The sequence below is a fragment of the Triticum dicoccoides genome, chromosome 4A (genome assembly GCF_002162155.2).
Source record: "Triticum dicoccoides isolate Atlit2015 ecotype Zavitan chromosome 4A, WEW_v2.0, whole genome shotgun sequence".
NCBI classification, from domain to species: domain Eukaryota; kingdom Viridiplantae; phylum Streptophyta; class Magnoliopsida; order Poales; family Poaceae; genus Triticum; species Triticum dicoccoides.
The window spans coordinates 662,570,161-662,642,095 of record NC_041386.1 but is presented as its reverse complement, the minus strand read 5'-3'; the positions used below and the strand labels follow the sequence as shown (position 1 = coordinate 662,642,095).

Genomic DNA, 71,935 nt, shown 5'->3' with positions numbered 1-71,935 from the left:
CCTCTAGACATACTTCAAGGTCCTACAAGTGGTATCAGAGCTTTGGTCTCCATTTGCTTTGATTTCCATAGCTTTTGGTGGTCATAGCCTTGGTTTCACAACCTAGGAGAGTATGGCGTCTAGTGAGGGAAATTATCACCGTAGAGGTCCTTACTTTGATGGTACTAATTTTGCTAGTTGGAAGCATAAGATGAAAATGCATATTCTCGGACATAACCGCGCCGTTTGGGCAATTATTTGTATTGGCTTGCAAGGTGAATTCTTTGATGGGAGAGAACCGAACCGTGAAGCGAATGCGGAAGAATTGAAGATGCTGCAATACAACGCTCAAGCTTGTGATATCATCTTCAACGGATTGTGCCCCGAAGAATTCAATAAAATCAACCGTCTTGAGAATGCAAAGGAAATTTGGGATACTTTGATTGATATGCACGAAGGTACCGAATCCGTCAAGGAATCCAAGTTGGATGTGCTCCAAAGTCAGCTTGACAAGTTCAAAATGAAGGATGGTGAAGGTGTCGCTGAAATGTACTCTAGGCTTGCACTTATCACAAATGAGATTGCCGGCTTAGGGAGTGAAGAGATGACCATCATCAAGAAGATCCTAAGAGCATTGGATGGAAAGTATGATACCGTGTGCACATTGATCCAAATGATGCCAAACTACAAAAATCTCAAGCCAACGGAAGTCATTGGAAGAATTGTTGCTCATGAGATGTCACTCGAGGATAAGGAGGAACTTCACAACAAGTCAAGTGGTGCTTACAAAGCCTCAAGTGAAGCCCCCACATCATCAAGTGAGAAACAAACCTTCAATGAAGAATTGAGCTTAATGGTGAAGAACTTCAACAAATTCTACAAGAGTAGAAGCAAAGAAAGAAGCTCCAAGTCAAGGTCTTATCATGACAAAAGATCTTCTAGTCGAGAGCGCAATTGCTACAATTGTGGGAGGCCTGGACACTACTCCAATGAGTGTACAGCACCCTACAAAAGAAGAGAAGATTCTCCAAAAAGAAGAAGCAAAAGATAAGAATCACCACCAAGAGAGAGGAGGAGTAGAGATCATCGTTATGAACGAAGACCCTCACGGAGAAGCAAGGATTCGGAAAGGAAGGACAAGTCATCAAGGAGCTACACAAAACGAAGACATCAAGCTCATGTTGGTGAATGGGTATCCGGCTCCGACTCCGACAATCACTCCGAGAGAAGCTATCACTCCGACTCCGAACATACTCAAGATGAAGGTGTTGCCGGTCTAGCACTTGTGTCAACCAACTCCTACGACATATTTGATTCACCAAATGATTGAATTGGAAGATGCTTCATGGACAAAGGTCCAAAGGTAACACATCCTGAGTATGTTGATTTCAAAGTGATGAAGATGACTTGCTTGTGGATGATGATTTACTTGTTGACAACTCTAGTGATGAATACTATGATGAAACGTCAATTAATCATGCTAATCAAACGAATGACAATGATAAGGAGAAAATTGAGCTTCTAACTAAGGAACTAAACTCTCTAAAGTTGGCTCATGAAACTATCTTCGAAGATCATCGAGAACTTTTAAGGGCTCATGAGAAGTTATGCTTTGAAAAGATCAATCTTGAGCAAGAGCATGAGTTCTTAAAAGCAATCAATGATGATCTCCGTAAGAAAAGTTCTTCTTACATTGCCAAGCGTTTACTCTTATCTACTTACATGCCTCAAGTCAAGTCTGGTAACAAGCACAAGAAAGATACTTCCTCTAGTAGTAACAATAATAATGTTAAATCCAATATTGTTGCTTCTAGTAGTTCTCTTGATTCCACTAATGATTCTCTTAGCCAAGTTACACTTGATCAAGAAAATAGCTTATTGAAGGCAATTATAGAGAAAGGTGTTTACAAGAGCCTTGCCGGGAGTAAGCAATTCGAGGAAATTGTACACAAGCAAGGAAGACACCGGAAGAATCAAGGTGTTGGTTTTGAACAAAAGTTCAATGCCAATGGAGTTGAGTGGGAAGAAGATCAATACCCCAAGACTAAGTTTGTTCCTCAACAAGAGAAGTATGATCATACTTCCTTCAAGGGAACACAAGCTCAAGATGATCTTCCTCCACAAGACCACAAGAACAAAGGCAAGGATAAGCTTCAAGAAGAGATATATGCATTTGAAGAAACACCTAAGGTCTCGGTCAAGTGGATTCCCAAGACTACGTCAAGTTCTACTTCATCAAGTACAACTACAACTCCAAGGATTCCCATCAAGATGATGTGGATCCCGAAGAAGAAGAACTAGAGAGTTCTTGAGGGTGACTCCGCCAACATTCTTTCACTCATATCTTTATGGCAAGGACAAGTGCAATCAACTTCCACATCTTGCACTAGTTCAAGGAGTCACAAACCCTCATGTTGGTAAGGCAAGGGACAAGGTAACCTAATGATTTCATGGACATCATCTTGTGTGTGCATCACTCTATGTCTATGGACATTCTTATTTGTTCCTTGTGGAACTAACCCATGTAGGAAAGTTGAAAGTGCAACTCACTCCAAAGGATTGCTCCAAATGATCTACTTCAACATTGAGCATCCACATCTTCAACACCTACATGAAGTCATCATCGACAAAACCCAAGGTTAGTTCATCCCTCTAAAGGGGGGATCTCACATCTAGGGGGAGCTTAACTCAAAAAATTGAGTCAAAGCAACTCTAATGGTGTGAACACATAAATGCATTATGTAAAAGTGGTAACCCCACTTGAGCTTAAACGATGAGTATGACCTATGATCAAATGTTCTCATTTGACTCCTAAGTCAATATACTCATATATAGATGACCTAGTCATCGCCAATTGTTTGATAGATGCTAAAATTGGTTGTGCATGCTTTGCCACATATTTCATTTGCCATTTTATTGTGTGAGCATGTTGGTGCATATTTTACTCATTCAAGGACATCCACTTGTTGTTTTGATTGTTTGGTTCATTCTTCATTTGGCCAAGTGGATGGACAAGAATGCCTAAGAACCCTCTCTAGCTATCTATGCTTTTCTCGTCTCAAACTCTATTCATGCTACATCACAAAATTTGATCAAGTCAGATTCGAAGCACTCTGTGTGAGGAGCACTCGGAGTCCCCGATTCGTCATAGACTTAAACTTCCAAAACCTCTTTGTGATTCTCGGTCTGACCGATTCCTCCATTTCGGTCCTACCGAGATCATTAAGTTGATCTGAGTTTTCAATCTCGGTGCAACCGATTTGAACTTTTTGGTCACATCGAGTTGGTGTAACTGAACACAGTTATGCATCTCGGTGCCACCGAGTTGTTCCACTCGGTCACACCGACAGGGTCGGGCTATATATAGACACGGGTAAAACTTTGGAAATTTCTCCGAACCCCTTCGCCCGCGCAATAGCTCGCTCTGCCATCGAAGGTCTCCGGATCGTCTCCTCGTCGCAGCCGCCTCCTGTCGCTGGTCTCCGCCGCCGTCAATGGAATTCAACCCCACCGTTGCCGCCGTAGCGAGTTCATCGCCGCACTAGGGTATGGACTCGATCTTTGTGCTATCCACATCTGATTCCTAGCACATTGTACTCTTATTGATTCTTGCCACGATTGAAACAATCCTATCCAGCCAAAGTAGTCCGTAGAGTAGATTAGATTCAAATTTTTAGGGTTAGGTTTCTGTCGAAACCATCTCGGACCTACCGAGTTGAAAAACTCGGTCTCACCGATTTGGCGTATGCCATTGCACAAGTGACTCTTGGTCTGGCCGAGAATTACTAATCGGTGCGGCTGATTTTAGGATTTTGTGAAACCCTAGCAGTCTCGGTGCCACCGAACTGTGACTCGGTCCAACCGAGTTCATTAGTTTAGGTTCCAAAAACTGCTTCGGTATCACCGAGTTTGAAAATCGGTTGATCCGAAATTCTTTCTGTGGAAAACTAAAACTGAATTTTTGAATCATTCCTTTGAAAAATCTCTGCATTTTGTGATGCTCATCCACTCTGTCTCATCTATAACTCTTCACAGGGTCAGCAGTCAGCTTTTGTAGCATGTCAGACCAAAGTGACAGTCGGAACAGGTCAGCAGAGCAGATTCACTTGAGTGAGGGCACTAGTCCCTCCAGCACTTCAGATGAAGGGAGCAGAAGCACTCCAAGCAACCTGCCTAAGGCTGCTACCAGGCAAAGGAGAAAGAGAACCTCAGACTCAGAAGATGAGGACTACAAAGCTGAAGAAGATGAGGCTACTTCCAAGAAAGTGGTGCTCAAGAAGGAATATGGCTCAGCAAAGGATATAAAGCCAGGCATGAAGATTAAAAGGCCTGCAAGAAGACAACCAATGCCCAAGGTCGGAGCATCAACTCAACTGCTTGTAAATCCTGATCCCAAAGAGCCAGATGCTAAAAGCAAGAAGAGGAAGGAAAGGGTCAAGAAGACCATGGCCAGAGTTGTTGGGCAACCTTCCATGATGGAAGAGGAAGAGCTTTCTGCACCAGCACCAAAGGCACCAAAGCTTATGGGTGATGCTATTAAATCTAGGGCTGCAACATCTAAGCCCGAGGAAGCACCCAAAGCTGCCTCCAAGGCCAAGTCTGCACCAAAGAGGAATACCAGGAGTATTCCACCTGCTGAGAAGAACAAGGCCCCAGTGCCTGAGGTTGCTGAGGAGGAAGATGAAGAAGGACAGGTTCTAAGGAAGCTCAAGCCAAAGATACCAGATCACAATGATACCCATCCTGTGGCTGAGGACATGAACATCAGAAAAGACTCAGGATTGAGGCTATGGAGGATGGCAGATCCATATGCCACAAGGAGAAGAACTACTGTTGATTACAGGTTCCATATAAAGGAACAGCAGGACTTCTATGAGACAATATTATTGGACAAGAAGCCCATAGTTTGTGATATGAGGTGGGTCGACTAGACCTACATGAAGGAAAATGAAGAGCACTATCCTGGAGTGCAAGACAGCTTTGTTGCTTGTGGAGTTGCAGATTTTGTTGGGCAAAAGCTCACAAACTGGAATGATGAACTTATCATGCAATTCTACTCCACAACACATTTTTACCCAGATGGAAGAATTGTTTGGATGTCTGAAGGTACAAGGTACCAATCCACTGTAGAAGAATGGGCAAAACTGATAAATGCCCCAAAGGAAAATGATGATGATATGGATGTATATGCCAAGAAGAAAATGGGACACAATACCATGGCACACATGTACAAGGAGATCCCAGACAAAGCCCTAGAGACTTTCTCTTTTGGATCAGTCCGTTTTCTGTTGTCAGGGCTACCTACTATCAATTGGATTCTGAGGCACACTCTGTTGCCCAAGTCAGGTGACCACAACATGATCAAAGGGCATGCCATCAATATGTTGCATTTATTTGATGTGCCACAGAAATTCAAAGTCATGAGCCTTATAGTTGAAACCATTAAGAGGACTGCAGTAGATCATAAGAGGAGCTATGGATATGCCCCTCAGATTCAGGAATTGATCAACTCAAAGATGGGAACTGACAAATATCTATTGGATAGGGAACATTTTCCACTCTATCCAGACTTTGAAGACAATGAGGTTGTCATGAATGAGGATGATCCATCATCAGTTCAAGCTCAAGAGAAGAAGGAGAAGGCAAGGAAGGAGAAGGCTGCCAAGATGCCAACTCAAGAGGAGGCATCTGAGTATTTCTTGAAAAACAAGCAGGAGCAGCTTGGTTACTTGATAGCATCATCTCTGAGAATTGAGAAGGGGTTGGCCACCTTAACTCAAAACCAGGAGAGCTTGGAAAGAATCATGGAACAAAAATTCTATGATCTAGATGTCAAAGTAACTGAGATTCAGTCAGTTGTGGAGCAACTGCAGGATGACATGCAGGAGAGGAAGGGCAAGACAACCACAAATGTCTTTGCCAGAGTGCCTAGAGATCAGAGGTCAGCTGTTGTGCCAGTGCCAGACACTAGAGCAACATCTTCAGCACCAGCTACTGCCCCTTCAGCTCCAGTGCAACCAGCTTCAGCATCAACTCCAGCACCCTCTGCATCAACTGAAGCCTTCGTCCAAGGAGCCATCTCTACACCACCAACTAAAGATCAAGCCTGAGAGTCGATCTAGCAATATGCATTTTCTATGAACTTTTTGGTAACTTGTTGCCAAAGGGGGAGAAAAATGTATAGATCATAGGCTTCGAGAGAGAGAGTGTTGCTTTTGTTCTCTCTTGCTTTGTTGGTTTAAACTTGTTTGCTTTTTGATTGGTTGAGATACTATGCTTGTGAGACATTGATGATCATGTGTTTGATCATAAGCTACACTTGTGCATGTTTGATGATATTATCCTATCTATCTTATTTGATCATTCACTTTTCTTGGTGATGAGTGCATGTATTCAATACTTATCATTTTGAGCGCTCCACCAAGATGTATGTGACAAGGAAGAGTAACCCATGAGCCTAATTCCTTGTGTATTTGCAGTCCAAAGCAAATTTTAAACTATGAACAAATTTACGGGGAGCTCTTGCTTATCACATACTTCTCAGACGATGTTTTTATTCTTATTATCTTTTGTTGAAGCTTTGATCTATATGTTGTCATCAATTACCAAAAAGGGGGAGATTGAAAGTGCAACTATCCCTAGGTGGTTTTGGTAATTCATAACAACATATAGCTCATTGAGCTAATGCTATTCCAAGACTATTACTTCAGGAAAGCTCAATGAATGCTATGGCATGGATGATGAAAGTGGATCCCTCAAAATACTAAGGACAAAGGATTGGCTCAAGCTCAAAGGCTCAAGACTCTTCATTTTATATTTTAGTGATCCAAGATCACATTGAGTCTATAGGAAAAGCCAATACTATCAAGGAGGGATGAGGTGTTGCTTAATGAGCCTCTTGCTTCATGTGCTTTGTGATATGCTCCAAAACCCTCAGCTACTTTCCCACATCCACAAATGACCTAAACCCAAAGCCAAAATCGGTCACACCGATTCTTCCAATCCGGCGCCACCGATTCCAAAAGTCATAGCCACTGCCACAAACCCTAAGCAAATCGGTCCTACCGACAGGGATCTCGGTCTCATCGAGATGGGAGTGCAATCTCTCTGTTTCCCTTCGTAACGTTTCGATCTAACCGAAGTGAGCGATCGGTCTCACTGAGATTGCAATGTAAACTCTCTGTTTCCCTTTTGTAACATTTCGGTCTCACCAAACAGAGCAAATCGGTCCCACCGTGTTTACATGACCAACTCTCTGGAAAGCTTATTACCAAAATTGGTCTTACCGAGTTTGTGTAATCGGTCTTACCGAGATTACGTTATGCCCTAACCCTAACCGAATCGGTCTCACCGAGTTGCAAGTCAGTCCCACCGAAAATCACTAACGGTCACTAGGTTTACTAAATCGGTCCGACGGAGTCTGTTGAATCGGTCCCACCGAGTTTGGTAAATTGTGTGTAACGGTTAGATTTTGTGTGGAGGCTATATATACCCCTCCACCTCCTCTTCATTCGTGGAGAGAGCCATCAAACTAAACCTACACTTCCAACTTACCATTTCTGAGAGAGAACCACCTACTCATGTGTTGAGGCCAAGATATTCCATTCCTACCATATGAATCTTGATCTCTAGCCTTCCCAAGTTGCTTTCCACTCAAATCCTCTTTCCACCAGATCCAAATCATATGAGAGAGAGTTGAGTGTTGGGGAGACTATCATTTGAAGCACAAGAGCAAGGAGTTCATCATCAACGCACCATTTGTTACTTCTTGGAGAGTGGTGTCTCCTAGATTGGCTAGGTGTCACTTGGGAGCCTCCGACAAGATTGTGGAGTTGAACCAAGGAGTTTGTAAGGGCAAGGAGATCGCCTACTTCGTGAAGATCTACCGCTAGTGAGGCAAGTCCTTCGTGGGCGACGGCCATCGTGGGATATACAAGGTTGCTTCTTCGTGGACCCTTCGTGGGTGGAGCCCTCCGTGGACTCGCGCAGCCGTTACCCTTCGTGGGTTGAAGTCTCCATCAACATGGATGTACGATAGCACCACCTATCGGAACCACGCCAAAAACATTCGTGTCTCCAATTGCGTTTGAATCCTCCAAACCCTTCCCTTTACTTTCTTGCAAGTTGCATGCTTTAATTTCCGCTGCCTATATACTCTTTGCATGCTTGCTTGAATTGTGTGATGATTGCTTGACTTGTCCTAAGATAGCTAAAATCTGCCAAACTCTAAAATTGGGAAAGGGTTAAGTTTTTAATTGGTCAAGTGGTCTAATCACCCCCCCCCCCTCTCTAGACTTACTTCAAGGTCCTACATTAATGCACCTCCATTGCCGACGGTGGACAAGGAGGAAAAGATGAAAGTGAGGATTCTTGTAGCTTCTGTAGTCGGTCTGATTCAGGGCGGAGTGACAGGCCTGGATCTGCTGGAGGTTTTCCTCAGTCGGCGGATCCAACCACTGCAGGAGCGAGCTTATGGCACCCCGGCTCAGAGAAACCGGAACGCCCCGTATTCCAGCCCAGAGATCGAGATGAAGTTTTCTGGAATACGGCACTTCTTAGCATAGAACAAACCAGCTCTTTATTACAATTTATTTGGGTACAAGGGTTACATCGGCACGGCGACACTATGTCTGCCATTGTTGCTCTATGCAAGTAGCAGACAACTCGAAGCAGCGGAATAACTCTAGCAGCAGAACAACGACGACGGTAATGAACTCCACTCCGCAGGGACTCTGGCTGGGACACTTATGCTAGCTCGCAAACAAAGAAACCACGGTAAACAAGCAATCAAATTCGGCTTGACCTGCAAGCTGGCATGACACGCCAGGTCAGTACATTGAATGTACTTGCAAGCTCATAATAACCAGAAGCATTCAAGGAAAACAATAGCATGGCAATTACAGGTTAAGCAGGGATTATCATGATATCATCAAAATAACATAGCATGAACAACATGAACATGGCATGAACATATGAATCTAATGATACTAGCATGCAACATGATGACACTAGCATGCACCATTTATTCTGTTTGGGCTACCTCGTAACCATCACATGCGTCACTTACCATCCTCGGACATCACACGATCATCTTAGGATCAAATCAAGCTTGGTATAAACAATACTGTAGTAATCATTAAATGACCACAATGAGCTTGATCTTTACCCACGATTCTCGCACAACATCATGAATATTCAACAACTCAGTATCCTCGATACCACGGTGATCCTCTCATGATCACAAACGGAACCACACTTGGTTCAACGGGTTACCTCGTAACCAAACGGTGATCATTCGCGGATCACAAACGGAACCACTCTTGGTTCAACGGGTTACCTCGTAACCAAACGGTGATCATTCACGGATCACATAACCAACTTATCTCATCATCGAACTAGTGTTGTTATTAAGAACATTATTATTATTATTATTATTATTATTATTATTATTATTATTATTATTATTATTATTATTATTATTATTATTATTATTATTACTGTTGATCCATAGTATGACCTACACGAACTAGGCCCTTATCCACGGGCATGGCTATTGATAGATTTGAGGGACTCTGCAGAGGTTAGCACACTGTACCCACACCACGGAACCCATGGCCTCGCACTCCCATTCGGGTGGACCAACGGCATTCCGACAAACCCGTCCTACTGCCATGACACTCTCCCGGCCACTCTGACTCACTCCCCACTAGGCTAGTCATGGGTGGCCCCGTGTCTACCCCAGACACCAACGGCCACCGTCGTGGCAAAATGGCCACCTCGTGGAAAAACGGTCCTAAATGGGGACAAGGATCCATACAACAACAATGGGCACACAAGGTTATGTCTGCTTACCGGGCCAGGGTACCGCACGCCCATAACCTTTCCCTCGTTGGAGGCACCGGCGAGAGGCACGACAATAGACCCAGTTAGGACCCTCCCATAAAGGTAAGTGTGGTTGCACTGTTCAGCTCGATATGGTGGCACCATGACTCAGCCAACAGTTGTTCAAGTTCAATTTAATCCGTTTAAACTTGAATGCAAATATGTTGAGCCATGATAAAATAACATGATGCATGAGACTGATATCCCCATAAGCATGAGGGTACAACATAACTATCGACCATATCAACAATGAATCATATCCAACTGAGCATGGCATAATGACGTGCATGAATATCACAAGTACAACACTACTCATAGAAACCTAGCATGACCACTAGCATCAACAATAAATAGCATGCAAGACATATCAACAATGCTACCATGCAAGCATTTAACCAACTGGATGCAATGGAACATGCATAACACGGTACTCGGGACAGACGACAGTCATGCACCGAGGACCATCACCGACATCAACATGTACTAGTAGCAAGCATAAGCATATGAAAGGAATACTAGCAACTAGTACAAGATAACTAGGTGCAAGACAAGATAACACGAGAGTGAACATGAAACTCTAAGCAGCACCAGAACAACGATAACCATATTTTTCAACAAGCAAACCTTTATTAAAGATTCGAGTTGAAAACTATGGCTGATGCATGACTATCATGCAAGTGGGTATTGTGGCTTGCATGGGGATGAAGAAGGCACCGGGGAGAAGTGCGATGAAGCCGCGGAAGGATTTGCCAGAAACAGTTCTCTCTCGGAGGGGCTGTTTACGTGCAAGGGCAAAATGGTCATTTTCAGAACGTTAACACATGGTGAAAGTGTGACCAACAGAACGGGCTCGACAAAACGAAGAAGTGAGCATTGGATTTACCTCAAACGGAGTTATGGTTGCAGAGTTATGAGGTGTAGAAGACCAGGGACTTTTCTATAAAAATAATATTCACAGCCGGGTCCCTGAGTGGATAAGGCAAAGGCGCAAAATTAGGAATACACTTTCTGACTAAGAAAACATACTCTGCGGGTTGACGTTTCCACTTATCCACATCATCAAAGGAGGGACCGGGTGCGTGCGGGTCCCACGGGGTGGGGCCCGTCACTTATCCACATGGACCTGGCGGGGTCAACGCGCTGACTGGCTGACGGGTGGGTCCGCGGGGCCCATCAGCCAGCTAGACGGGGGCGGTCGTCGTCGTCTTCTTCCTCGCCCTGTCCCCACACGGGACAGAGGAGGAGCAGGGGAGGGGCGCCACCGGCCGCTGGCCTGGCCGGCTCATGCGGCCTCTGGTTGAGCCGAGCGCACCAGCAGGACAGGTGGAGCCTGGCGCCTCCGTTCCCAGCAAGAGAAGGCACGGGGGAGGCCGGGAACAGCGACGGGAGGCGGCGACATGAGGTGGACAGAGGTGGTTCGATGGTGGTGGTGCTCGTCGGAGAAGGACGCTCCGGTGAGGGCTGAGGGGTCGGGATGGCTCGCGGGGACGAGGGGAGGCTCCGGTGGCGACGGGAGGGAGAGAGGGGCTCCGGTTGGCCGAGATGGAGAGGCGGCCGAGAGGTAACGGCGGCGGCCGAACATGGAGGTCGCGGCCATGGTGCACTCACATGGAGTGCCAAATTGAGCTCCAATTGGGCAAGGCATAGTCCTTTGGTCATATGAAGATGCTCAAAAAGTCTCATGCCATTTGGCAAAACCAAAATGGTACTTACTTCACAAACATCTCCTCTGGACAGAAACTTGCAAAATTCTATAGGAATAATGGCTTAATGAAATGCGCCCAAAATGGGTGGAGATAGGTTATATGGCTAATAGGAGGCCTAGAAAAATTTACAACCATAATGGAGCAAGATAAAATATACTTGCTTCACAAACTGAAATTTTGACCAGAAACTAAGAATTGAAGTTGTGCTCACATTGAGGCATGACATGAGCTCAACTTTGGTGGAGGGCTATGATATGATGATATGAAGGATCATGCAAAATGGCAACTCATTTGGATATGCCTAGGTTGTGCCTCCTTCACAAAGCTTCTTTCTAGATAGAAACTTTGGAAAATCATACTTAAATAATTAGTAGGCAAATGAGGTTGCATTTTGGCATGTGGCAATGATATGGGCATGAAAAGATGTCCAAGGAGTTTGAGGTCAAATGCGCAAAAGAAAATAGCACTTGCTTCACAATGTGCCATTTAGGGCAGAATAGGAAATGAATTATTGGAGAATTATTTTTGAACATGGCAATGAAAAGTTTTACCATATTTGAGCAAGATATGACCCAAACAATTTATGAAAATTATTTGGGAATTTTAGGAGTGATGGAAATATAGGTTACTTCACAACCTAGGGCAATTTGAGGTATTCCTTTAATAGAAAAGGAATATTCGCAATAAAAAGAATATTGGGATTTGGGCTAGGATAGAAATGACAGGGTCTAGGGAAGGATTTGAGAATGAAAAGCCACTCTTGAAACAAAGAAGAGGGCATCTTCTTTAATTTCCAGACCACAAAGCCACGGAAAAAGAAAACTCAAGCAAAAACCTCAGAAAAACAAAAGAAAAAGAAAGGGCCAAAAATCAGGCTGTCACATAGCTCATCCCATGTGGCGGTATGCCAGGGCTAACGGCCCGACTCGAGTGCACCCAGAGGACGTCAACGAAGAGACTGTGGAGCAGTGGCTCAGGGGCATCTCCGGCGCTCGCGACAACCCCCTGGGATCGAGATGGATCCTGCCCTTCGACGACGAGCACCCACCATCGAGGTGTGACATGCATTTCTGAGTGAATCATTTATGCGCAAGTTATCCGAATGAACTGACTGATTCGACGGTTTTCGTTCTCTGTGTTTTGCAGGAGTTCCAGAGGATGGTCTCCCCCGTGCCAAACGGAGGCCACCTCATCGGGAACGTGGAGAGCGGCCACAATAGTGTTGAGGACAGCTATGTGGAATATAGCGAGGAGGAAAGCGATGACTCAGAGGAGAGTGACAAGGTTGAGTCTTCTCCATCTGCAGAGGCGCGCACGGAACGCCATTCCAAGCAGACTCAATATCCGAGTGATTGCCAGAGCAAGGCCGTGGTCTCGAGTGCTAGGAACCCAAAGCGCACTTGGACATCGACGCCAGAGTCCACGGAGAAGACCACCAAGCAGCTCAAGATCGTCTCACCCAAACCTCGAAAAGCTCTGCCCAAGATCAAGGTCACCGTGCCTGTCACCTCAACGTGAGCATTGCAACTTCTCTTTTCATCTCTGTGAACCTTGTGGCTCTTCTGACCGAGTGAATTTATGAAACAGGGCTGCTACTTCGACGACGTCACCCATGCAGGTCGACGGAGATCGTGTTGAGGCCGTGTCAGCGGACGCGGCCACCTCCCAGAAAGGTATTGATGGCTTCTTTTTGGCTTTGTTCTACTGTCCGACTAGATTGCAAACTGTGTTGACAATGTCGAGTGGACGCAGCGCTTGCAGAGATCATCCACGTTGCAGACGACGATGAAGAAACGCCGCGAAAGGATGCCAAGAAGGGGAGCCAAGCTATGACTGCTCACGGGCCACTACTCAGAAGACGCCACCAAGAAAGACGCCTCGAGCTCCACCTGCGTCCGACGCGACCATGCCTCCGGGGCGAGGCTCTTCCCGGGTTGGTGCTGACCATGTCGCGGCCGTGTCGACTCTTCCGGCTCTGGCGCCGACTCCTCTTAGTTCTGGTTACTGCTATCCATTAAGAAACCATCAATATTATGTCGTCTTCTTTGGCCTCTATGGTTTCACTCTCAGACTCTGAGCTCGAATTTGACAATGAATACCAACAGATCCATCTACACAAAATGCAAATCTTATGCCACCGACATGAATCTATGAACTGGTAAACTAATTCTACTAGAAAAGGTTGGGGAAATTTACCTCTGGGCAAGTCGTCGAACACCTTAAGGATGCGTGGTACAAGTGGTAGCACGATTGGACCGCGGGAAGCAACGATCTTTTGAGGCGTGGGAGCGTATCAACAAAGGCAACCAGGGCCAAATCGCGACGGTTCGTGCAGAAGAGGTGGCACGAAAAGGCAGCGGCATGGACATGTAGGCAGCAATAGAAAGAAACGTGTATCCTAAAATATTTGTGGCGTCAATATTTGGCTAAATATCTGACATTTTTATGATAATTTATATTGGCGCGATGATGATAAATTTAGTTTGAAAACACAGTAAATTGCTGGGGAAAAAGGGTCGGATTTGTCTTGCTTGCCAACTAAAACTGCCATCCTCGGCGAACATAATTTACCATAAAAAATGTTCGATTTGCCGTGTCTAATTTTAACTTTTGCTGGATATTCGGGTCTGTAAAAATTTACATCGACCATACGACGACGATTCTGTTGAAAAAATATTTTCTATCAAAATCAAATAAAAACCGTTGTGATTGAACAACATTTTCAATCAAAATCGCCGTGATAAAAGCTATTATAACAATCGAAACGATATATACACGACGTGCCCAGCTAGCTATAGCCATAGCACTGCTAACTTGAACAGATAGCTTCTCGCATAAGCTTTTCACTCCCTCGCACAACTATCTTCTGCCACGCGTGCGTCGATAAAGGCCGCTCTAGCAGGGCAATTCTATTTACTCCTCCCTTCTCTGCCTCCTTTCACTCACCAACGAATAAAGATAGCTAGCTAAATTAACCGCTACGTCCAACGTGCTAACGGACGATGGCGGGGGAGCCGCGTGCAACGCAAGATGAACAAGCCGAGTTAGACATGGCCTGGCGTGCAAGGCAAGAATCGATGGCGGCGCTGCGGAAGACGATGATGGAGATGTTCGCCAGGCCGGCGGCCGAGCTGCTGCAGCCGGACCAACATCTCCTGCCCGAGCTGGCGGCGTTGAAAAAGACCCTGCAGGGTAAGCAAAGCTAAGAACGGTCGTTACTTGCTTATTTCGTTTCCTTTAATTACTACTCCTGTTTCCAAATACTTGTCGTGGTTTTAGTTCGAGTAAATTCTTGTATCCATCCAGATACGCGCGGGGACCTGCCGGCACCCGAGCCATGGTGGCTGCCGGAGCATCTCGCGGCGCGTGAGACCGCGCTGGCGGGGCAGGAAACCACGGCAGCGCTGTGCCAAGCCGTGGAGGCGCTGCCCGGGGACCTCGGGCCAGACGGATCAGTCGACGCCTGCCTCGTCGAACGCCTGGCCAAGGCGATTCTGGCGGAGTATGAAGCCAGAGAGGCGGACTACGAAGCCCAGCAGGCGCTGCACCAAGCCCTCCGGGTGTTCAAGTAAACTTACTAGTAGTAGTACTACCCCACTTCTGTTCAATCTGCTGATGAGTGCCGGACTCGATGGCAAGCCTGTTTGCATCGAGCTACGGCAAGCCTGTTTGCATCGAGCTACGTATAGCGAGTAGGTTTGTTTGGAGTCCCTGCTGCTTGCTCTCAACGCGTCGTGAACCAGAGTCGTGGGATGGCACGACAACGTCTGGGTCACAAGTGGTATACGGGCAAACGTAGGTCTCGCAAACATGTTCTAAGAGCAACTTCAAAGGACCGACCCACGTTCGGACACAAGTGGTATACGGGCAAACGTAGGTCTCGCAAACATGTTCTAAGAGCAACTCCAACGGGCCGACCCACGTCCCGGTCACAAGTGGTAATACGGGCAAACGTAGGTCTCGCAAACATGTTCTAAGAGCAACTCAACCGAGCCGACCCAAACGGACGGCGATCTTGTCTGTTTGGGTCGACCAGGCGGACCCAAATGAATTTAGTTTTTTTATTGAATGCATGCTAATTTGAATACTAATTCGTTTTACGATTTAGTTTTGCTTATTGAATGCACGTATGTTTCAACTATGAACATAGCAAATGTCTGACGACGATAGCGAAAGGGAATTCGGTATGTGCGAATACAGCGAAGACGAGCGCGGCCTGTGCAACAGGCCTCACCTACTTGGTAGTAGGCGCTTCAGCATCAAGCTGGATGAGAACTTCAAAGTGCATACAGTAAGTCACAATGACAAATCTTTTTTCGTAATTAAGCATGACTTCTGCTTCTTTTGCTTCAACTTATATTTTTTTACTATTCTACTAGCGTATCCCCTGCCATGCAAGAATATATGTTTTGGATAAGGTTGGTTCAGTACTATGGAAACTATGAAGGTAAAAAGAGTTAACTTGAGGACCGAGCATGGTTATAGTTTTCTCGCAAAATTATACAATACAGACACATGCACCCATTTTGAATGCAAACAATGGAGAGCATTATGCAAGGCTCATGCATTTGAGCCTGATATGCTTATCACCTTTGATATTCGTCCGAAAAATGATATTGAAGATAATATCGACATCTGGGTTGATGTGCAGACGCCTCCAGTTCTACCATTGTGTAAATTTTTCAACCATATTTATGTCTTGAATATTGCTTATTCAAAAATACTTAACAACTAATTTCTATTGACAATTTATTTCCATTCAAGCAAACATGTCCGACGCTTGGTAGACATGACCTACTACTGTCCTGGGGCTGAACTAAACTGTGAGGAGACAAGTCCTTATGTTTCATGGCTTGAGGATCTTCATACTGTCAAGACAAATATTTTCCTAAACTTGAAAATTTTAATACTCAAAACGCGTGACCAATAGTGTTCGTAGTGAACTACGGTCACATCTATTTAGGAAAGATGGTAAGATTTTTACTATTTGTCCTCAGTGCATCTTTTGCATACATTATTTTTTAAGGTAAACTTCATTGCTAAGTATGTTACTACGATGTTCTTTAACACGGACTCCTGATGATAGTTGTGCCTCAGTGGATCGAGGCTAAAGGTCGCATGTCCATGGTTAGCATACGGCCAAGACATCCTACATTGCGCATGAGTGCATTCAGGATTTTTAGAAGTGAGCAAGTCTTAGTAGTCAAAGACTGGAACAAAATTGTGAAGGATCGCAGAGAAGTACTAGGGGCAGCAATCAGAAGTGCGGCTCACAAATAGGAGACATGTTCATCTGCATGCTTCAATATGATGAATCAGAAGCGCTCCACATGTTTTATCCTATTTTACCTGAGAGAGAGAGCAGTAGGAGTAATTAGCTAGATAGAATGAGTTTCAAGATGATGATGTGCTACACTATGTAGCTATGATGATTAGACAATGTTGGTGGTAATGACTAGCTATGATGATTATTAGCTAGTGTTGGTGGTAATTTTCCCTCACTTGCAACTCCTATGCTGAATTAGAGGATATGTTGATGCTACTACTAATCATTGTTGGTGAAGCAAATGCATCTGAATTTTCATCCATGAATACTGCATTTGAATTTTATTTTTAAAATTTCTAATTAGTTAGTTGTAGCGTAGGGTGGAAATGTAGCACTACTAGTACATACGATAATAGTAGCGTGGAAGGAGAAAGCAACACTACTAGTACTTAGAATATCTGCAGCGTTGGGTAAAAAACGCGCTACTGCTAAAATTTAGCTGTAGCGCCGTAGCAGTAGCGCGGGCACCCACGCTACTGGTATGCACAAAAACCGCACTAGTGGTAAGCATTTTCCTAGTAGTGTACGATGGACATTCACGAAACTTAGCTCAAAGATTTGGATGCACAAGAAGTATTCCCCCTTAGTATAGAAATTTTTAGCCAACAAAGAGTATAAACAAGCACCATATGTTGAAGGATGCATAACAATATAACTTCTATGCAAATATACCCAAACATAACTCATTAGGTTGTCTTCCTTATCCAACTTCAACTTATTTAGTCAAGTTGAAAAATAATTAATGGGTATTCACAATCATAAAAGATGTTCAAAATAATATATTTATATGTGAAATTTCTCTTTCATATACTAATCTTCCATGAACTATTTGTATGATCAATATTGTGGTTAACAAATTTTAATATACTTAACTTTATAAACCCAGTGTGAAACTACTACTAAGCATATGGAACATATATGATTTGAGGTTTATGATATCCAATTTATTAAACAATGTGCTTTTAGGATATAAGTGAATCACAAGACTAAATGACAATCTACTCCCAGAAGGATATAAGTGAAATCAAAGAGTAGTTAAGCAATTAAGTAACTATGTAAAGACTCTCTCAAAATCAAAATTCCCAGATCCAAGTATTGTATTCAAACAGGAAACAAAACTGAAAGACGCTCCAAGAAAAATACATATTATGCGATGAATAAAAAAATAGTTTCGAGTGAGGTTACGGATAATGTTGAAAAAGAAAGAGAGATGCCATCCGAGGCATCCCCAGCTTAGACGCTTGAGTTTTCTTTGAATGTTACCTTGGGGTGCCTTGGACATCTTCAAGCTTAGGGTCCTGCCACTCTTTATTCTCCTGATATCTTACCCAAAACTTGAAAACTTCAAGCATATAAAACTTAACGGAACTTCATGAGATAGGTTAGTATGATAAAGAGCAAATCATTCATTTATGTATTGTTAATTCAAGATTCATAATTGTTCTCACACAATGCCTACTGTACTCTATCATTAGGACGGGAACCATCGCCATCCTCATCCACCTTCCAATGACGAACCCTACTTTTGCACATGTGTTGTCATCGCCTCGACGACGGCTCTGTATTTTTCCTACTTCCTGGACTAACATCATAGGCCAAGATTTTGTTTTTTTAGTCTAAGACCAAGGTTCAGGTTTTCACATAACTTCTATACAATGGCACAGTGTGCTTCCATCATGGAGCCACGCGACATTCGTTCAAGATGACAGCCCGGCATATGGAAAAGGCCCATTGTAGCACACTATACCTCCTTGTATTGCCGGGGTATCTTATTTTTTGCGGACGACTGCTGTGTAAGGGCCACTTTCTCGCATCCCTATGCTCGAGCGGGCGACCAGGATTATGGGTGCAACTGAGCCTAGGCACCGAAACGCCTCGTCTAGTCTTATTCTTCCTCCAGTAACACTACCTATTGGAGATTAAAAATTGCACTGAACCAACAGTAAAGGAAGACGACCTGCAAACACCCTCGCCATACCAAGCTTCGAAGAACACAGTATTCACTAGCACCTTGAGATGGGGTTTATAAATCGCCAAATCAACATCAACTAGAGCATCACTCCACACAGAACAGACTTGCACTCCATAATCATCAGTTCAGAGGGTTAAAAAAATCAGGCCGAACCATAGAACAACACAAAAGATGTCAAAGTCACTAGACCAATAGGCAACTAATAGCTCTTCCTAAAAGACACACGAATTACCAAGATCAGAAGGGAACCTATAGATTTGGGGACACAAACTGTCGCAACCCTTCGTCGGCACATCGCCGAGATGGGAAGAGACCTTAGAAACTTTATTCCAACACGCTATCGCCGCCACCACCTCGTCAATGTCACCGGGAAAAACAAAACCTAACAAGAAAATGGGATGAACGGGTCCCCACTCCTCTTGCTTCCGCCGAGGTCGTCGGACGGGAAAGTGAAGGGGGATGGAAGTAGTGGCATGTAGCAAAGCTGTGACGACAGCGGTTCGGGATGGGGGAGAAATTTACATTAGCTGTATGTCGGGAGCTCCTAATGATGTGTTTGGTAGCTATTCCCACCCTAGTATAGTTGTTTCCCTTTGAGACATGCTGAGTACATGCATCTGCAGCTGTTTGGTAGCAATGTATGTACTGACGCATGCCGAGTCGAGACTGTGTTTGGTAGCCTGCATCAGACAAGACATGGTGTACTGAGACGGTGTTTGGTAGCCTGTATGAGGTAGGCTGCATGAACGGATATTTTGTCATATGTTCGATGAGATAATCTAAACAATTCCATCAATAAAACATTACCATGCCAACATAATCTGGATGATGATAATGTGAAAAAAAATTCAACAATTAACATAAGACATAATAATCATGAATTGTAGCAGTGCATCACTAGATTCATATTACATTAGACATAATTCCTTCATGCATAAGTTTTTCTCTTAACCATAGTAGGCTCTCTGAACAGAAGATATACAGTAAATAAAATCAAATTATCATATTCCAATTAAGCATATTCGACTTTGTCTTCTCTGTACAACAACAAGGGCTCTTCCCTGTTCAAGGTCTCGAGCATAGGCAGGAAGGACAGGGGTAGGGGGAGGAAGAGAGGAGGAGGGCGGAGGAAGGGAAGGAGGGGGCAGATCTGCTACTCCGGCGGCGGCGGCGAGTTGAGGCCGGCCAGGAGCAGGTGCGGGCTAGCGGCGAGTGGAGGACCAGCCAGGCGCAGGGGCGGGTCCGCGGCGAGGTAGACACCTTCAACAGGGCGGCGGAGAGATTGAAGAAGGAAGGGGACCGGCGGCGAGGTAGCTAGCGGGCGGTCCTGGCGGCTAGGTCAGGAGGGCTCATGCGAGGGGAGGGGGGAGGGGGTCGCGGGAGGGCAAGGGAGGGATGGTCATTCGAGGAAAGTGGGTCGGGGGGAGAATTCTCTCCTATGCAGTCTCAGCCTCGCTTGACCCGACAGGTCTGTGTGGGATGCTTCGACTCAGTTATGCCGAGGCTCTTTTTTGCATCGGTTGGACTATGCTCAAGTGAGCCCATACACTCTACCAAACACGCGAAAGTGGGTCGGTCAGGGAACTTTTTGGCCTATACACTCTCCATGCATGCTATCAAACACACCCTAAGTGGCGCCTTAAGCGCCACTTGGAGGAACGACGCACACTGAAACCCAGCGCTGGGTTGGCCCATATAAGGTGAGTGCTAGGTTCCCCCATGGTCGCTCGTGCATAGTTGAACTTTTTTAAAAAGAAAAAAAGAGAAAAAACCGCAAAAAAATCCATGAATTCAAAAATATTAATGGATTTTGAAAAAATGTTCATAAACTTCAAAAAAATTCACGAATTTGAAAAAAATCATCAATTAGAAAAAAATTCATTGAATTTTCAATAAGATCGTCGAATTTGAAAAAAGTTCATCAACTTTGGAAAAAGGGCATAGAATTTGAAAAAAGGTTCATATAACTGAAAAATAGTTCACGATTTTTTTAAAAATTCATCAAATTTTTAAAAAGTTCATTGATGTGAATAAAAGTTCATGAAATTTTTAAAAAGCACCAATTTGGAAAAAGTTCATCGATTTTCAAAAACATTCGCAAAATTTAAAAATTGAGAAAAAAATAAATAAAAAAGATAAAATAAAAGGAAAAGAAAGAAGAACAAAGGAATAGAAAGGTTGTAACTAATCACATCGGTGTGATTGTTTAGTTGGCTACCGCCTCTTTTTTTGCAGCAGTTTATAACAGAAATAGGAAGAGGATATGGGCCGGCCCAGCGCGACGCGGGAAAGAAACAGGGATCTTAAGCGCCATTTAGGGAGAGCAACTAGTTAGCGAGCGCTCTTTCAGAAGTCTCGCAACGATCACTTGCAGGTGGGCTGAGAGCACGTCACTTGACGCGCTCTCAGCCGTCGTCACGTGTCATGCTCTGAGCGCTCTCTTCGAATTTTTTTTTTTGCACGCGTTTTTGGCTTTTTAATTTGTTTTATTTTTGGTTTTCCACCGGTCTTCCTTAGCTTTTGGACAAAAAAAGATTCAGAGAATTTTTTTTGCGCGAAAACAAGTTTTTGTTCTTTTGTGAGAGGTACGGTTTTGCTTTTGCGAGAGGCATGGTCTTGCCTCTTTCGGAAAGATAAAAACCCGTGCTCCCGGTTCTATTTTTTTCATGAAAAAAGTTTGTCAAAACCTATCAACATGGAATCTAGTTCTGAAGATCCCGACGCGGGGAATCCAACGGTGAAAATGATTCGAGATTTGAATACACGGTTTAAAAGATAATATATTTTGAATATATGGATCTACGAAAAAAGAAAAAACTCACAGACTGCACCATTTGTCACAATCTAAGAAGATGAGAATGATCTTGAGGACCTTCTAGATTAGTGATTTCGTCGTTTAGGAATTGCCTTGTACGTATGGGCCTCCAACGAAGCCGCCGATTCCAACGCTCGCCTGGGCCTCAACATATGGCCCAACGGCACCGCACATCCAGAAGCGAGCGAGCGAGCAGGAACCTGCCCGGAGTCCTTCCCCACGGAGTTCCCCCGCCGCCTCTTCGTCTTCGTCTTCGATTCCCACTTTCCCGTCCCCGTCTCCCCCACCCCCCACCCCCCACCACCACACACGCACACACTGGAATCCTCCTAAATCGCCAGTCTTCGCACCTGCCGGCGGAACCCTAGGTCCGGAGCTACTGCCAGATCAGGACGGCTGAATCGGCGGCTCCTTCCCTGGCGCCGCGCTTCGGAGGCTTGCGCCGCTCGGCGCGTCCCCCGCCAGCATCTTTCCTCCGTCTACACCTTCAGGATTTGCGCCGCGCCGGCCCGAGGGCTTTGGAGGCTTTGGAGGATTTTGACCTTGGTAGCACTAGTCTCTCTCTCTGATCTTGGCCCTTCTGCCGTTGATGCCCCGATGCTGTTGGTGCCGTCTTTGTGCAATGCAATTCATTCACCAGCACAATTGATTCTGATTCATGCGCCAACTACTATTCTACTATGCAATTAGTATTTGCTGTTAGATGTCAATGGACCATCAAAACTTCAGAATTTTCTTCTTATAAGCTGCTAACTCTTCAATCCTTGCTAGATAGTCTGTCATGCTTTCAATTTTCAATGTAAATAGGCACTATTTCATAGTTCACGGACCCCATGTTTAATACTAGTCCATTGCAAGAATTTACAATATTCAAGGAGGTGTCCAGGCTCAATAGTGGTCTGTATTTCATAACCATAGGTTTATGCTACCTCTGATGAATTCCTAATAAAATGTTATTTCTGTTGCAACTTCACACTTTTCAGGAGTCCGATATGCTTGGTCAATTTTAGTGCAGCTGCCCCCTGTTAATTCCATTTTCAGGAGTCCGATATCCAGGTCAGCATTGTGGCTTCCTCCACACTAAACTTATGGAACCGTCCACCACAATTTTTCCTTTGTGACCTATATATATACTCGGCTTCAGTGACAGTCTTGCTGATCTTAGGCAATCAACATTCTCTCCGCTTACTTATCAGATGGGCGTTGCTTTGATGATTTAATCTGATATAAAGATGACACACTAGTACGTAGATGTACACAGAAAAATTCCAGCTAGTTTGTACATGACTGGATCCTCTGTGCAAAAATTGATGATACATAGTTGGTAGGAAAATCTGTGAGGGGCTAAAACTGCAGTCTTCCCTTACCGCCCAATGCAAGTTCTCGAATTAATTCTGGATTATTATTGTAGCCTTTAGGTTAAGTTTTTATTTGGTAAGCATAGCACCTAATTTACGATGAAGTGCATCCATCATGCAAATTGTTTGACTGTTAATACAGAGCAAACATATCAGAATAGGTGATATTCGAGTCTATTGGAAGTTGCTCCAATTAAGTTAAGATCAACTAAGTTACTAGGGATCTGGATGCCCTGCAAGATATACAAATCTATCTTTGAAGCAAGTGAGATCTAGATGTGCATCCTTCTATTCAAGGATTCCTGTCTGGTCATAATATATTGTGGTTTAAATGTGGGGTTTAAGTGCACAACTGAACTTTAGCTTCAAACAAAACAATGGTGTGTTGGTCTGTACAGCCGGACATTTTTGTTGCATTCCATGCTTTTCGATCAATGATTTTGACGTGTTCTTCCAGCATGTTTACTGTTTTTGTTGTTGTACCGTTTATACATATATTGATGGTCAGTTATGATATGGTTGTCTGTTTGCATAATGGTCAGTTATTTAATGGAGGTCTCTTAATGATGTACTAGGGCGTAATGTCATTGTAGTCAAAGAGCTGCTATTCTTTGTGCACGTGTTGGATGGAATCGGTAGAAGCCATTCTTTAATGTGTGGTTATTCTTAATTACATCTTCCTTATTTCACATCACGAAAAGTGTTAAGTCCCTCTTTTGTCCACATGAACTGCCCTGCTTTGCCACATAGAAGGCATCGAGCACTCTATGCAAGCATTCAATCTCGCCGCTCTACCAACTTCGCCTGAACACCGACTGCCAATGCTCCATATACCGTCATACAATCTTGCCATTCTACCTCCTTCGCCGGAACACCGACCGCCGCTCCATCTGAGGTATGCTGGATCACATGCCAAGCTAAATGCGTCTCCATTGTTTTTGAAAAAGACATGATGTTTAGCTTCCATTGTTATTACCTTGCCATGTACGTACAGTCTGCAAAGTTTGCAAACAAAAAGTGAAACCTATAATGATGAGTGATGACTACGGTATTATATCTATTTAATTGCCAGGATTAAATCTTCATGATTGCAAACCTTAGACGTGTAGTATGCAAGTTTAGAGACTAGAGAGGGACATATCAAGTTTACTATGAACTCAAACAGGACAGGTTTGACAAACAACACACTTCAGGCTCTTTATTTGATTATTATTATTTTAGGGAGCAAAGATGCACACCTGCCTTTCTTGCACTGTGCTGAGAGTATATAATTTCATTCTGATTAGCTTGTTGGTTGGTAAGCTATACTGCTACTAAGTTGCCATTGCCTTGTCTGATCTGATACTTGTTAGTTGTCAAGCTGTAGTTCTAGATTGCAGCCCTAATATGATGTCGATTATATCTAAAATCAGTGTACACTGTGTTTCTGTAGTTATGCTAATTGGACCGAGTATATTTTTACATGGCCTTATACTATGCTTTTTTGGGTAGGCTGTTTTCAACTGGACTACAAATCAGTGTTATTTTCATGCATGAAAAAGCACTCGACTTTATTACTTTTTTTTTCAAAAAGGAGGATTACCCCCGGCCTCTGCATCGAGCGATGCACACAGCCATGCTCGACCTTATTACTAACTAACATGTAAACATTTGTGCTGCCTTCCTATTCTGATCATGGATTTTAAGCATACTGCTAACAAAATATTGGCGAGTGTGGCAGGTTTTACCTAATTCAAAAGATGGCCAATACTTAATTTCTAGCTTTCACGTTGCCATGTATATCCCATCTAAATTTCTGAAGTTTATGGACATTACAACTAAATTTAGCTGCTGCAAGCGAAACACAATTGGGTTGCTGTTGGATTGAAAACAATAGGTTATTTGGTTTTTGTGCAGCGGGAGGGGAGGAATTATATATGGTACAGGCCAACCTGCTCATTTTATGTTATTTATTGGATGACATAATGTATTTTTATCTATTCGGTTGTCAAATGGTTCTGTATCAGCAGATCCCTCTGGGTTCTGCAGGTGTATTGTTGATACATGTGAGTTTGGATGATTTAGTTAGATGATGTATTTGTGGGGTCTGGTGCTCATTATAATTGTGTGCCGCTAACAAGGATTAAAGAGAAATTCTCATGCGTTGTGATTAATGTGTATGACCCTACTCAGCTGGAGCTTAACAGTTAGTGTTTTTGTGGTACTTATCTTGCTTGCAGTATGGTTTATATGGCTTCTTTGTTAAACGTACAAGGAATGCTTATTGTGATATGTCTTAGCAATTTTATAAGCTGACCTCCTTGATTCAGTTTAACAACAATGGTAGATATAGTGGCGAAGTTCCATTATTGTATATAGCATCAGGATTTTTACAAGAACTTAACATCTCTTTGCTTTACATTTCAGTTACAAATTGAATTCAACATGCCAGTTGAGGAAGCTGCTGAGCTAGCATGGCAGGCTATTTTATCATGCAACATTCCTTAACGGAGCTAGTGATGGTATGCATTCTGTTTCTTAGCATCTATCATGATATTTGTTTTGTTCACTCGATAAGCACGATACAACATGCATGCATATTTGTTAAACACCTTATCATTATATCTTCCTTTTGAAATAGCAAACATAACTATTTGAGTTGCAATTACTTTTTTTTTTAAGTTTGGCAAAGTTCATAGATTTTTTGTATTTTTCATCACGCAATGCGCACCCCTAGCTTGGTATAGAGATTAGGATGGTGTAAATTAAGCCACACCTCTCTGTTTACAAACGAACAATGTTGTAGAGTATAGACATGGGTCTTGACATCTAGGCAAACCTCCCTATGATTTCTAAAACAATATAAAGCATTATGGTGAATAGGCGTAGAGAACTGAGTGTGAACCATGACAGCAAAAGGCTTATAGATAAGACATCACTACGAGAAAAAATAGAGTATTTCCAGGTGTGCCAAGAGAAATCACTGGCGGAGGCAAAGGGAGATGGACCCATGAGATCAGAGTAAACAAGGTCGAAAGGACACTTAGACACCGTCTTGCTATGACTAGGTAACTGGACCACAGATTAGAGACATTGTCGGAGACGGATCCAAGAAGACCACATTGAACTAAGGATGAGAGATCACAAGTACCCACGGCGATGATGCCACTGCGGAAAATAGCCGATACACAAGGCAACAGAGGCAGAGACTGGCGGCGGTGGTGGCAGAGGGACTTAATCCAGCATCCCACGTGCCTGTGCACTCTCCGTACCCCGCCGATTCGGCTTGGTGTTCTTCTCCTGCTTGCGGGTTGTGTGCCACCACACTTGATTAAGCACCCTAGGTTCTCCTACTGTGCGCCCTTGGCCTCGACTTTAAGTAGCGCCTGTCGTCGGCTCGCCCCGTTCATAATTCGTGTATGCGTTGACTGTCCAGCTCCTGGTCACATTGGTCGTGCTCGATTGTGCGGTTATGGTGTCGCACAATAAGGGTACATGGATGTGGGATTTAGACATTGCTCATAAAAACCTGCAGCAAGGCAAAGGGTTCCTATGCAGACTCGCAGGGAGCAGAGGTGGTCACAACTGTGGACGTTGGCTCCATAGGAGTCTCAACAATGCGCTCATCAGTAAGCACAACATGAGCAAGAAGATCCTGGATATACTTCTCCAGGAAATACGGAACAATCTCAAGGAAGTAGCGAAGAGGACCAAGATAAACATTGCAAACTTCACTATGATGAGCCTTCACAAAGGTAATGTACTTAAGAGTCGTCGCCGGTGATGACCGACATGTAGAAGAAGTGTTTGTCACGAGTTGAATGGTGGACCAGAAGTTCAGGATCATGATCACTCACCAAAAACCAGTCGCAATCACCGTTGAGACATCGCTCAAACCAGGCATGGGGGTTTGCTTAGGGCCATATAGATAGCGACGAAGACGACAAACCATGCCATCAGGAAGAGAACCCAGGTGGTGGCTACATGTTGGCATTCTTGACATCAAGATGAGAGACAAACTAGCAACGAATAGAAGCCACATTAAGAAGTGTGCCAAGAGTGGTCGTGTGGGCCATATATATATAGGAGAAAACGTCTTATCGTAGTCATGACCATGTTCTCACCACTAAACGAGTTGTGTAACGCTTGAGAGTATCATCAGTCTTAACCTTGTAAACCTACTTACAAGTGATGAGATGAGCACGGGGAAGAAGGGAAATGATATTCCATGTGTCGAGCGGGCAAGAACATCAATCTTCGATGCCATCACATCCAGCCATTTGGGACGAACAAGCTCATGATAAGAAGTCGTCTCGGGAAGAGCTGCACAGTAACCATAGCAGTCAATGGGCAAAAGCGAGGCAGAAGCGGGCGAGCTTGAAAGCCATCAGTAGGCTAGGTTGGAATAGAGATTACGATGGTGTAAATTAAGCCACACCTTTCTCTTTACAGACTTACAGTGTTGTAGAGTATCAAAGGTGTTGTAGAGTATGGACATGGCTCTTGACATATCTAGGCAAACCTCCCTACAATTTCTAAAACAATATAAAGCATTATGGTGAATAGGCGTAGAGAAGAGAACTGAGTGGGAACCATGACAGCAAAAGGCTTATAGATAAGACCTCACTACGAGAAGAAATAAAGTATATCCAGGTGTGTCGAGAGAAGTCACTAGCAGAGGCAAAGGGAGATGGACCCCTGAGATCAGAGTAAACAAAGTCGAAAGGACGCTGAGACACTGTCTCGCTATGACTAGGTATCTGGACCATGGATTAGAGACATCGTCGGAGACGAATCCAAGAAGACCACATTGAACTAAGGATCAGCGATCACAAGCGACCCAATGCGATGATGCCACTACTGAAAATAGTTGGTACACAAGGCAACAGAGGCAAAGACTGGCGCTGGCGTCAAAGGGACTTGATCCAGCATCCCTCGTGCATGTGCTCAAGCGTGCGGTTATGGTGTCGCACAACAAGGGAACACGGGATGTGGGATTGAGACAGTGCTCATAGAACTCGTAGCAAGGTAAAGGTTCCTATGCAGACTCGCAGGGAGCGGAGGAGTCTCAACAATGCGCTTATCACTAAGAGCAACATGAGCAAGAAGATCCTGGATATACTTCTCCAAGAATTACGGAACAATCTCAATGAGGTAGCAAAGAGGACCAAGATCAAACATACAAAATTCATTATGACGAGCCTTCACAAATGTAATGTTCTTAAGAGTCGTCGTCGGTGATGATCGACATGTAGAAGAAGTGTTCGACCATGAGTTGAATGGTGGACCGAAAGTGCAGGATCATAAGCACTCGCCAAAAATCAGTCGCAATCACCACTGAGACAAAGCGCTCAAAAGCACGAGGGTTTGCATAGGGCCATATAGACAACGATGAAGACGACAAACCATGCCATTAGGAAGAGAGCCCAGGTGGTGGCTACATGTTGGCATTCTTGACATCAAGCTGAGACAGACTAGCGACGAATAGTAGCCACATTGAGATGTGTGCGAAGAGTGGTCGTGTGGGCCATATATATATATATATATATATATATATATATATATATATATATATATATATAGGAGAAGACGTCTCGTCGTAGTCATGACCATGTTATCATCACTAAACGAGCTGTGTAACGCTCGAGAGTATCGTCAGTCTTAACCTTGTAAACCCACTTACAAGTGCTGAGATGAGCACGGGGAAGAAGGGAAATGAGATTCCATGCGTGAGTGGGCAAGAGCATCAATCTTCGATGCCATCACATCCAGCCATTTGGGATGAACAACCTCACGATAAGTCGTCTCGGGAAGAGCCGCACAGTAACCATAGCAGTAAATAGGCACAAGCGAGGCAGAAGCGGGCAAGCTCGAAAGCAATAAGTACGCTAGCTTTGATTAGAGATTACGATGGTGTAAATTAATCCACACCTTTTTGCTTACAAACGCATAGTGTTGAGGAATATGGACATGGGTCTTGACAGCTAGGCAAACCTCCCTACGATTTCTAAAACAATATAAAGCATTATGGTGAATAGGCGTAGAGAACTGAGTGTGAACCATGACAGCAAAAGGTTTATAGATAATACCTCACTACGAGAAGAAATAAAGTATATCCAGGTGTGTCGAGAGAGGTCACTAGCGGAGGCAAAGGTAGATGGACCCCTGAGATCAGAGTAAACAAGGTCGAAAGGACGTTGAGACACTGTCTCGCTATGACTAGGTACCTGGACCACGGATTAGAGACATCGTCGGAGACAGATCCAAGAAGACCACATTGAACTAAGGATCAGCGATCACAAGCGACCCAAGGCGATGATGCCACTGTTGAAAATAGTTGGTAGACAAGGCAACAGAGGCAGAGACTGGTGCTGGCGGCAAAGGGACTTGATCCAGCATCCCACGTGCATGTGCACTCTCCGTACCCTGCCGATTCGGCTTGGTGTTCTTCTCCTGCTTGCGGGTTGTGTGCCACGCACTTGATTAAGCACCCCAGGTTCTCCTAGTGTGCGCCCTTGGCCTTGACTTTAGGTAGCGCCTGTCGTCGGCTCGTCCCGTTCATAATCCAGGCACGCGTCGACTGTCCTAGCTCCTGCTCACCATTGGTGATGCTCGAGCGTGCGGTTATGATGTCGCACAACAAGAGAAGACGGGATGTGGGATTGAGACAGTGCACATAAAACTCGCAGCAAGGTAAAGGTTCCTATGCCGACTCGCAGGGAGCGGAGGTGCTCACAAATGTGGATGTTGGCTCCATATGAGTCTCAACAATGCGCTTATCACTAAGAGCAACATGAGCAAGAAGATCCTGGATATACTTCTCCAGAAAATACGGAACAATCTCCAGGAAGTAGCGAAGAGGACCAAGATCAAACATACAAAATTCATTATGACGAGCCTTCACAGATGTAATTTTCTTAAGAGTCGTCGCCGGTGATGATCGGCATGTAGAAGTGTTCGACCACGAGTTGAATGGTGGACCAAAAGTGCAGGATCATGAGCACTCGCCAAAAACCGGTCGCAATCGCCACTGAGACAAAGCGCTCAAACCAGGCACGAGGGTTTGCTTAGGGCCATATAGACAAAGACTAAGACGACAAACCATGCCATCAGGAAGAGAACCTAGGTGGTGGCTACATGTTGGCATTCTTGACATCAAGCTGAGAGACAGACTAGCGACGAATAGAAGCCACATTGAGAAGTGCGCGAAGAGTGGTCGTGTGGGCCATATATATATAGGAGAAGACGTCTCGTCGTAGTCATGACCATGTTGTCACCACTAAATGAGTTGTGTAACGCTCGAGAGTATCGTCCGTCTTAACCTTGTAAACCCACTTACAAGTGCTGAGATGAGCACAGGGAAGAAGGGAAATGAGATTCCATGCGTGAGCGGGCAAGAGCATCAATCTTCGATGCCATCGCATCCAGCCATTTGGGATGAACAACCTCACGATAAGTCGTCTCAGGAAGGGCCGCACAGTAACCATAGCAGTAAATAGGCACAAGCGAGGCAGAAGCGGGCGAGCTTGAAAGCCATAAGTACGCTAGCTTTGGTTAGAGATTACGATGGTGTAAATTAATCCACACCTTTTTGCTTACAAACGCATAGTGTTGAGGAATATGGACATGGGTCTTGACAGCTAGGCAAACCTCCCTACGATTTCTAAAACAATATAAAGCATTATGGTGAATAGGCGTAGAGAACTGAGTGTGAACCATGACAGCAAAAGGTTTATAGATAATACCTCACTACGAGAAGAAATAAAGTATATCCAGGTGTGTCGAGAGAGGTCACTAGCGGAGGCAAAGGTAGATGGACCCCTGAGATCAGAGTAAACAAGGTCGAAAGGACGTTGAGACACTGTCTCGCTATGACTAGGTACCTGGACCACGGATTAGAGACATCGTCGGAGACAGATCCAAGAAGACCACATTGAACTAAGGATCAGCGATCACAAGCGACCCAAGGCGATGATGCCACTGTTGAAAATAGTTGGTAGACAAGGAAACAGAGGCAGAGACTGGCGCTGGCGGCAAAGGGACTTGATCCAGCATCCCACGTGCATGTGCACTCTCCGTACCCTGCCGATTCGGCTTGGTGTTCTTCTCCTGCTTGCGGGTTGTGTGCCACGCACTTGATTAAGCACCCCAGGTTCTCCTAGTGTGCGCCCTTGGCCTTGACTTTAGGTAGCGCCTGTCGTCGGCTCGTCCCGTTCATAATCCAGGCACGCGTCGACTGTCCTAGCTCCTGCTCACCATTGGTGATGCTCGAGCGTGCGGTTATGATGTCGCACAACAAGAGAAGACGGGATGTGGGATTGAGACAGTGCACATAAAACTCGCAGCAAGGTAAAGGTTCCTATGCCAACTCGCAGGGAGCGGAGGTGCTCACAAATGTGGATGTTGGCTCCATAGGAGTCTCAACAATGCGCTTATCACTAAGAGCAACATGAGCAAGAAGATCCTGGATATACTTCTCCAGAAAATACGGAACAATCTCCAGGAAGTAGCGAAGAGGACCAAGATCAAACATACAAAATTCTTTATGACGAGCCTTCACATATGTAATTTTCTTAAGAGTCGTCGCCGGTGATGATCGGCATGTAGAAGAAGTGTTCGACCACGAGTTGAATGGTGGACCAAAAGTGCAGGATCATGAGCACTCGCCAAAAACCAGTCGCAATCGCCACTGAGACAAAGCGCTCAAACCAGGCACGAGGGTTTGCTTAGGGCCATATAGACAAAGACGAAGACGACAAACCATGCCATCAGGAAGAGAACCTAGGTGGTGGCTACATGTTGGCATTCTTGACATCAAGCTGAGAGACAGACTAGCGACGAATAGAAGCCACATTGAGAAGTGCGCGAAGAGTGGTCGTGTGGGCCATATATATATAGGAGAAGACGTCTCGTCGTAGTCATGACCATGTTGTCACCACTAAATGAGTTGTGTAACGCTCGAGAGTATCGTCCGTCTTAACCTTGTAAACCCACTTACAAGTGCTGAGATGAGCACAGGGAAGAAGGGAAATGAGATTCCATGCGTGAGCGGGTAAGAGCATCAATCTTCGATGCCATCGCATCCAGCCATTTGGGATGAACAACCTCACGATAAGTCGTCTCAGGAAGGGCCGCACAGTAACCATAGCAGTAAATAGGCACAAGCGAGGCAGAAGCAGGCGAGCTTGAAAGCCATAAGTACGCTAGCTTTGGTTAGAGATTACGATGGTGTAAATTAATCCACACCTTTTTGCTTACAAACGCATAGTGTTGAGGAATATGGACATGGGTCTTGACAGCTAGGCAAACCTCCCTACGATTTCTAAAACAATATAAAGCATTATGGTGAATAGGCGTAGAGAACTGAGTGTGAACCATGACAGCAAAAGGTTTATAGATAATACCTCACTACGAGAAGAAATAAAGTATATCCAGGTGTGTCGAGAGAGGTCACTAGCGGAGGCAAAGGTAGATGGACCCCTGAGATCAGAGTAAACAAGGTCGAAAGGACGTTGAGACACTGTCTCGCTATGACTAGGTACCTGGACCACGGATTAGAGACATCGTCGGAGACAGATCCAAGAAGACCACATTGAACTAAGGATCAGCGATCACAAGCGACCCAAGGCGATGATGCCACTGTTGAAAATAGTTGGTAGACAAGGCAACAGAGGCAGAGACTGGCGCTGGCGGCAAAGGGACTTGATCCAGCATCCCACGTGCATGTGCACTCTCCGTACCCTGCCGATTCGGCTTGGTGTTCTTCTCCTGCTTGCGGGTTGTGTGCCACGCACTTGATTAAGCACCCCAGGTTCTCCTAGTGTGCGCCCTTGGCCTTGACTTTAGGTAGCGCCTGTCGTCGACTCGTCCCGTTCATAATCCAGGCACGCGTCGACTGTCCTAGCTCCTGCTCACCATTGGTGATGCTCGAGCGTGCGGTTATGATGTCGCACAACAAGAGAAGACGGGATGTGGGATTGAGACAGTGCACATAAAACTCGCAGCAAGGTAAAGGTTCCTATGCCGACTCGCAGGGAGCGGAGGTGCTCACAAATGTGGATGTTGGCTCCATAGGAGTCTCAACAATGCGCTTATCACTAAGAGCAACATGAGCAAGAAGATCCTGGATATACTTCTCCAGAAAATACGGAACAATCTCCAGGAAGTAGCGAAGAGGACCAAGATCAAACATACAAAATTCATTATGACGAGCCTTCACAGATGTAATTTTCTTAAGAGTCGTCGCCGGTGATGATCGGCATGTAGAAGAAGTGTTCGACCACGAGTTGAATGGTGGACCAAAAGTGCAGGATCATGAGCACTCGCCAAAAACCAGTCGCAATCGCCACTGAGACAAAGCGCTCAAACCAGGCACGAGGGTTTGCTTAGGGCCATATAGACAAAGACGAAGACGACAAACCATGCCATCAGGAAGAGAACCTAGGTGGTGGCTACATGTTGGCATTCTTGACATCAAGCTGAGAGACAGACTAGCGACGAATAGAAGCCACATTGAGAAGTGCGCGAAGAGTGGTCGTGTGGGCCATATATATATAGGAGAAGACGTCTCGTCGTAGTCATGACCATGTTGTCACCACTAAATGAGTTGTGTAACGCTCGAGAGTATCGTCCGTCTTAACCTTGTAAACCCACTTACAAGTGATGAGATGAGCACAGGGAAGAAGGGAAATGAGATTCCATGCGTGAGCGGGCAAGAGCATCAATCTTCGATGCCATCGCATCCAGCCATTTGGGATGAACAACCTCACGATAAGTCGTCTCAGGAAGGGCCGCACAGTAACCATAGCAGTAAATAGGCACAAGCGAGGCAGAAGCGGGCGAGCTTGAAAGCCATAAGTACGCTAGCTTTGGTTAGAGATTACGATGGTGTAAATTAATCCACACCTTTCTGCTTACAAACGCATAGTGTTGAGGAATATGGACATGGGTCTTGACAGCTAGGCAAACCTCCCTACGATTTCTAAAACAATATAAAGCATTATGGTGAATAGGCGTAGAGAACTGAGTGTGAACCATGACAGCAAAAGGTTTATAGATAATACCTCACTACGAGAAGAAATAAAGTATATCCAGGTGTGTCGAGAGAGGTCACTAGCGGAGGCAAAGGTAGATGGACCCCTGAGATCAGAGTAAACAAGGTCGAAAGGACGTTGAGACACTGTCTCGCTATGACTAGGTACCTGGACCACGGATTAGAGACATCGTCGGAGACAGATCCAAGAAGACCACATTGAACTAAGGATCAGCGATCACAAGCGACCCAAGGCGATGATGCCACTGTTGAAAATAGTTGGTAGACAAGGAAACAGAGGCAGAGACTGGCGCTGGCGGCAAAGGGACTTGATCCAGCATCCCACGTGCATGTGCACTCTCCGTACCCTGCCGATTCGGCTTGGTGTTCTTCTCCTGCTTGCGGGTTGTGTGCCACGCACTTGATTAAGCACCCCAGGTTCTCCTACTGTGCGCCCTTGGCCTTGACTTTAGGTAGCGCCTGTCGTCGGCTCGTCCCGTTCATAATCCAGGCACGCGTCGACTGTCCTAGCTCTTGCTCACCATTGGTGATGCTCAAGCGTGCGGTTATGATGTCGCACAACAAGAGAAGACGGGATGTGGGATTGAGACAGTGCACATAAAACTCGCAGCAAAGTAAAGGTTCCTATGCCGACTCGCAGGGAGCGGAGGTGCTCACAAATGTGGATGTTGGCTCCATAGGAGTCTCAACAATGCGCTTATCACTAAGAGCAACATGAGCAAGAAGATCCTGGATATACTTCTCCAGGAAATACGGAACAATCTCCAGGAAGTAGCGAAGAGGACCAAGATCAAACATACAAAATTCATTATGACGAGCCTTCACAGATGTAATTTTCTTAAGAGTCGTCGCCGGTGATGATCGACATGTACAAGAAGTGTTCGACCACGAGTTGAATGGTGGACCGAAAGTGCAGGATCATGAGCACTCGCCAAAAACCAGCCGCAATCGCCACTGAGACAAAGCGCTCAAACCAGGCACGAGGGTTTGCTTAGGGCCATATAGACAAAGACGAAGACGACAAACCATGCCATCAGGAAGAGAACCCAGGTGGTGGCTACATGTTGGCATTCTTGACATCAAGCTGAGAGACAGACTAGCGACGAATAGAAGCCACATTGAGAAGTGCGCGAAGAGTGGTCATGTGGGCCATATATATATATAGGAGAAGACGTCTCGTCGTAGTCATGACCATGTTGTCACCACTAAATGAGTTGTGTAACGCTCGAGAGTATCGTCAGTCTTAACCTTGTAAACCCACTTACAAGTGCTGAGATGAGCACAGGGAAGAAGGGAAATGAGATTCCATGCGTGAGCGGGCAAGAGCATCAATCTTCGATGCCATCGCATCCAGCCATTTGGGATGAACAACCTCACGATAAGTCGTCTCAGGAAGGGCCGCACAGTAACCATAGCAGTAAATAGGCACAAGCGAGGCAGAAGCGGGCGAGCTTGAAAGCCATAAGTACGCTAGCTTTGGTTAGAGATTACGATGGTGTAAATTAATCCACACCTTTCTGCTTACAAACGCATAGTGTTGAGGAATATGGACATGGGTCTTGACATCTAGGCAAACCTCCCTACGATTTCGAAAACAATATAAAGCATTGTGGTGAATAGGCGTAGAGAACTGAGTGTGAACCATGACAGCAAAAGGCTTATAGATGAGACCTCACTACGAGAAGAAATAAAATATATCCAGGTGTGTCGAGAAAGGTCACTAGCAGAGGCAAAGGGAGATGGACCCCTGAGATCAGAGTAAACAAGGTCGAAAGGACGCTGAGACACTGTCTCGCTATGACTAGGTACCTGGACCACGGATTAGAGACATCGTCGGAGATGGATCCAAGAAGACCACGTTGAACTAAGGATCAGCGATCACAAGCGACCCAAGGCGATGATGCCACTGCTGAAAATAGTTGGTAGACATGGCAACAGAGGCAGAGACTGGCGCCGGCGGCAAAGGGACTTGATCCAGCATCCCACGTGCATGTGCACTCTTCGTACCCTGCCGATTCGGCTTGGTGTTCTTGTCCTGCTTGCGGGTTGTGTGCCACGCACTTGATTAAGCACCCCAGGTTCTCCTACTGTGCGCCCTTGGCCTTGACTTTAGGTAGCGCCTGTCGTCGGCTCGTCCCGTTCATAATCCAAGCACGCGTCGACTGTCCTAGCTCCTGCTCACCATTGGTGATGCTCGAGCGTGCGGTTATGGTGTCGCACAAGAAGGGAACACGGGATGTGGGATTGAGACAGTGCTCATAAAACTCGTTGCAAGGTAAAGGTTCCTATGCAGACTCGCAGGGAGCGGAGGTGCTCACAAATGTGGATGTTGGCTCCATGGGAGTCTCAACAATGCGCTTATCACTAAGAGCAACATGAGCAAGAAGATCTTGGATATACTTCTCCAGGAAATACGGAACAATCTCAAGGTAGTAGCAAGGAGGACCAAGATCAAACATACAAAATTCATTATGACGAGCCTTCACAAATGTAATTTTCTTAAGAGTCGTCGCCGGTGATGATCGACATGTACAAGAAGTGTTCGACCACGAGTTGAATGGTGGACCGAAAGTGCAGGATCATGAGCACTCGCCAAAAACCAGCCGCAATCGCCACTGAGACAAAGCGCTCAAACCAGGCACGAGGGTTTGCTTAGGGCCATATAGACAAAGACGAAGACGACAAACCATGCCATCAGGAAGAGAACCCAGGTGGTGGCTACATGTTGGCATTCTTGACATCAAGCTGAGAGACAGACTAGCGACGAATAGAAGCCACATTGAGAAGTGCGCGAAGAGTGGTCATGTGGGCCATATATATATATAGGAGAAGACGTCTCGTCGTAGTCATGACCATGTTGTCACCACTAAATGAGTTGTGTAACGCTCGAGAGTATCGTCAGTCTTAACCTTGTAAACCCACTTACAAGTGATGAGATGAGCACAGGGAAGAAGGGAAATGAGATTCCATGCGTGAGCGGGCAAGAGCATCAATCTTCGGTGCCATCGCATCCAGCCATGTGGGATGAACAACCTCACGATAAGTCGTCTCGGGAAGAGCCGCACAGTAACCATAGCAGTAAATAGGCACAAGCGAGGCAGAAGCGGGCGAGCTAGAAAGCCATACGTACGCTAGCTTTGGTTTGAGATTACGATGGTGTAAACTAATCCACACCTTTTTGCTTACAAACGCATAGTGTTGAGGAATATGGACATGGGTCTTGACATCTAGGCAAACCTCCCTACGATTTCGAAAACAATATAAAGCATTGTGGTGAATAGGCGTAGAGAACTGAGTGTGAACCATGACAGCAAAAGGCTTATAGATGAGACCTCACTACGAGAAGAAATAAAATATATCCAGGTGTGTCGAGAGAGGTCACTAGCAGAGGCGAAGGGAGATGGACCTCTGAGATCAGAGTAAACAAGGTCGAAAGGACGTTGAGACACTGTCTCGCTATGACTAGGTACCTGGACCACGGATTAGAGACATCGTCGGAGACGAATCCAAGAAGACCACGTTGAACTAAGGATCAGCGATCACAAGCGACCCAAGGCGATGATGCCACTGCTGAAAATAGTTGGTAGACATGGCAACAGAGGCAGAGACTGGCGCCGGCGGCAAAGGGACTTGATCCAGCATCCCACGTGCATGTGCACTCTTCGTACCCTGCCGATTCGGCTTGGTGTTCTTGTCCTGCTTGCGGGTTGTGTGCCACGCACTTGATTAAGCACCCCAGGTTCTCCTACTGTGCGCCCTTGGCCTTGACTTTAGGTAGCGCCTGTCGTCGGCTCGTCCCGTTCATAATCCAAGCACGCGTCGACTGTCCTAGCTCCTGCTCACCATTGGTGATGCTCGAGCGTGCGGTTATGGTGTCGCACAAGAAGGGAACACGGGATGTGGGATTGAGACAGTGCTCATAAAACTCGTTGCAAGGTAAAGGTTCCTATGCAGACTCGCAGGGAGCGGAGGTGCTCACAAATGTGGATGTTGGCTCCATGGGAGTCTCAACAATGCGCTTATCACTAAGAGCAACATGAGCAAGAAGATCTTGGATATACTTCTCCAGGAAATACGGAACAATCTCAAGGTAGTAGCAAGGAGGACCAAGATCAAACATACAAAATTCATTATGACGAGCCTTCACAAATGTAATGTTCCTAAGAGTCGTCGTCGGTGATGATCGACATGTAGAAGAAGTGTTCGACCACGAGTTGAATGGTGGACCGAAAGTGCAGGATCATAAGCACTCGCCAAAAACCAGCCGTAATCACCACTGAGACAAAGCGCTCAAACCAGGCACGAGGGTTTGCTTAGGGCCATATAGACAACGATGAAGACGACAAACCATGCCATCAGGAAGAGAACCCAGGTGGTGGCTACATGTTGGCATTCTTGACATCAAGCTGAGAGACAGACTAGCGACGAATAGAAGCCACATTGAGAAGTGCGCGAAGAGTGGTCGTGTGGGCCATATATATATAGGAGAAGACGTCTCGTCGTAGTCATGACCATGTTGTCACCACTAAATGAGTTGTGTAACGCTCGAGAGTATCGTCAGTCTTAAGCTTGTAAACCCACTTACAAGTGATGAGATGAGCACAGGGAAGAAGGGAAATGAGATTCCATGCGTGAGCGGGCAAGAGCATCAATCTTCGATGCCATCACATCCAGCCATTTGGGATGAACAACCTCACGATAAGTCGTCTCGGGAAGAGCCGCACAGTAACCATAGCAGTAAATAGGCACAAGCAAGGCAGAAGCGGGCGAGCTCGAAAGCCATACGTACGCTAGCTTTGGTTAGAGATTACGATGGTGTAAACTAATCCACACCTTTTTGCTTACAAACGCATAGTGTTGAGGAATATGGACATGGGTCTTGACATCTAGGCAAACCTCCCTACGATTTGTAAAACAATATAAATCATTGTGGTGAATAGGCGTAGAGAACTGAGTGTGAACCATGACAGCAAAAGGCTTATAGATGAGACCTCACTACGAGAAGAAATAAAATATATCCAGGTGTGTCGACAGAGGTCACTAGCAGAGGCGAAGGGAGATGGACCCCTGAGATCAGAGTAAACAAGGTCGAAAGGACGCTGAGACACTGTCTCGCTATGACTAGGTACCTGGACCACGGATTAGAGACATCGTCGGAGACGAATCCAAGAAGACCACGTTGAACTAAGGATCAGCGATCACAAGCGACCCAAGGCGATGATGCCACTGCTGAAAATAGTTGGTAGACATGGCAACAGAGGCAGAGACTGGCGCCGGCGGCAAAGGGACTTGATCCAGCATCCCACGTGCATGTGCACTCTCCGTACCCTGCCGATTCGGCTTGGTGTTCTTCTCCTGCTTGCGGGTTGTGTGCCACGCACTTGATTAAGCACCCCAGGTTCTCCTACTGTGCGCCCTTGGCCTTGACTTTAGGTAGCGCCTGTCGTCGGCTCGCCCCGTTCATAATCCAGGCACGCGTCGACTGTCCTAGCTCCTGCTCACCATTGGTGATGCTCGAGCGTGCGGTTATGGTGTCGCACAACAAGGGAACACGGGATGTGGGATTGAGACAGTGCTCATAAAACTCGTTGCAAGGTAAAGGTTCCTATGCAGACTCGCAGGGAGCGGAGGTGCTCACAAATGTGGATGTTGGCTCCATGGGAGTCTCAACAATGCGCTTATCACTAAGAGCAACATGAGCAAGAAGATCTTGGATATACTTCTCCAGGAAATACGGAACAATCTCAAGGTAGTAGCAAAGAGGACCAAGATCAAACATACAAAATTCATTATGACGAGCCTTCACAAATGTAATGTTCCTAAGAGTCGTCGTCGGTGATGATCGACATGTAGAAGAAGTGTTCGACCACGAGTTGAATGGTGGACCGAAAGTGCAGGATCATAAGCACTCGCCAAAAACCAGTCGTAATCACCACTGAGACAAAGCGCTCAAACCAGGCACGAGGGTTTGCTTAGGGCCATATAGACAACGATGAAGACGACAAACCATGCCATCAGGAAGAGAACCCAGGTGGTGGCTACATGTTGGCATTCTTGACATCAAGCTGAGAGACAGACTAGCGACGAATAGAAGCCACATTGAGAAGTGCGCGAAGAGTGGTCGTGTGGGCCATATATATATAGGAGAAGACGTCTCGTCGTAGTCATGACCATGTTGTCACCACTAAATGAGTTGTGTAACGCTCGAGAGTATCGTCAGTCTTAAGCTTGTAAACCCACTTACAAGTGATGAGATGAGCACAGGGAAGAAGGGAAATGAGATTCCATGCGTGAGCGGGCAAGAGCATCAATCTTCGATGCCATCACATCCAGCCATTTGGGATGAACAACCTCACGATAAGTCGTCTCGGGAAGAGCCGCACAGTAACCATAGCAGTAAATAGGCACAAGCAAGGCAGAAGCGGGCGAGCTCGAAAGCCATACGTACGCTAGCTTTGGTTAGAGATTACGATGGTGTAAATTAATCCACACCTTTTTGCTTACAAACGCATAGTGTTGAGGAATATGGACATGGGTCTTGACATCTAGGCAAACCTCCCTACGATTTGTAAAACAATATAAATCATTGTGGTGAATAGGCGTAGAGAACTGAGTGTGAACCATGATAGCAAAAGGCTTATAGATGAGACCTCACTACGAGAAGAAATAAAATATATCCAGGTGTGTCGACAGAGGTCACTAGCAGAGGCGAAGGGAGATGGACCCCTGAGATCAGAGTAAACAAGGTTGAAAGGACGCTGAGACACTGTCTCGCTATGACTAGGTACCTGGACCACGGATTAGAGACATCGTCGGAGACGAATCCAAGAAGACCACGTTGAACTAAGGATCAGCGATCACAAGCGACCCAAGGCGATGATGCCACTGCTGAAAATAGTTGGTAGACATGGCAACAGAGGCAGAGACTGGCGCCGGCGGCAAAGGGACTTGATCCAGCATCCCACGTGCATGTGCACTCTCCGTACCCTGCCGATTCGGCTTGGTGTTCTTCTCCTGCTTGCAGGTTGTGTGCCACGCACTTGATTAAGCACCCCAGGTTCTCCTACTGTGCGCCCTTGGCCTTGACTTTAGGTAGCGCCTGTCGTCGGCTCGCCCCGTTCATAATCCAGGCACGCGTCGACTGTCCTAGCTCCTGCTCACCATTGGTGATGCTCGAGCGTGCGGTTATGGTGTCGCACAACAAGGGAACACGGGATGTGGGATTGAGACAGTGCTCATAAAACTCGTTGCAAGGTAAAGGTTCCTATGCAGACTCGCAGGGAGCGGAGGTGCTCACAAATGTGGATGTTGGCTCCATGGGAGTCTCAACAATGCGCTTATCACTAAGAGCAACATGAGCAAGAAGATCTTGGATATACTTCTCCAGGAAATACGGAACAATCTCAAGGTAGTAGCAAAGAGGACCAAGATCAAACATACAAAATTCATTATGACGAGCCTTCACAAATGTAATGTTCCTAAGAGTCGTCGTCGGTGATGATCGACATGTAGAAGAAGTGTTCGACCACGAGTTGAATGGTGGACCGAAAGTGCAGGATCATAAGCACTCGCCAAAAACCAGTCGTAATCACCACTGAGACAAAGCGCTCAAACCAGGCACGAGGGTTTGCTTAGGGCCATATAGACAACGATGAAGACGACAAACCATGCCATCAGGAAGAGAACCCAGGTGGTGGCTACATGTTGGCATTCTTGACATCAAGCTGAGAGACAGACTAGCGACGAATAGAAGCCACATTGAGAAGTGCGCGAAGAGTGGTCGTGTGGGCCATATATATATAGGAGAAGACGTCTCGTCGTAGTCATGACCATGTTGTCACCACTAAATGAGTTGTGTAACGCTCGAGAGTATCGTCAGTCTTAAGCTTGTAAACCCACTTACAAGTGATGAGATGAGCACAGGGAAGAAGGGAAATGAGATTCCATGCGTGAGCGGGCAAGAGCATCAATCTTCGATGCCATCACATCCAGCCATTTGGGATGAACAACCTCACGATAAGTCGTCTCGGGAAGAGCCGCACAGTAACCATAGCAGTAAATAGGCACAAGCAAGGCAGAAGCGGGCGAGCTCGAAAGCCATACGTACGCTAGCTTTGGTTAGAGATTACGATGGTGTAAATTAATCCACACCTTTTTGCTTACAAACGCATAGTGTTGAGGAATATGGACATGGGTCTTGACATCTAGGCAAACCTCCCTACGATTTGTAAAACAATATAAATCATTGTGGTGAATAGGCGTAGAGAACTGAGTGTGAACCATGACAGCAAAAGGCTTATAGATGAGACCTCACTACGAGAAGAAATAAAATATATCCAGGTGTGTCGACAGAGGTCACTAGCAGAGGCGAAGGGAGATGGACCCCTGAGATCAGAGTAAACAAGGTCGAAAGGACGCTGAGACACTGTCTCGCTATGACTAGGTACCTGGACCACGGATTAGAGACATCGTCGGAGACGAATCCAAGAAGACCACGTTGAACTAAGGATCAGCGATCACAAGCGACCCAAGGCGATGATGCCACTGCTGAAAATAGTTGGTAGACATGGCAACAGAGGCAGAGACTGGCGCCGGCGGCAAAGGGACTTGATCCAGCATCCCACGTGCATGTGCACTCTCCGTACCCTGCCGATTCGGCTTGGTGTTCTTCTCCTGCTTGCGGGTTGTGTGCCACGCACTTGATTAAGCACCCCAGGTTCTCCTACTGTGCGCCCTTGGCCTTGACTTTAGGTAGCGCCTGTCGTCGGCTCGCCCCGTTCATAATCCAGGCACGCGTCGACTGTCCTAGCTCCTGCTCACCATTGGTGATGCTCGAGCGTGCGGTTATGGTGTCGCACAACAAGGGAACACGGGATGTGGGATTGAGACAGTGCTCATAAAACTCGTTGCAAGGTAAAGGTTCCTATGCAGACTCGCAGGGAGCGGAGGTGCTCACAAATGTGGATGTTGGCTCCATGGGAGTCTCAACAATGCGCTTATCACTAAGAGCAACATGAGCAAGAAGATCTTGGATATACTTCTCCAGGAAATACGGAACAATCTCAAGGTAGTAGCGAAGAGGACCAAGATCAAACATACAAAATTCATTATGATGAGCCTTCACAAATGTAATGTTCCTAAGAGTCGTCGTCGGTGATGATCGACATGTAGAAGAAGTGTTCGACCACGAGTTGAATGGTGGACCGAAAGTGCAGGATCATGAGCACTCGCCAAAAACCAGTCGTAATCACCACTGAGACAAAGCGCTCAAACCAGGCACGAGGGTTTGCTTAGGGCCATATAGACAACGATGAAGACGACAAACCATGCCATCAGGAAGAGAACCCAGGTGGCGGCTACATGTTGGCATTCTTGACATCAAGCTGAGAGACAGACTAGCGACGAATAGAAGCCACATTGAGAAGTGCGCGAAGAGTGGTCGTGTGGGCCATATATATAGGAGAAGACGTCTCGTCGTAGTCATGACCATGTTGTCACCACTAAATGAGCTGTGTAACGCTCGAGAGTATCGTCAGTCTTAACCTTGTAAACCCACTTACAAGTGATGAGATGAGCACAGGGAAGAAGGGAAATGAGATTCCATGCGTGAGCGGGCAAGATCATCAATCTTGACATCCAGCCATTTGGGATGAACAACCTCACGATAAGTCGTCTCGGGAAGAGCCGCACAATAACCATAGCAGTAAATAGGCACAAGCGAGGCAGAAGCGGGCGAGCTCGAAAGCCATACGTACGCTAGCTTTGGTTAGAGATTACGATGGTGTAAATTAATCTACACCTTTTTGCTTACGAACGCATAGTGTTGTAGAATATGGACATGGGTCTTGACATCTAGGCAAACCTCCCTACGATTTCTAAAACAATATAAAGCATTATGGTGAATAGTCGTAGAGAACTGAGTGTGAACCATGACAGCAAAAGGTTTATATGTAAGACCTCACTACAAGAAGAAATAAAATATATCCAGGTGTGTCGAGAGAGGTCACTAGCAGAGGCGAAGGGAGATGGACCCCTGAGATCAGAGTAAACAAGGTCGAAAGGACGCTGAGACATTGTCTCGCTATGACTAGGTACCTGGACCACGGATTAGAGACATCGTTGGAGACGGATCCACGTTGAACTAAGGATCAACGATCACAAGCGACCCAAGGCGATGATGCCACTGCTGAAAATAGTTGGTAGACATGGCAACAGAGGCAGAGACTGGCGCTGGCGGCAAAGGGACTTGATCCAGCATCCCACGTGCATGTGCACTCTCCGTACCCTGCCGATTCGGCTTGGTGTTCTTCTCCTGCTTGCGGGTTGTGTGCCACGCACTTGATTAAGCACCCCAGGTTCTCCTACTGTGCGCCCTTGGCCTTGACTTTAGGTAGCGCCTGTCGTCGGCTCGCCCCGTTCATAATCCATGCACGCGTCGACTGTCCTAGCTCCTGCTCACCATTGGTGATGCTCGAGCGTGCGGTTATGGTGTCGCACAAGGGAACACGGGATGTGGGATTGAGACAATGCTCATAAAACTCGTAGCAAGGTAAAGGTTCCTATGCCGACTCGCAGGGAGCGGAGGTGCTCACAAATGTGGATGTTGGCTCCATAGGAGTCTCAACAATGCGCTTATCACTAAGAGCAACATGAGCAAGAAGATCCTGGATATACTTCTCCAGGAAATACGGAACAATCTCAAGGTAGTAGCAAAGAGGACCAAGATCAAACATACAAAATTCATTATGACGAGCCTTCACAAATGTAATGTTCCTAAGAGTCGTCGTCGGTGATGATCGACATGTAGAAGAAGTGTTCGACCAAGAGTTAAATGGTGGACCGAAAGTGCAGGATCATGAGCACTCGCCAAAAATCAGTCGCAATCACCACTGAGACAAAGCGCTCAAACCAGGCACGAGGGTTTGCTTAGGGCCATATAGACAACGATGAAGACGACAAACCATGCCATCAGGAAGAGAACCCAGGTGGTGGTTACATGTTGGCATTCTTGACATCAAGCTGAGAGACAGACTAGCGACGAATAGAAGCCACATTGAGAAGTGCGCGAAGAGTGGTCGTGTGGGCCATATATATATATAGGAGAAGACGTCTCGTCGTAGTCATGACCATGTTGTCACCACTAAATGAGCTGTGTAACGCTCGAGAGTATCGTCAGTCTTAACCATGTAAACCCACTTACAAGTGCTGAGATGAGCACAGGGAAGAAGGGAAATGAGATTCCATGCGTGAGCGGGCAAGAGCATCAATCTTCGATGCCATCACATCCAGCCATTTGGGATGAACAACCTCACGATAAGTCGTCTGGGAAGAGCCGCACAGTAACCATAGTAGTAAATAGGCACAAGCGAGGCAGAAGCGGGTGAGCTCCAAAGCCATAAGTACGCTAGCTTTGATTTGAGATTACGATGGTGTAAATTAATCCACACTTTTTGCTTACAAACGCATAGTGTTGTAGAATATGGACATAGGTCTTGACGTCTAGGCAAACCTCCCTACGATTTCTTAAACAATATAAAGCATTATGGTGAATAGGCGTGAGAACTGAGTGTGAACCATGACAACAAAAGGCTTATAGATAAGACCTCACTACGAGAAGAAATAAAGTATATCCAGGTGTGTCGAGAGAGGTCACTAGCGGAGGCAAAGGGAGATGGGCCCTTGAGATCAGAATAAACAAGGTCGAAAGGACGCTGAGACACTGTCTCGCTATGACTAGGTACCTGGACCATGGATTAGAGACATCGTCGGAGACGGATCCAAGAAGACCATGTTGAACTAAGGATCAGCGATCACAAGCGACCCAAGGCGATGATGCCACTGCTGAAAATAGTTGGTAGACAAGGCAACAGAGGCAGAGACTGGCGCTGGCGGGAAAGGGACTTGATCCACCATCCCACGTGCATGTGCACTCTCCGTACCCTGCCGATTCGGCTTGGTGTTCTTCTCCTGCTTGCGGGTTGTGTGCCACGCACTTGATTAAGCACCCCAGGTTCTCCTACTGTGCGCCCTTGGCCTTGACTTTAGGTAGCGCCTGTCGTCGTCTCGCCCCTTTCATAATCCAGGCAGCGTCGACTGTCCTAGGTCCTGCTCACCATTGATGCTCGAGCGTGCGGTTATGGTGTCGCACAACAAGGGAACACGGGATGTGGGATCGAGACAGTGCTCATAAAACTCGTAGCAAGGTAAAGGTTCCTATGCAGACTCGCAGGGAGCGGAGGTGCTCACAAATGTGGATGTTGGCTCCATGGGAGTCTCAACAATGCGCTTATCACTAAGAGCAACATGAGCAAGAAGATCCTGGATATACTTCTCCAGGAAATACGGAACAATCTCAAGGAAGTAGCGAAGAGGACTAAGACCAAACATACAAAATTCATTATCACGAGCCTTCACAAATGTAATTTTCTTAAGAGTCGGCGCCGGTGATGATTGGCATGTAGAAGAAGTGCTCGACCACGAGTTGAATGGTGGATCGAGAGTGCAGGATTATGAGCACTCGCCAAAAACCAGTCGCAATCACCACTGAGACAAAGCGCTCAAACCAGGCACGAGGGTTTGCTTATGGCCATATAGACAACGATGAAGACGACAAACCATGCCATCAGGAAGAGAACCCAGGTGGTGGCTACATGTTGGCATTCTTGACATCAAGCTGAGAGACAGACTAGCGACGAATAGAAGCCACATTGAGAAGTGTGCGAAGAGTGGTCGTGTGGCTATATATATAGGAGAAGATGTCTCGTCGTAGTCATGACCATGTTGTCACCACTAAACGAGCTGTGTAACGCTCGAGAGTATCGTCAGTCTTAACCTTGTAAACCCACTTACAAGTGCTGAGATGAGCACATGGAAGAAGGGAAATGCGATTCCATGCATGAGCGGGCAAGAGCATCAATCTTGTGCCATCACATCCAGCCATTTGGGATGAACAACCTCACGATAAGTCGTCTCGGGAAGAGCCGCACAGTAACCATAGCAGTAAATAGGCACAAGCGGGCGAGCTCGAAAGCCATAAGTACACTAGCTTTGATTAGATATTACGATGGTGTAAATTAATCCACACCTTTTTGCTTACAAACGCATAGTGTTGTAGAATATGGACATGGGTCTTGACATCTAGGCAAACCTCCCTACGATTTCTAAAACAATATAAAGCATTATGGTGAATAGGCGTAGAGAACTGAGTGTGAACCATGACAGCAAAAGGCTTATAGATAAGACCTCACTACGAGAAGAAATAAAGTATATCCAGGTGTGTCGAGAGAGGTCACTAGCGGAGTAAACAAGGTCGAAAGGACGCTGAGACACTGTCTCGCTATGACTAGGTACCTGGACCACGGATTAGAGACATCGTCGGAGACGGATCCAAGAAGACCACGTTGAACTAAGGATCAACGATCACAAGCGACCCAAGGTGATGATGCCACTGCTGAAAATAGTTGGTAGACAAGGCAACAGAGGCAGAGACTGGCGCTGGCGGCAATGGGACTTGATCCAGCATCCCACGTGCATGTGCACTCTTCGTACCCTGCCGATTCGGCTTGGTGTTCTTCTCCTGCTTACGGGTTGTGTGCCACTCACTTGATTAAGCACACCAGGTTCTCGTACTGTGTGCCCTTGGCCGTGACTTTTGGTAGCACCTGTCGTCGGCTCGCCCCGTTCATAATCTAGGCAGCGTCGACTGTCCTAGCTCCTGCTCACCATTGGTGATGCTCGAGCGTGCGGTTATGGTGTCGCACAACAAGGGAACACGGGATGTGGGATTGAGACAATGCTCATAAAACTTGCAGCAAGGTAAAGGTTCCTATGCAGACTCGCAGCAAGGTAAAGGTTCATATACGCCTCCGATGAGTTCTCCTGGGGTCGATCTAATGTTGTCCCTGGTAATTTTGATGGAACCTGGCTTGTCAAGTTTTTCATATTGTATTGTCAGATCCGATCTCCAAGCTTGGTCAGACCAGTTGTAGTTTCCATCCCAAGCCGAGTAGATCCTCGACGAAGATAGCCTGCCGCTCTTCGCCCGATCTAGTGTCATGGTGGAGGAGGGCACGACAGGGTCTGAACCATCGAGCTCTATGTCTCGACTGATGGTTGGAGTTTTGATCTTCTCCGGTGACTCAGTTAAGTTGAGATGCCACGCAGAGGCTACGTCGGCGCTGATATGATTGTCGGCGCTTGAAGCCATCGAGTTGCTTCAATTTCCCAGAGGGACTTGTATGGGCCATCAATGTCAGAGCTAAATCCAACGAATCTTGGGTAGGGGTTCCCGATCTGGTAGTCTTGCTAGATGGTAACAAGGACACAAGGGACACAAGGTTTACCTAGGTTCAGGCCCTCTTGAAGAGGTAAAACCCTACGTCCTGCTTTGTGTGTATTGAATGTGGATGGGGTACAAGTACAGGTGATCTACCGCGAGATTGTATGTGAATGAATCTCCCCTCTACGATCGGGGTACCTAGGGCTTACACATGGTCGGCCATATCTAAAGGGCAAACGTGGCGAGGACTATCTCTACGCTTGGAGTATACAACAAGTCTTCATGTCATTCCTTCTTGAAGCTTCTGGACCATACGAACGAGGCCCACTAGTGATAGGCTTGGGAGGGGGGGGGTTGTACTCGGCCCAACCCAAAGGATGGGCAACCGACATGCCGAGCAAAACCTAATCTAGGACAGGTGGCTCAATAGTAACTCATGTGGCTCATGTGATAGAAGCATCGACTTCCACTGGTGATGTGCATATTGGCACATCGATAGCGGCTTAGATTGGTAGTGTGCCGAGGTGGACAGCAGAGCAAGAGGAGCTGCTAAAGGTGTATTCGGGGAAGTGTGTGCTGGCTCAGATTGGTACTCTGTCGAGGTGGACAACAGAGCAAGAGGAGCATCTAAAGGTGTATTCACGAAAGCGAGGTGAGGGTATTGCACATTAGGGGAAGCAACTAGATCAACCACTGGCGGAACAACAAGGTAGTACTAGTGTGATTTCCATCTCTGCGGGGATCAGGCTGAAGGATCAGTGGCCTTGAGGAGAACTACTCGAACAACAGCAGGTAGTACTAATGTGATTTCCATCTTCACTTGAAGAGTCTTCAAAACCTTTCGAGTCAAGAGAAGGGGATAACAAAGAGCGTACATCAGAGAAAGACACTGCAACAGTAGAAGATATAAGATAATTATCAAGAGAAGATGGGTTGTCAAAGGAAGATGGCACATCAAGAGAATAAAGCATTGCACAGAAAATCATAGCCCACGACAACTGACAACTGACAACGAAAGAAGCCCGGCGTCCAAGACAATGAGCGTAGATCAACAATGCAAAAGGAGTCAATGAAAATCCTATAGAAAACAAGGGCATGTAGGCCACAAAAGCTGTATAGAAAGGACCAGGACCAGAGAAAGGCTGCCAAACAAAGGTATTGTGGACTCGCATGGCATCAGAAACACAAAATATCAATGGATTTGGTGGATGCAGTGAAAAATGTAGAAAACTAGAAAACATAAACTAGGCGACGGCTAAAAGGCCAAGGGTGGTGGCAGCGGAAGAAACATGAATCTTTTTTTCATGCATTGATACTACAAAAGATACTAGGTAGTAGCAGCCGATCAGCAACTGCACACGTGCCCAAAAAGAAGCCAAAGCAGTGCAGCTATAGTAGAAGAGTAGCGTACTAGCAGCAGGAGAGCAAGCGTGCCAGTAGTAAGAAGCAAAGGGCAGCGACACAACAGCCATATGTGCAGCAGAGCAACCAGCCAAGAACAACGCATAAGAATGGAGTAGCACATGCAGCTGGAGCAATATGGCGGGAGGCAGAGCTTGGTGCAGAGAGTTAAAGCCTCGGAGGTCTCATGTTGCTGGCAGGCAAGAGGCGTCCCGGCTGCCGCATAGAGGTAGCGGTGTGGGCAACACACATCTACAGAGGAGCAGTAACGACTGCAGCTGAGCATGCAGGGGAGCAACTGGCGGGAGGCACAATCTGGATGGAGCTTCTATGGGAGAACACAACCATAGGAGATTGGAAGGTAGGGGCGGCGGCGGACGACGCGACCTGTAAGACGGCCAGAGGCTGCCAGCATAGGTCGGGTGGGAGAGGCATGATCCAGCGGGAGAGACCTGCGGCAGGGTAGTTGACTTCCAGCGAGGGAGACCTATGGGTGGGCATGATCCAGCGGGCAGCCTGGAGGTTGGGCCTGTTGATGGAGCCGGATGAATCATTTCGGGAGGCAGCTGCAACGGGAGAGTAGCACAGCTAGGAGAAGACATCGATGTGAATTAGATTGGGAGGGTGAGTTGCAGCGCCCAAGAAAATCCCTAAACCTTGGCTCATGATACCATGTTATGATGTAACTTATCTCTGTTGCAAGGCCCAACAAGCATACATATCCTAATAATGACAGCAGGACTTGAGATGCAAGGAAAGGAAACATAGCCTAATAAGGACTCCAGGACCAATTACTAATACTTCCTAACAAAAACTATGTTCCCTATGAAGCATTATCTTCGGCCAACAAAGTGTTTGTTGCCTCTCTTTACTCTATGTCAATTTCGACTGACTGGAAGAAGGCAAAGGAGGACTCAAAGTGGCGTGTGGCCATGGTGAAAGAGCCGAAGGCTTTGTGTAAGAATAAGACATGGGTACTAACACCCTTTTCAACAGGAAAGAAAGCAGTCAGCTGCAAGTGGGTATATCTGCACTATGAAGCAGAATGCAGAAGGAAAGGGTGAAAGGTACAAAGCGAGGCTTGTGGCGAGGGGTTACAACCAGACATGCGACATTGACTACGATGAGACCTTTGCTCCAGTAGCAAAGGTGAACACCGTGAGGATTCTGATCTGATATGCAGCAAATTTCGGGTGGCATTTACACCAACTTGATGTGAAGAATGTCTTCTTGCATGGGGACTTGCAGGAGGAGGTATACATGGAGATTCCACGTGGGTTTTCGACTTCTGAGAGAGACTGCTGGCAAGGTATGCAGGCTAAATAAAGCTTTTTACAGACCGAAGTAGTCTCCAAGAGCTTGGTTTGACAAGTTTAGACGGACGGTGTGTGACATGGAGTATGGACAATGAAATGGTGACCATACATTGTTTTATAGACACTCTAAAGGGGCAGTGACCATCCTCGCAGTTTATGATGATGATATCATTATCGCCCGCGAAGATGACATAGAGATAGCAAGGTTAAAGGGGTGCCTAAGTAAGGCATTTGAAGTTAAAGATCTTGGTCGACTCAAGTACTTCCTTGATATAATATGTGTGTGAAGGCCTGAAAAAGGAATAGCTCTTTCTCAAAGGAATAGCTCTTTCTCAAAGAAAGTATGCCCTGGACCTCATCTATGATGTTGGCATGTTGGGTCGTCGAGCTGCTAAAACCCCAATTGATCAAAACCATAGAGTATCTGCCCAGTCTCTTGTAGTTATGGATTGTTACCTTAAATATCCGCTCCATGTAAGATTGCACTTTAGTATTGTAATAATATGTGTGTGAAGAATGATCTTATAAGATTTATACATAAATTTATTGCCATACTTATGTCGCATCATATCAATCATCCACAGTATGAATTATCATCATTGCTCTTGGTTCTTGTTAGTTGTCACATGCTTGAAAGCACTAATGATTTCCCATTAAAAAGTAGTAATATTTTCTCTTTGATGCTTATATACATGTCGCCTTAAATGATCCTAAGGATGAGATAATGATAGTTCTTGTGTGATTTCTAATTTTTAATGTTGTCGTGGTGATGGTTCAACTAAAGAAAAAGAGAAGCTGGAAGGCAACATTTGTAGAGTTTTGGATTTGTTTAGTATGTAGCGTTCAATACCAGGGGTCAACTTTGAGCCCTTATCTTTTTTGCTTTCGTGATGGATGAGGTCACACAAGGGATATACAAGGAGATATCCCATGGTGTATGCTCTTTGCGGATGATGTGGTGCTAGTCGATGATAGCCGGACAAGGGTCAATAGGAAGTTATAGCTATGGAGACAAACCTTGGAATCCAAAGGTTTCAGACTTAGTAGAACTAAAACCGAGTACATGAGATGCGGTTTCAGTAATCCTAGGCACGAGGAGGAGGTTAGCCTTGATGGGCAGGTGGTGCCTCAGAAGGACACCTTTCGATATTTGGGGTCAATGCTGTAGAAGGATGGGGATATCGATGAATATCTGAACCATCGAATCAAAGCCAGATGGATGAAGTGGTGCCAAGTTTCTGGCATTCTCTGTGACAAGAGAGTGACACAAAAGCTAAAAGGCAAGTTTTATAGGACGGCAATTCAACCTGCAATGTTGTATGGCGCTGAGTTTTGCCCGACTAAAGGGCGACATCTTCAACAGTTAGGTGTGGCGGAGATGTGCATGTTGAGATGGATGTGTGGCCACACAAAGAAGGACCGAGTCCGGAATGATGATATACGAGATAGAGTTGGGGTAGCAACAATTGAGGAGAAGCTTGTCCAACATCGTCTGAGATGGTCTAGGCATATTCAGCGCAGGCCTCCAGAAGCTCCAGTACATAGCGGATGGCTAAAGCGTGTTGATAATGTCAAGAGAGGTCGGGGTAGACTGAACTTGACATGGAAGGAGTCCGTAAAGAGAGATCTGAAGGACTGGAGTATCACCAAAGAACTAGCCATGGACATGGGTGCGTGGAAGTTTGCTATCCAGGTGACAGAACCATGAGTTGGTCGCGAGATCTTATGGGTTTCACCTCTAGCCTACCCCAGCTTGTTGTTGTTGTTGTAGCGTAGCATTCAACACCACACTCACTTAGTTTCTTTCTCAAGTGCGAGTCTTGTACACATGAATGGTCAGCTAACTAGTTGCTTGGTAGTCTAACCATGGAACTATCTAACTACATGGTACTACCACTGTACCACTTGCTTTGGTGCCCATGACATTGTGCTTGAATGTCGTGAATACACAAATTTCAGGACTGGAATTAGGGATCCAAGTTTGCCGCTCTTTATTCACTTTCTTCCTTATGTTGCTACAGGTTCGTGAGCTGACTCAGCAATTTCCTGTGACTTTGCCCCTTGCCTTAGTTATGAAGAAGTTTTTGGCAGATCGTAGTTTGGACCACCCATATTCGGGTGGTCTAAGCTCTTACTGTTTGGTATGCTGCTTTTCATGGTACTCCTGTGATTTATTTTCATGTTGATTTATGACTCTGAAAGTTTGTTTGCACCGGATACTTCTTTATGTTTACCTACATGCTCTCCGGATCATTGCTCTTGAGTTAGTAATGACTAAAATTTCTTCCTTAATTTTAGTAGGAAATTTTCTCGCTAATTTTATCAGGGTTGGTCAAAGTTGAATGTTCTATAATTTTGATGGTTTGTCTGGATTAAACCTTTCAATCAGATAATATGTACTCACAGTGATTGGTAATGTATGTCTAACAACATTGTAAGCACGAGTCCGAGCTAACTTATATTTTCTTATATATTCTCATCTTTGGATAACATAGTTGATGCTTATCGCCTGGTCTTACTTTTCATGTTAGCATATTATATTAATTAATGACTCTTGAGATGACCTGCGAAAAGAACTTCATCTTTTAATATCCTTTGCAGGTGTTGTTAACCACTCATTTTCTTCAGCATGAACATCTTGGCCGGCCTATTTACCAAGTAAGTTGCACATGTTGAATAGCATAGCTCAGTTGGGATCTACACTTTTTTACCTTAATCACTATATCCTGTTTCTGTGAGATATTTGTTTCTGTATAATATATTCTATTTTAATGATCGGCTCATATGTATGTAGATATTATTTAGCCAGCTTTGAATTTCAAACTTCAGTAGTAGCAATGGAAAAATAAAAATTTATCCCTTGCCCCTCTTCTTAGCAAGTTTATATTTTTATTGTAAATTGCCACTAATGCTATATTTTTGCTGTTTTGTGTTTGGCAGAATCTAGGGAGCCTTTTGATGGATTTCCTGTAATTATTTTGGGTAAGTGAGTATGTATGAACACTTCATTGTTTAAAACACAAGGGAAAAGATGAGTGCCGCTTGATGTGGAAAAAGCGTGTAAAGTATGCTAGAATGACTATAGGACCCTTGTGTATGGTTTCTCTTTTTTCGACAGCTAAATTAGCAATATATTGGTGCATCTGACTTCTAACCGCTTTCAAACATTCTGGATGACAGGAATGTATTTGATTCACGTCATAAGCGTATTTCCATCCAAGGAAGAGGAATTTGTTTGAACCGAGAAAGAGGGCACAGGTAATAAAAGTCGATGTCAGTAATACATTGTTTCTTTCTGTCACCTTCTGTCTATGGTATTTTTCCATACTGTTGATTTTGCAGCATTGATCCAATTCACATCGACGATCCTCTTTGCCCTGCTAACAATGTGGGACGGAATTGTTTCCGGGTCCACCAGTGCATCAGAGTTGGCTCAAATTATCTTTTCTGGACTGGTTGAATCCTTCTGTTGTTGTCTAGAGCTTTTGGAGTTGTGGCAATGCTGTGATTATGCTCTTTTATATGGTAATTTGTTTGACCGGACAATCTTGGTATTGAAATTTAGTCTTTGTGCGGTACTAGTACCAATGCATTCTTTGTTAGGCCTTTGAAGATATAAATATTCGTCTGGCAAATCACGGATCAGCAAGTGTTACTGGTATTTTCTGATGCTTTTCATGGCAGGCTTTCGCTGTTCTAGAGAACGAGCTACTGCAGTTCACTGCAGAATATAACATGCCCGCATCATCATTCAGCCTGCTGAAGAAAATAATTCCAAGCATTGATTCCAATGAGTTGTACCAGTAAAAAGAACCTATGATTCCACGAGTTGCAGGAACTGTTGAGTTGGAATGGCCTCCTCTGTGTTCTAGACACTGAGTTACTACTGCAGCTGGTGGAAAAGGAGGTCAGTAGAGATTAATTTCCTAGCTGGTCTTAGTTCTGAGTTACTTTCTTTTCTCTGGTGTATTCCCTCCTAAACGATCTTATATTAGTTTATAGAGGGAGTACATTTTAGTAGTACTCCTGTCAGTTTTTAACGCTCGTAGTGCGGAAAACATTGGTAGAAAACTGTTCATATTCAAGTCTTCTATTTACTGCAGGCTTGTTCTAATGTATGATGCCAGCTGCCCTCCTCTCGCCTCTGGCTGCTGAGAACCCGAGACTGTTAATTGATGTTTTAGGCTTGAACTGGACGATTCGAAAGCTAGATGGGGGTGCACTCTGCACACATAAGGTATTGTACCTGTCACTTCAGTAACACGATCTTATCTTATCACTTTGAAAGTATGTAAATCTCATCCACTTGATACCATAAACTATTATAGATTAGCCAAGAGAGGGTGGCCAAATTGTGGTCTGTGTTTACTTTGCAAGAGGGTGCAAGAAAGCGGGTCACACCTATTCTTTAAGTGCCGCTACACTCTTAAGGCTGTAGGCCTTGGTCATTGAAAAAATTCACATCTTCAAGTTGGACACCTCTTCGTGGCACTTGATGGACTCCATCGACGCTTGGTGGGCAAGCACTTGTGACGCCGGCACGCCAAACCGACAAGCCAAAGCCTCCCTCACCATGCTTGTGTGGTGTACAATTTTGAATGAGCGAAATGCAAGTGTTTAGGTTTAAAAGCGCTCCACCGACTATCTTGCTTAACACCATCTTGACTGAATCCAACCTTTGGGTCACCGCCGGTGCTAAAAAATTAGGGTCTTTTATATCGCGAGAGTAATAATTCATGTGGTGTTGTGGGTGAAATCGTAACAAACTCTATTCTCGCTTATTTAATAGAGGAGGCAAAGCTTTTGCCTTTGTTTCAAAGAAAATAAAAATAAACTATAGATCCTTAACCTCTTGATGGTGGTATGTGCTGCCAAGGATGTGAAAGTGGACTCGCCTAATGATGTGTGATGCCAGATGTATAAGGTCACGGAGGAGCAGTACAAGCAGGCCCACGCAGAACTCTTGACCCGGAGGAGCACACAGGATCAAAGAAGTTAGGCAGTTCGTATGTAGGAATGTAATATGACCAATGTAATTTATTTTGTAATTGCAACAAAAAATTGCTTGTATGTTGATATTTACTTGTTTGAACTTTAAGTATAGCATTGAGGTATACATACAAGTTCTATACAATGTATGTGCAAAATCATATTGTTGCTAAATTTTGCACTAGTATATGATTGTTCTTGTATATTGTTGAATCGTGTAAGTTATATAAAATTGCTAGCATTTTTTGTCATCATTTGCTTTGACTTTTTTCTTTATCTTATTTTTCTTTATCATTGTCGTTAAATCATTCTAGCTTAGATTTTTTAATTATGTATTTGTTTATAGATGCTTAGTCGATTTTCTAGTCATTGGATTTTCTCTTATTTTGTGCAAGGGACGATGTATTTTATGTTGCAATCCTCTGACACTACTAAATTTTTTGTTAGAAACTTAAAATGAAATTCATTTTTCATAATTTATCTAATTCAATCAATTAATAATTATTTTATTATTTATGTTCTGCCGATGCTTAGTCGTATTTTGTGGTTGTTGAATTTTTTCCCCTATAGTTGTGCATGCGGCAACCTATAATTCCACAATTATGTGACACTACTTAAATTTTGCTAGAAAGTTAAAAAAGGAATTACTTTTTTATGTGCCTTTATATTTTTAAGCATTATTACTGTTGAATTTGCATTAGTTTACACTTGTTCTTTCCCACTACGAATTGTGCAAATTTTGCATATTTTGTGTGCAAGCTGTTAATACATTTCGGTTCCTCCATACAAGAAGTTTTTTGAGAACAGAGTATTTATGATTGTTCATGTTAGGCATATTTGGATAATACTCTTTATTTTTACTACGCACATTAATTATCTCTTCAGTCAAATTTTGTGAAGTTTTTTTTGTGGGGAAAATTTTGTGAAGTTTGACTAAGCTTATGGAAAAGAATATCAACATTCACAATACGAAGTTTTTCTTTCATTTTCTTTCTTCTTTAGGGTAATACCAATGCCCTTAATTCATTCTTTCTTAGAAAAATAAACTGTTTTTGATTTTGTATTTGTATTTGTTTTTGTTTTAGTTTTCTTTACTGCACCAATTTTGTTCGCCAGGTCGTTGTGTTGATCTTAATTCCACACCTTAAAGCTTTTAGTGTAAGAATATTGTACAAATCAGATATGATAGTTTGTTGTGTGATTTTAATTAAAAAATAGCACAATTGTTGCTAAAATAGAAGACTAGAATCAGGGTTTTAATCTCGTTTTTTCTCCTTCCATTAATTTGTATATATGTACGGTGTGCTCCTGTGCAAGTAAATGTACCTGTCAATATACACAGTTATGCACTGATAATTATAGAGTGATTGACATGTATAGTGCGTGTGTGTGCATGCATAAAGGACAAGTTCACCTTTTTTTTGACAAGTTCAGCTAGTACGGGTGGAGTAGTGGTATACGCTGCCGCAGCCATGAGCCCATGAATAAGGTATGATTTTTTTTTGCGAGTGAGCCATGAATCTCTACCTAACATTAAAGGAAGAAGCGTTTCTCCACTTTTTTTAGTCACGTAAGTGTTTTGTACGTTGTCTCGAGTTTTGTATGTCGTCTGTTTTAGAAATAGAAAGAAAATATATAAAGCCACACACAAGCGAAGCCAATGTCTTTGGTGGAAAAGCGGAAGTTCCCCTACTCGCCTTTTTTCGTGGGCTGACCCAATATGGAAGGATGACGTCCCACAAAATTTTCCTTTTGTTTGTACTTTATGTTCTTTTTATTATCTTATGTTTTTTCTTTTCATTTTCCCTTTTCCCCTTTTTAGGTTTTTAAAGTATTCATCGCACTTTAAAAAAAATGTAATTATCTATTTGAAATGTTAAATGTGTATAAAGAAATGTTCCTGATATATACAAACAAATGTACAATGTGTAAGAAAAACATAGACAATAAAACCTATATTAAAATAATGTTGACCATTTATTTAAAAAATGTTAAACACATGCAATAAAATTGTCCCTTATGTATAAGAAAATTTACATTATGCATGAGAAAAGTAGACAAGTGTTGAAAAAGGAAAAATGATTTTTTTATGAAAACCTGAAAGGGAAAAAAGTGAAGTAAATCATTAAAAACAAAGAAGAAAACAGTGAAAATGGAAGAATGTAATAAGAAAAAGGAAAACCGAAAATACCGAAGAAAAAATAGGCTGCAGTTAGGGAAAGCCCCCAAAAAAGATAAATACATTAAGGTACAATGTTGGGGCCAGCCCACTATTTCCTATGCATAGGTGTTCCTAATAGGAATCAGTACGAGAGAGAAATAGCCCTCGCGGTCTTATTGTGGAAGAGAATATTCTTAACAAAAAAGTAATCTGCTCGCTCCACAAGCCTAGTGAGTTGGGCATATATGCTGCCTATTGAAATATCGTTTTGTCGTTTCGTCGTACATTATTTAGCATTTTTTCATTGCATCGCACGCCTCTATTCTGGATGCGTTTTGACTTTTGACGATCAAAGCGTTTGACAGCCAAACTATTCTTGCTCTCACTTATAAAAAAGCCTACAAATCGGGAGAAAAATATATTTAAAAATTTAGGAGAAAAGTAATTCCACGCAAGATAGAAAACTAACTCTACCTCCAAGAGTTCATGGAGCACACGTCGGACCCCCATCATCCATCTCCAATTTGTTCTTGGCTCCATGACTCGCACCGTCACGGACATCTCATGTCCGTGTGATGTGATCAGAAATCACCCATGTCGGATTGATTGCTAATTAGTACTACATCCAAAGACATCTTCTAAGGAAGGCCTACATATATCCTTTTCATTTTTCGATGAAAGTTCTCATCGATAACCTAGACATATGAAATCGTCCAGGAGCCGTGTCCAAGGCGGTAGCATTAGATGGGGGGGGGGGGGGTTGGACGTGTACAAGGCACGTGCATGCACACGGCATAGAATCACATCTTCACCAGCTACCGCATCAACTAGCCGACGCCCGCACTGATGAGCTTCTGTCTTGGGCGCCATCGGCCAGGAGCCCACCTCGTTTGCTCCACTACCATCGCTGGGTGGCATGGTCTGGAGGCTCATGTGTCGCGCTGGTGAATGTTTTTATGGACACGGTAATTTTCTCTCCCGTTGTAACGCATAGGCATATGCACTACAAGAAATATGTCAACTTGTAACCTTCTGCCAGTGACCCTGGAAGAAATAGTCCTAAATCTATGACCATTTGAGACCAATTGATCATAAGTTGTTCGGGGGGCTCCAAACCCTAAACCATAACGACCATTTTGGTCAGAAAGGTCGTAATTTCCTTACACGAAATGGTCGTAAAGAGGACAACACTGGTTCGCTGCCTTATTTCTAGCTGATTACGACCAATATAGATGGTCATAGCCTTGTAAATTATGGTGTATCATTATGACTAGGCGCCACCTCATCAGTTTTGCCTATGTGTCATGTCCATGTGTCAACTTTTTGCCCTAGGTTGTGAAGCAGCCTACATTTCTGTCATTCCCAAAATTCCCAAAAAAATCTCATAAATTCTTTGGATCATATGTTCCTCAAATATGTAAAAAACCTTCCTTGCCTAGTTCAAAAACAATTCAGGAATATTCATTTTCCTATTCTGTTCAGAAAATCACTTTGTGAAGGAAGTGCTATTTATATTTTCTTGATTATCCTCAAAAATTTTGGGCACTCTATCCTATCTAAACCATTACCTCATGACAAAATTCAGCTCCATTTGCTTAGTAAATCTTCCTCAGCAAATTTCCAAAGTTTCTGTTCAGCTAGAAGCTTTGTGAAGGAAGCACTATCTAGGCATATCCTAGTGAGTTTATTTTTTGCCACATACTATATATGCCCAAATCATAGCTCTCCACAAAATTTGGGATCAATCTAACAAACCATGTGAGCTCACCATCCAATCTTTTTTCTGGTAATATTTTCAGTTTGTGAAGCAACTATATTTTATATTGCTTTATAATTGTTGAAAATTTACCATGACATGACCCTACCAATATAACCTCCTCCACCAAATTTTAGCTCATTTAATTTATCCAATTTCCCTCAATATTTTTCCCAATTTTCTGTTCAATGCAGAGCATTGTGAAGGAAGTACCATTTTTATTTATACAAATGGTATGAAATTTTTACAGTGCCTTCATATGCTCAAATTATCCTCCTCCTCCAAATTGTAGCTCAATCCAATCATCTAAGTGAGCCCAGCTTCAATTTCTATTTCTGGCCAGATTGGCACATTCCGAAGTAAGTGCTATCTATACCCCTCCTACTTCCCTAGAAAAAAAATTGGGCACTCTATTCTATCCAAATAGTTGCCTCATGAAAAAATTCAGCTCCATTTTCCTAGTAAATATTCCTCAGCAAATTTCCAAAGTTTCTATTCTACTAGAAGCTTTGTGAAGGAAGTACTAGCTAGGCATATCCTAATGAGTTTAATTTTTGCCACATCTTCTATATGCCCAAATGGTAGCTCTCCACAAAATTTGAGCCCCATGTAACAAACGATGTGAGCTCACCATCCAATCTTTTTCTGGTAATATTTTCAGTTTGTGATGAAAATATATTTTGTATTGCTTTATAATTGTTGAAAACTTACCAGGACATGACCCTGCCCATAGAACCTTCCTTCACCACATTTTAGCTCATTTAATTTATCCAATTTCCCTCAATAGATTTTCCAATTTTTTATTCAGTGGAGAGCATTGTGAAGGAAGTACCATTTTTATTTATGCAAATGGTATTAAATTTTTACAGTGCCTTCATATTCCCAAATTATCATCCTCCTCCAAATTTCAGCTCAATCCAATCATATATGTGAGCCCAACTTCAATTTCTATTTCCCGGCCAGATTGGCACATTGCAAAGCAAGTGCTATCTAGACCCATCCTATTGCCCTCAAAAATTGGGCACTCTATCGTATCCAAGTCATTGCCTTATGACAAAATTCAGCTCCATTTGCCTAGTAAATCTTCCTCAGCAAATTCCCAAAGTTTTTGCTCAGCTAGAAGCTTTGTGAAGGAAGTACTAGCTAGACATATCCTAATGAGTTGAATCTTTGCCACATTTTCTAAATATTCCAGCTCAATCCATTCATTCATTTGAGCCCATCTTCAACATCCATATTTCTGTCTAGTGTGGTACTTTGCAAAGCAAGTGCGAACTAGGCTCCTCCATTTGAGCTGCAAATTTGCCACGACAGTCTCCTTAGTAGATGATCATCCGAAACTCAGGCCCATTGGCTATGTGCATTTCCCCCACTGCTAATCAAACACTTGGGTGCTAATTCATGTTTGAGCCTAGCTTGGTCTCCTCATGAGATTCTTCTGTTGTATTCTTCTTCCTAACACCTATCGGTGGAGTTCTCAACCCACCAGACATGACTAGTCCAACCAGAACACGTGGCAATGCCATGGTCACGCGGTGACCACGCGACTGGCATGCCAGTTTACGCGCTCTGGAGTTGGGGCCCTCGGCCACAGTCCAAACCTCGACGTCACGCCACCACACCATGTACCTCTGATTAAATAGATACTTATGTACCTAAAACAGATTTTTTGAAAAAAATAATGAGCAAGCTATGAGGCAGCTTTAGTTCAAATTTGAACCACTTCCTACTGAATCCGCATAAATTTTTCTTTTTCACGAGAGGTGAATCAAAACTTTTGACACCCAACCATTTAGTCAATTGTACATTAATATGGCCTAATGTTTTAGAAAATTGATTTGGTCTAATTTTGCAACAAATATATTGTAGGTCATTCACAAAAAAACTCATTTTGGGCACTCGAAAAATGGAAAATGAAATTTTCATCCAAAGAAAATGAAAACTTCTTTAGGAACATTGTTTGCCATTATAAGATGCACCCCGGTGCACAATATGAGAATATTTGAACAAGCTATACCATGAATGTGGCCATAAGATTGATCATTTGACTTGAAAGCCATGAATCTTCATACATGATAGCTTATTTCTGAGAACACTTTTTAAAAGTAATTGTCGTATTACAAATTATTAATTTTCCTGGTAACTTGGTCGCATATAGTGTCACAACGTGAAGGTTTTCCATTTTTTTGTTTTTTTTTATTTTTCATGCCCATTTCAAAATGCGGTCAAAACGGCGGGCATGACCGTTCATAACTAGTAGTTGAATCTTGGATTTTTTTCTGGTGTTTCTCTGATTAAATAGATACTTTTGTACCTAAATTTTTTTAAAAAAAATCATGAGCTAATTATGAGGCAACTGCAGTTCAAATTTGACCCACTTCCTACTGAATCGGCGGAAATTTGTGTTTTCACGAGAGGTGGCTCAAAACTTTTGACATGCAATCATTTGGTCAATTGTACATTAAATATGGCCGGATATTTTAGAAAATTGATCTGGTCCAATTTTGAAACAAATATATGGTGGGCCCTTCACAAAAAAAATCATTTTGGTCACTCGGAAAATAATAAAAAAAATTGGTCCAAAGAAAATGAAAACTTGTTTAGGCAACATTGTTTGCCATTCCAAGATGCACTCTTGTGCACAATATGAGATCATTTGAACAAACTATGCCATGAATGTGGCCATAAGATTGATTATTTGGGTTGAAAGCCATGAATCTTCACAGATGATACCTCATTTCCGAGAACACTTTTTTACAATAATTGTCTTATTACAAGTTTATTGGTTTTCTTGGTAACTTGGCCACATATATTGTCACAAATGCGTCCCAATGTTTTGATTTTTTTTGAATTTTTCATGCCCGTTTCAAAAATGTGATCAAAACGGCGAGCATGACCGTTCCTAGCTAGTGGTTGAATCATGGAAATATTTTGGTGTTTATATGATTAAATGGATACTTTTGTACCTAAAAATGTTTTTGGAAAGAATCATGAGCAACCTATGAGGCAGATGCAGTTCAATGTTGCTCAAAACTTTTGACATGCAACCATTTGGCCTGTTATACATTAAACATGGCCTAATATTTTAGAAAATTGACCCGGTCGAATTTTGCAATAAATATATGGTGGGTCCTTCACAAAAAAAACTCATTTTGGTCACTCGGAAAATGGAAAATGAAATTTCCGTCCAAAGAGAATAAAAACTTCCTTAGGCAACATTGTTTGCCATTTCAAGATGCATCCTTGTGCATAATATGAGATCATTTGAACAAATTATGCGATGAATGTGGCCATAAGGTTGATCATTTGGCTTGAAAGCCATGAATTTTCACAGATGATAGCTCATTTCGGAGAACACTTTTTTAAAATAATTGCCGTATTACAAGTTCATTATTTTTCCTATTAACTTGGTCACATATAATGACACAATGCGAAGGTTTTCCAATTTTTTATTTTTCATGCCTGTTTCAAAATGAGGTTAAAGCCACGGCAATTACCGTTCCTAGCTAATGGTTGACACTACAGGAAACATGAGATTTGCCGTTAGCATCTCATCGGGGCAGACGGCAAAGAAAAGGTTTGCCCTCATCAGCAGACGACAAAGAAACACTGACAACAAAATAAACTTTGCCGTCTGCGAAAAAACACAAACGACAAAGAGCTCACTTTGCCGTCTAAAAAAAAGACAGACGACAAACATTCTTTGCCATCTGGGTTTGTTTTGATAGACGGCAAAGAACCTTTGTTGTCTGTGTTTTTTTCTGGCAAACAACAAAGTGAGCTCTTTGTTGTCTGTGTTTTTCGCAGACGACAAAGAGGAAGCACAACACGTGGATCGATAACTTGGCAGCATCTTAGACGCACATGCCCACCCACTGCATCGGACGCACACCCCACCCAGGCACCCATAATGCACGCGCCCCGCGACACCACCCACGCCACCACGTCCGACCACACCCCCACCTCTCTCTCACTGTCCCTTATCCCCACCCTACTATCTCTCTCTCTCTCGATCGATCAATCGATCAATCGATCGAAATCAGCACACCACTGGCGCCCGCCACCGCGTTGACCACCGGCCTCGCCGGCCACCACCTCGCCTCGTTGGTCGCGTCTACTTTCCCCTTCGCCGCCCCAGCCTCGGCCACTTCCTTCGTCGCCCCCGTAGGCCCGCCGGCGCCTGCCACCAACTCCTTGGCCGCCGGCCCCGTCGCCTGTCGTCCCCGGCGGCCTCCGCCTCCCGTTGCTTGTCGCCCCCCGGCGGCCTCTGCGCCCCGTCTCCCCAGCCAGCCTCCATCGGCCCCGGCTCCGTCAGCCTCGCCGGCCTCGACCCCCAGCCACGACCTCGAGGAGCGGCGGAAGCTCCTCAAGCTCCTGCTCCGACGACCACGGCCACAGAGGAGCTCACAGGGAGGCGCAGGCGTCGATCGAAGTCACGATGGCTGCGGGTGCTAGATCTCGGGCGGCTACACCAGCCACTGCTCTCATTGAAAAAATCATGTGCAATCCATTCATATTAGGAAATAGAGCAGTTTTGCCTTGGATCAGCAAGTGATGATATTGCGAAATTTGTCAGTTCGTCTTCGACTCACTACAAAAAAAATACACTTCCGTGACGATACGTGTTTGTCACAGTAGGTCACGTTTTCTGTCATGCATGTACATCCATGACGATTTTATGACAGAATCAAGATAATCATATTTGTGCTGTCATAAAAGTGTTCCATGACATTACCAAAATTATCATCCCGGAAGTGTATACTTCTATGACGATAAATGACGCGTCACGAAAGTGCTTTCATCAAGGGTAACCGACACGTGGCATCCACCGTAACGGGTCGCCGTTAAGCCATCGGGTCCAATTTTGGATCCGATAACCCGTTAACAGCCTGGATCAATGGGGATTTTCCACGTGTAAAATTTCAATGGCCATAGGAACCACGTGTTGGCTCACCATTGGGACAGTTGTCATCCACTCATTGGACAAGAATCGCCTATGATACGTCTACACATGGCACGACCCAACACAGACCCATTCCGGTGAAAATGTTAGCCTTTTGACTTGGTTAAAAGGTAGCGAGCGGCCCATGGAAACCATGTTGACGACCTGTTCGTATATAACCCATTTACGCCCGCTAACTCACGGCCCGTTACGGCCTATCCGAATTGAGCCCAGTAGCTTCATCTGGGCCATCCAATATGATTACAGCCTGTTGTAACTTCCGGCCCATGTTGTACTGGTGGCCGTTGATCTCAAAGTTGACAGGTGGGGAGTGGCCTTCAGCAAACCTTGCGAAGACTGGAGAACGCTGCGGCACATTGATATCATTGTGAGAACCTGCCATGCCGAAGAAAGAATGCCATATCCAAAGATCATGCGAAGCCACCGCTTCTAATATGACAGTGCATGCTTTGACATTGCCCCTTATACTGGCCCTGCCAAGAAAATGGACAGTTCTTCCACTCCCAGTGCATACAATCTATGCTGCCAAGCATGCCAGGAAAGCCTCTAGCTGCGTTGGTCGCCAACAATCTCTCTGTATCAGCGGCAGTTGGCTGCCTCAAGTACTCAGGGCCAAACACCTCGATCACAGAATGGCAGAACGTGTACAGTGACATCAGACATGTTGTCTCACTCATACGCACATACTCATCCATCAGATCGCCTGGAATTCCATATGCAAGCATCCGGATGGCCGCGGTGCATTTCTGGTAAGAGGAGAATCCAAGCTTGCCAAGGGCATCCGTCTTGCACTCGAAGTATGGGCCATGAGCAAGCACTCCCACTCGGATACGATTGAGCACATGCATTGTCATACGAAAATGGTGACGGAATTTATCCATCTTGAAGAACGGGGTGTTCGCAAAGTAATCGGCATAGAGCGGGGCTTGGCCTCTCTCCCTGTTACGGTTCAGGTTGGGAGCACGGCCAGGGATTGACCCCTGTACCGAGGAAGCTGCTGTTGAATGTGGTCGTGAACCACCAGTGCAGCCACCACAAGATCTTCATCATCCGACGATGAGTCGACCGATGGACAAATGAAGTGGTGGAAGAAAAACTCATCTCCACTGTCCATACCTTTGTGGGCAAAGTGTCGAACACCTTGCGGTCGTGGTGGCAAAGAGGTCATGATGATCACCTCGATGCAGGGGTGGTTGGCGGCCGGCTACTGGCCGCTTTGGAGCACTCGTCGGAAGCTGTCGTGCCTGCCATGGTGCGTCGCCTGCGGCCGTATCCACTTTGCCGCCGGCTACGACGGCGATGGCCAAACCTCGTTCGATCGACAGCCGAAACTACGGCGAAAGCGCGGGCGTTGTGGCGGCCATGTCGAGACGTGGTTTGCTATGGATGTCCGGGGTCTACGCGGTGAGGAGGTGGCCGGATAATAGCGGCGGCGCTGTCGGCGGGGCGGGGTGGGAGAGGGGGTGGAGGCATTGGAATCGAATGAGACTACATGTGTCCCCGACACGCGGGCCACGGGGGGACAAGGACGTGCGGCGAGCCCGTCCGCGCGATGTCCGTTTCACCCCAAACTCGGCGCAAGTTTGGGCCGGGAATGGATCGAAAACGGACGAAATCTAGACATTTGTCCGTTGGGGCCGCGCGTTGGTCGCGCTATTCGTTTATTCTACTTCAAATGGACGCACCCGGACAAGATAGGGTCGCACGGTGGAGTGAAGTTGGCCTGAAGGTTGGAGGCGGGTGCTGGATGGTGAATGTGATGCTGCCTGCGTCGACCGGTCATCACAGCAGGCCAGCTAGCCCTCTTCTAGGGCTTAGGCTAGATATGTGTGTCGGGGCAGCTCTTCTCTGTTTGTGTAGTTGTGCAGGACGGACACGCGACAGGCGATGCATGCAGCGACATGGGCACGGGCTCTCTGCGTAACGCTCCAGATTCATCCATGCAATAACTTCGAAACGACTGCTCCTGCTCGGGCTCGTCTCTTTGGGAGCAGCGTAAGGCGCGCACTACGCAGCGACAACGCGGCACGTCCGGCAGAGTCGACGTGCAATTGAGCGGCGAGCCCAGCTAGCTACCTAGCTAGCCGTAGACTGTTGCTTGTGAAAGCACGAGTGGAAGACAGGTTGATTGGACAAGGCATGGAGGAGGTGAGCTGGGGCGGGACAAAATTACTGTTCTGACCTTTAAGGGTAACAAAATTCCGATTGGACCTCGGTTTAAAAAAAATCGATTCTGACTTTTTAGGTGACGCCAACATTCCTGGCGTTTGGGTTGCGAAGCAGACGCCATGCACCATGGCGTCTGGCCCCTGATCCGCACGACCCGCCTTCTCGTTGACCTGTTGACGTGGCAAAGGGGCCAGACGCCAGGAACCCTGGCATCTGCCCCTGGTAAGTGGATAACCCCACGGGCCCAGCCCACTCATCCCCAACCTCTCTCTGGCGGCGGCCGAAGCAAGAACAGAGAGCTTTTTCTCTCTCGCCCCTCTTCTCCCTCACACCAAACCCCCCTTGATCTACTCCATCCTCCACCCAAATTTGTGGATGTAAGGCCCCCAAGCATCCTTGAGGTATTCTCCCCTATTCCCTCCAATTTGTTTTGGTTTTTCCCTTTCTTTTTGGATGCATTATTTCACATTAGGTGATGTTAGATTAGTAGATGGTTTCTTTGTTTTACGAAATAGTTTGTAGTTGATAGATGGTTTGCTAGGTAGTAGATGATGTTTAATTGAACATGTAGTCAAAATCAATTCCGTTTTGTGCATATGTTGTCCATAGGAATTTTTTTTGAACTAAGAGGGGTGATGAATACATGATTTTTGTATGTAAAATAGACTTGTTTGATAATTTGGTTTGATAGATGATGTGTGTATGTGGTATAACAATATGGTTGAATTTAAATATGATGTCTCTATGTGTCGATAATCCTATTGTTGGCATACTTTATTTGTAAAAGATATGGTGAAATTTGGTACTCTAGATTATATGTATTTGCATATGTTACACCATATTATTTGACAAATTTATTTGATTGAGATGATGTTGGTATGTTTGAGAAGAATTATGTGTGCATATGAAGAAGAAAGAAATGATGTGGTTATGTTTGAGAAGAATGGTGTGTTCATATGGCATAACTTGGAGACGATGTTTGTGATTTGTTTGATAGGATGGCGGATGATGATGGACCTTGGTATGACGGATTAATCCAGGGGTGGGATAAGGAACATCGTGCTCGAGCCATTGAGAACGGAAAGGTAAGAAGCAAGACTTATCAATTTTCGTTGTTTCTCATTTGTGTTCTTGTATTGATAAAAAATCACTTTATTTGCAGCTTGTAGTTGCTATGCGCATGAGGGGTCATTGCGCTGATGACTTTCCTTACGACGTGTGGTACGAGCCGTACATTCGGAGATTGGGTCTTCTTCCATTCGTGTTGCAGTTTAAGCGACGCCCTCCGCCGGTGAACCACGCGGCGCTGACCGCACTTGTGGATCGTTGGAGGCCCGAGACTTACTTGTTCGACCTTCCATTTGGGGAGATGACGATGACCCTAGAGGAAATGGCTATGATAAGAGGCCTTCCTATCAACGGACGAGCTGTTATCGGTCGTGTCAGCGCCGTTAATTGGTGACAACGGGCATGCATTTTAATTGGTGTTGTGCCCGATGCCCCTCTGCCAGGCAAGGCCGATGCCTCGAAAGTGAGGCATTCTTGGCTAAACAAGTCAGAGGAGAAGGCAATCCGTGCCCTCAGGGTGCCAATGACCTGGTTGTGCAGCAGTACGCGCGGGCCTATCTTTGGTATGTACTAACTAAGGTAGTCTTCTCAGACGCAACCGGGAACTCAGCCCTATGGATATTTTTGGAGCTACTCACTAACTGGGATACCCAGTATAGCTGGGGTTCGGCCGCACTAGCATACTTGTATCGTCAGTAAGAGATATTTGCAACCATTTGTCTTGCATTTGTCATGCGCCTCCATATCTAACATGTTTGTTTGATTACAGCTTGACTTGATGTGTCGCAGGAAGGGAGATACATCCTCGTTGGTTGGGTTTGTTTGGAGCCTATCCGTGTGGATGTGGGAGCGGATCCCGGTTGGACGGCCCGATTTCAAGAACCCCGAACACCCAAACCCACTTGGTAATCATGACGGGGCGCATGATGTTGATCCATATCGGTGCCCTATGGTTGCGTACTATTGGGAACGGGTGACGGTGTACACAGGAAGCTCGCATGTGCGATACAAGTGCTATATGAACGATCTGGACACCTTGACTGCTGAGCAGGTATTGAGAAGTTCAATGAGACAAAATTTACTGAAGAATGAAATTTGTATCTAACAATGTATCTCTTTGTTTTGCAGGTCCATTGGATGCCTTATGTGGATGATCGTGGCTTCTCTCTTAATGAGATGTGCACGCGTGATAGCCATCTTTCGTGGGCGAGGTGCCCAATGATATGCTTCTTTGCGGTCGAGTGGCACTTTGTAGACCGTGTGGCAAGACAATTTGGAAGAAGACAAGGTATTCCAATTGATGAGAGCAAGGAGGAAATGCTATCTCTGCATCGGTGAGCAAGCATGTCTTTGAGTATGTAGTAGAGCATTGAATAAGTCTATGTTTGCTAATGCTTTGTCACGTGGCTCATTTGTAGGTTCGATCGAAGGAACAATCAGGATATAGCAGATTGGGCAGACAAACACCTTAAGTGGATACAAATTTGGAATTGAAGAGACACGTTAGTGGAATCAGAGAGTAGACCTCACAATCAGTCAGCATATCAGAAGTATCAAGTGTGGTATTCAGATCTTTATCGGTTAAAGCTAAAGCCCGGTTGGACTCACGAGGAGTGGTCGGAGTTGGTGTCTGAAGACCCGGAGACTGCAGAAGGTTGTCATACCTTCAACACGACGGTGAGAGACACAAAAGGGGTTCACGTTGACTATGCACCTATGCATGATGAAATGGTAGTCTAATGAGCCTATTCTAACACACTTGCATTATATAGTCTTCTTTCAAATACATAAGTTTGGTGTGTTCATGACTTGCAGGGCAGAGAGTTGCTTATGTGCGTCAACGATGCCAATGTAGCACTGAGTCATCCCTGTGGTGGTGCATTATCTGAGAGGACTCTTAGGAGCACGATGGAGGTATGAGCAATATATTATAAAAGCTTCTTTTCACGGATTAGTTATTTGCATCTCATATCATAGCATATTTTGTGTTGTCGCAGAAGTTCAAGAAGTGGTTACATAAGATGGCAGCTATGCTTTCTTGCCATGGTGCTCAGCCCAGTGATGTGTTTGCACCTGATAGCCGCGCCGGTAGAGCTCATAAACGTCGTTATCTCCACAACGAAGAGGACATAGAGGAGGAGGTCAATGAAAAGGAGGCAACACATTAAGAGGAGCCAACACAAGAAGAGGAGCAGGAACAACAAGAGCATGAGTATGATGTTGATGCTCCACAACCATCACAGGTTACACAACCGACACAAGGCAATGCCCGCACTAGAAAAGGAAAAGCCATATCTAAGACACCGGGCAAGAAAGGTAGAAAGAAGACATGGAACACTGCATTCCACAGTCCGGAGTATCCTCATCAATTTATGCCTACAGGAATGCAAAGATATAAGTCCAACAGTGATGCGGAGGCGGAGGAGACTAACAAAGAGGAGGAGTCTAGCGAAGTGGAGGAGCATACAGTTGCAGATATCATGAAGAGAGGAAGGAGGAAGTGAGCTTGTTGTAGTTTGTTTCAATGAGCTTGTTCTAGTTTGTTTCGATGAACTTGGTGTAGTCTCGTTCCATGAACTTGTTGTCGTTTCTTTCCATGAACTTGTTGCCGTTCGAATTAAGTTGCAATGGATTCGTGAAGTTGCTATGAATGTATGACATGAACTTGTTGTTTAAAAGTAGTACTCAATCATGTGATTTATGTGAAATGTTGTTTCCTGTGATGTCTATGAATTCATTGATTGCTACGAAATGTTGATGAAATCTGTCAGAAGGAGGAGTCATTTAGTCATTTATATGCACAGGGGACCAGACGCCAGGGTCCTTGGCGTCTGGCAGTCAGCTGATAGCTGAAACAGGGCAAAGCAGGGGAGCTAGACGCCAGGGTGCTTGGCGTCTGGTCCTGGTGCAGACAACACTTCTTTTTCACTTGTAGTTTTGTCTAGCTAACTAATTGCACGCATTGTTATACACTATAAATGACACAAATATCATGATACATAGAAGATTAGTCTCGAATAACATACATAAGCATTACATAGTCTTTTCAAACCACTAGTTCAAACGACAAGTTCAACACACACAAGGTTTCAAATGACATAGTCTCAAATTATACAAATAGTTGATGACCATGATAGTTCAAACCACTAGGACATAAGCATTACATAGTCTTCTCAAACCAGTAGGACATAAGCACGATAGTTCAAACGACATAAACATCACATATAACTCGGTTTCCGGTAGCAATGCAACTCAACAACCCTTTTTCATTCCCATCCGCTCAGCATTTCTTGAATCTTACCATCATCAGTTATGTCAATCAATTTTCTTTCCCCAGGGCCATGTGACTACTTCCTGCTGACGTAGTACACAAAATTGTCTTCCTTCAACCCTTGCTTCAACATGAATTTAGTCTTCAACCAATCAAAAGTGAGGTCCACTTTACTAACTTGCACAACACTTGGAGGAAGGCCTTAAAATGAACAGTAGGGCTAAGCACCCACTGAGCACCCGTATCCATCTGAGGGGGGCAGCAGCTCGTGAATGTGAGTGGAGATGAATGGAATGGGGGTGGAGTTGCTTTACCTACCCCTTGAGCATAACCACTAGGAAAAATAAAACTAGGGTTTGCACAAAAATACGATACATTAAACCAACCAAAAAATGGGGGTGGAGTTGATTTACCTTCTTGTTATGAAATCCCGAAGATCCAACGGTGAAACGGGACCGATTTGTGAGAGATTTGAGGGGGGTTAGGGTGATGG

General features: G+C 44.9%; 1 long non-coding RNA gene across 1 annotated transcript; it reads left to right on the top strand.

Moving 5' to 3' along the window:
* The first annotated feature begins 21,973 nt into the window (after positions 1-21,973).
* Positions 21,974-56,174, top strand: LOC119287813. The gene is made up of 11 exons (XR_005140963.1): positions 21,974-22,226; positions 22,664-22,736; positions 23,792-23,933; positions 25,445-25,539; positions 53,087-53,206; positions 53,667-53,723; positions 54,006-54,047; positions 54,246-54,590; positions 54,750-54,972; positions 55,169-55,302; positions 55,981-56,174. It is a non-coding gene; the product is annotated as an uncharacterized LOC119287813 (long non-coding RNA).
* Positions 56,175-71,935: the final 15,761 nt, after the last annotated feature.